This window comes from Babylonia areolata, chromosome 23 (genome assembly GCF_041734735.1).
Source record: "Babylonia areolata isolate BAREFJ2019XMU chromosome 23, ASM4173473v1, whole genome shotgun sequence".
NCBI lineage: Eukaryota > Metazoa > Mollusca > Gastropoda > Neogastropoda > Buccinidae > Babylonia > Babylonia areolata.
The window spans coordinates 33,820,606-33,889,935 of NC_134898.1; the positions used below are offsets into that span (position 1 = coordinate 33,820,606).

The 69,330-nt window shown below is 44.0% G+C and overlaps 3 protein-coding genes across 3 annotated transcripts; 1 reads left to right on the forward strand and 2 right to left on the reverse strand.

The window, feature by feature from the left end:
* Positions 1-15,551: 15,551 nt before the first annotated feature.
* On the reverse strand, positions 15,552-25,772 carry LOC143298062 (conodipine-P3-like). The gene is made up of 3 exons (XM_076610733.1): positions 25,661-25,772; positions 20,325-20,512; positions 15,552-17,355 (listed from the first exon to the last, which is right to left on the reverse strand). The coding sequence occupies exons 2-3, from the start codon at positions 20,505-20,507 to the stop codon at positions 17,110-17,112; spliced, it is 429 nt and encodes a 142-aa protein (XP_076466848.1). The 5' UTR covers positions 20,508-20,512; positions 25,661-25,772; the 3' UTR covers positions 15,552-17,109.
* A 5,235-nt stretch (positions 25,773-31,007) lies between these two features.
* LOC143297597 (parkin coregulated gene protein homolog) lies at positions 31,008-39,581 on the reverse strand. Its single transcript, XM_076610009.1, has 5 exons — positions 39,326-39,581; positions 37,196-37,330; positions 35,929-36,100; positions 34,353-34,502; positions 31,008-31,822 (listed from the first exon to the last, which is right to left on the reverse strand). Exons 1-5 carry the CDS (start codon positions 39,449-39,451, stop codon positions 31,662-31,664), a joined length of 744 nt encoding a protein of 247 aa, XP_076466124.1. The 5' UTR covers positions 39,452-39,581; the 3' UTR covers positions 31,008-31,661.
* A 90-nt stretch (positions 39,582-39,671) lies between these two features.
* LOC143297596 (small ribosomal subunit protein uS15m-like) lies at positions 39,672-54,738 on the forward strand. Its single transcript, XM_076610008.1, has 8 exons — positions 39,672-39,902; positions 42,720-42,797; positions 44,949-45,024; positions 45,330-45,378; positions 47,423-47,507; positions 49,249-49,307; positions 52,512-52,657; positions 53,570-54,738. The coding sequence occupies exons 1-8, from the start codon at positions 39,683-39,685 to the stop codon at positions 53,862-53,864; spliced, it is 1,008 nt and encodes a 335-aa protein (XP_076466123.1). The 5' UTR covers positions 39,672-39,682; the 3' UTR covers positions 53,865-54,738.
* The last annotated feature ends 14,592 nt before the right edge of the window (positions 54,739-69,330 follow it).

Sequence of the window (69,330 nt, forward strand, 5' to 3'; positions counted from 1 at the left end):
GGCAGACAGAGTGAAAGACAGAAGTATGTAATCAATAACCCCTTATCATTTGGATGTTTTCCCTCCTCTTGTAAATACGTATAAGTTAACCCCCTGCTCAAGAGACATTCCCTTGACCGTAACGACCTGCAACAAAAGAAAAAGAAAAAAGAAACAAACAAATAACAACAATAACAAAAAACCTTATCGCCCAGACTCTAACCAACCATTCGTCTCAAAGATACTTGAAAAGAGAGTGTTTCATCAGCTTTCCCTCTATATGAGCTTACAAAATCTCTTCATCTCTGTTCAGTCTGCATACCGCTCGTTTCACAGTATGAAAACAGCTTTTTTGAAAATTATGAATGATCTTCTCCTTGCACTAGATTCTGGAAACGTGCCTGTACTTACTCAAGACTCATCTGTTTGCAGCTGCCTTCAATTGATGTCCTGATGCCTGAAACAGAGTGGGTGTTTGCTTGTTCCTTTTTCAGTGTGTTGTTGAGGTGTTGTGTGGAGGGAAGGGAGGAAGGATGAGACTGATTTGTACATGTTGTAAATGGGTTTGCTTCTTTGGGCGTCATGATGTACGCGATTGATTTTTGGTGTTTGACTTGGTTTGGGGGTGTTTACTATGGACCCTGAGTTTTGCATGTACGTTTGATGCAATGTCTTTTTATGATTTATCATTTTTCCTTCCTTCGTTGGATCAACCTGCATGTTTTCATTAATAATATGTGTGTGTGTGTGTGTGTGTGTGTGTGTGTGTGTGTGTGTGTGTGTGTGTGTGTGTTAGAATTGGGACTTTTGTAACAGTAAAGCGCTTAGAGCTAAATCATTTGATTAGGCGCCATACAAATAAATGGGTTTTTTTTATCATTATTAAGTATTAAACTATTATTTTTGCACAAAATTATAAAATAAAAAAAAATAAAAAAAACTGTGGGCTAATCAATACAAAAAGACGTATGTCTGTGCCTTCCATGCACTGTCATCTTTTTTTCTTTTCTTTCTATAACATCTTATTGCAAATAAAGCAGAAGACAAGAAAGAAAAAGGAAATAAAAGAAAGAAGACAAAAAAGCGATCAACTGACCCAGTCTCTAGGGGATTCTGTTGCTCAGAGTATCTGTTATCACTACTACGATTATCTAAAATCTGCTCCTAACCATACTCCTGTTTACCCTACCTTTTACTCCAGTCAACTCTACCGCAGCACCCAGACTCCATCACGACTTTTTGTTGCTGCGAGCAGCGTGTTCGGCAACAAGGACAACAACAACAGCAACAACAACAAGAAGGATAGAAAAAGGTTAAACTGATTCTGATACTACAAATAGTAAAGAGTGGTAACTCTCTCCATTCACAAGGTACACAACTTCAAGTCAGTGCTGCTTACGCTACCGATTCAGCTAGCACACAGGTAAATAAAAGGTACATTGGAACAAACCCAGACACTTCCTCAAAAAAGGAAGCGCCGGGCCTGTCCTTATACCGATCATTTGACATGTGCACACAGCACATCTGATACCGATGAATGTGACGATGATGATAATAATGATAGTGATGATGATAATGATGATGGTGGAGGTGGTGGTGGTGGTGGTGGTAATGGTAATGATAATGTGTACAATAAAAACTATACAGATAAGACCTCGGACTGAGAGAGAGACAGACAGACAGACAAACAGACAGTGGGAGGGGGTGGGGGAGAAAAAGAGACAGTCGAATAGACACATAGAGACAAAGACAAAGAGGGAGAGACAGACAGACAGAGTGGGGGAGGGGCAGACACACACAGACAGACAGAGTGGAGGGGGGGGACAGAGACAGACAGACAGAGTGGAGGGGGGGGACAGAGACAGACAGACAGACAGAGGGGGAGGGACAGACAGACAGAGTGGAGGGGGGGGGGGCGAAACAGACAGACAGACAGAGTTGGGGGGGGGGGCAGAGACAGATAGAGTGGGGGAGGGGCAGAGATAGACAGAGGGGGGGGGGTGGACAGAGACAGACAGACAGAGGGGGGGGGCAGAAATAGACAGAGTGGAGGGGGGGGCAGAAACAGACAGACAGACAGAGTGGGGGTGGGGGACAGAGACAGACAGACAGAGTGGAGGGGGGGGACAGAGACAGACAGACAGAGTGGAGGGTGGGGGACAGAGACAGACAGACAGACAGAGGGGGAGGGACAGAGACAGACAGAGTGGAGGGGGGGGGGCGAAACAGACAGACAGACAGAGTTGGGGGGGGGGGAGAGACAGAGAGAGGGGGGGAGGGGCAGAGAGAGACAGAGGGGGGGGGTGGACAGAGACAGACAGACAGAGGGGGGGGGGGGGCAGAAATAGACAGAGTGGAGGGGGGGGGGCAGAAACAGACAGACAGACAGAGTGGGGGTGGGGTGGGGGACAGAGACAGACAGACAGAGTGGAAGGGGGGGAAACAGAGACAGACAGACATGACATAGTTGAGGTGGGGGAAAAGAGACAGAGTGGGGGGTGGGGGGAACAGAGACAGACAGAGTGGAGGGGGGAACAGAGACAGAGAGGGGGGGGGACAGAGACAGACAGACAGAGTGGAGGGGGGACAGAGACAGACAGAGAGACAGAGTGGAGGGGGGAGGAACAGAGACAGACAGACAGAGTGGTGGGGGGGACAGAGACAGACAGACAGACAGAGTGGAGGGGGGGAACAGAGACAGACAGACAGACAGAGGGGTGGGGGGGCGTGTGGCAGAGACAGACAGTCGAATAGACATACAGAAAAAAAAGACAAGAGGGAGAGACAGACAGACAGATTGGGAGAGGGGGAGAACGGAGACAGACAGACGAATAGACACACACAGAGAAAGACAAAGAGGGAGAGAGAGAGACAGACAGACAAATGGGGGAGGGGAGAGCGGGGGGGGGGTGGGGTGCAGAGACAGACAGACGAATAGACACACAGAGAAAAAGACAAAGAGGGAGAGAAAGACAGACAGACAGACAGATGGGGGTGTGGGGGGACAGAGACAGACGAATAGACACACAGAGAAAAAGACAAAGAGGGAGAGACAGACAAACAGACAGATAGACAGTCTAGAGTGTGGTCTGGACGCTAGGCATTCATATGGGACGATAAATCGAGGTCTTGTGTGCAGCATACACTTAGCGCGCGAATAAGAACCCACAGCAACAAAAGGGTTTCCCTGGCAAAATTCTGCAGAAAAATCCACTTTGATAATAGTGGGGAAAAAAGCGTTCTACCTGGTGAGTAGCCAGAATTTTACGCAGAAAAATATGTTGTGACAAAGAGTAATGCAATGCAATGCAATACAGTACAATACAATACAATACAATACAATAAGGAATCAGACTGATGCGGTCAATCAGGCTCATGTACACATTACCTTCACTGTCAGCACGTGTGTATACATACCACCAGTACCATGCAGCATCCACACCAGTACTAATTACACACTTCGCATATTTACATATATATACAAGCTGTGGAGTAGGGAGAGAATTGGTGATGTGGGGCTAGCTGGGCACAGCAGCTGTTGCCTGAAAATCTACCACTCTCACATGTGTACGTTTCAGAACGCCAAATCACCAGCTGCCTCTTGAGAAAGGAAAACAACCACATGTTGCACACACTGGAACAATAATTTTGAAGTACTAGAAAGCTTGATGACGAGTTTCGTTATATTTCAAAGTATATATGTTGTTTTTTGTTTGTTTGTTGTTTGTTTGTTGTTGTTTTTTCGTTTTGTTTTGGTTTGGTTTGGGTTTTTTGTGTTGTTTTTGTTGTTGTTATTGGTTTGGTTGGGGGTTTTTTGGTGGTTTTTTTGTTGTTTTTTTGGGGGGTGGGGGGTGGGGGTGAGGAGTGCGGGCGGGGTAGGGAAGGTACGGATAGGGGACGAATACAGAAATAAACAACCGACAACAGGGTTCTACTGACGTCCGACAAGAGGCTTCAACTGACGTCCTACAAGAGGCTTGTACTGACGTCCAACATGAGGCTTCTACTGACGTCCAAATGTTCGTTAACTCATTCAGGGCGGTCAGTTTTTGTCTATTAACCCCTACCCCCCCACCCCACCCGCACCACCCCCTCCACACACATCACAGACCCCATCAGATGTGAGTGTCTGAATGGCCTCGTCTGCACCTTCCGTCGTCAGAAATGCGGTTTTTATTATCTGAACACCTCTTCGATGTGGGAAACTTCGTTACAAACGTTTCAGTGACGTCAGCAGTGCGCGGTAAAATGCTGAATCACCGCCGCCTTTTGTCGTTCGCACGGAAAAAGTTATAAACAAAAATATACATTTATAAAAACTCTATGCACTATTAACCACCAGTAGCAAACTTCCTCTTACAGCACGAACTGTCAAATAGGTTTGATGAGAGTGATAAGAAATTTATGATTAATTAATCAGTTCTTTAACTTATCTCAGAATGGACATTTTTTCCCCATGCTTCTGTGAAAACGAATTTGTACTTTCACACTTTTTTCATTGCTGTTCAAAATCGGTAACTGTATTGCCCTTGTTTATAATTATACATGTGGCTTATTGTGTATTATATACTTTTCTTGCAAATTCTGGACTACAAAGAGAACTAAATTATTGTCTTTTCCTTTTTTCTTTTTTTCTTTTTAGAAAAGCGCGCGTGCATGTGTGTGTGTGTGTGTGTGTGTGTGTGTGTGTGTGTGTGTGTGTGTGTGTGTGTGTGTGTGTGTGTGTGTGTACGGGGGTTGGGGGTTGGAGGTTAGTGTCGACATGTGTGAAAGTGAGTGCGTGCGTGGGGGAGGAAGGGGTGCTGCTGAACATTGACTTAGCCATTGTTTTTGTCTTGTTTTGTTTTGTTTTGTGTTTAGTTTATTACAATGCAGATTTTTTTTCTAAGATTCATTTCACGGTGAGACTGGAGCTAACCCTAGTCAATCGATTCTGTCCTTGGCGGATGACTTTCCTTTTTTAATATCTTCTGTTATGACGAAGTTGTTTGCGTCACTGACTGAAAGCTTTGAGAACAAGGGTTCAATTCCCAGCTGAGGTGGCGTTTTTTCCCGGCCCGCTGCCGGCTCCTACCCAGAGGTGGTGTTGTTTTTCCCCGGCCCACTGCCGGCTCCTACCCAGAGGTGGTTTTTTTTTCCGGCCCGCTCCAGGCTCCTACCCAGAGGTGGTATTTTTTCCGGCCCGCTGCCGGCTCCTACCCAGAGGTGGTGTTGTTTTTCCCCGGCCCACTGCCGGCTCCTACCCAGAGGTGGTGTTGTTTTTTCCCGGCCTGCTGCCGGCTCCTATCCAGAGCTGAGTTTGTTATGGGCTTAAATGGGAAGACTGGGACCATACAGTCGAGTATCATCCATTTCAGTGATGCGTCTTTAGGTGTGTTCCTCAAATTTCCCGACCAACACTACAAGTGTCTGTCTCTCGGGTCTGGTTATCGCCGGGTTATCAGTATGAAAGGAGGCATATAGCACAGCCCTGTCACACAGTCACACTCCTTACATGGACCTCAATCGCAGCATCGTCATCGTCATCATCATCCTTAATCATTTGAAAAACAACAACAACCAAAGTGTAAAGTTATGATTGTGTCTTTTCATGGCTCTCATGATGACATCAGTTTCGACCCCCCTCCACTTCTGTGTTTATGGTAAGTCATGTCAAGGTCTTCGGTGTCGGCAAAGTCCCGGGGAACTATCGATAAAGGGACGTGGTGGCGGTCTCCCGGGGAACTATCGATGAAGGGACGTGGTGGCGGTCTCCCGGGGAACTATCGATGGAGGGACGTGGTGGCGGTCTCCCGGGGAACTATCGATGGAGGGACGTGGTGGCGGTCTCCCGGGGAACTATCGATGGAGGGACGTGGTGGCGGTCTCCACTCAGAGAAAGGGACTTCAGGGGGCTGCGCCCACTCTGTCTGGCCCCGCGACTAAACGATTATTGTCGTCGGTAGGGGGCATAGTAGATAGTGTTCTAAGTAAGTTAAACCAGAGCAGGCACTACCGAACACCCTTGAAATGACTCAGCAGCAGTGCAGGGCCTTCTCTGGTGTGTGGCACCCTAGCGACCTACTACCGATTGTTGCTTTTGGACTGCCGACACTGGGACTGCGACAGCCGAACCCGGTATGGCTGTGTATGGGGATTTCGGACTGCGACAGCCGAACCCGGTATGGCTGTGTATGGGGATTTCGGACTGCGACAGCCGAACCCGGTATGGCTGTGTATGGGGATTTTGGAATGCGACAGCCGAACCCGGTATGGCTGTGTATGGGGATTTCGGACTGCGACAGCCGAACCCGGTATAGCTGTGTATGGGGATTTCGGACTGCGACAGCCGAACCCGGTATGGCTGTGTATGGGGATTTCGGACTGCGACAGCCGAACCCGGTATGGCTGTGTATGAGGATTTCGGAATGAACGGTGTTGGACCAATGTCATTGGTGCGGATCGATGATGGGACAGCAACAACAACAAACAAACAAAAACAAAACAAAAAAGAAAAAGAGAAAGAAAAACAACCAACAACAACAAAAAAGTTTCAATGTTTCAAGGTAAAGCATGATGTAGGTATCCTGTGTATCCATGGGTGATGCTAAATTTTGTCATATTGTTGTCTTTCTCGTCTGCAAATCATCAGTTTCACGTGCATGTGTACATATGTGTAGACCTGCGTACATGCGTAAGCGAGCTTTGATCACACACACACACACACACACACACACACACACACACACACACACACACACACACACACACACACACACACACAATCACCGTTACAACAAGTACGCAATTCACGTGTAATATATGAAAACGTCTGCCAGACTTAACGGGTCTTTTGGGACGATTACCCCTGAACAGCACTGATCAATGATTACATTGTAAACTGCTGCACAGTGATAAGCTGTTGTAAAGTGGTGCACTGTTATAAGCTGTTGTAAACTGCTGCAGTGATAAGCTGTTGTAAGGTGGTGCACAGTGATCAGCTGTTGTAAAGTGGTGCACAGTGATAAGCTGTTGTAAAGTGGTGCACTGTTAAAAGCTGTTGTAAACTGCTGCATAGTGATAAGCTGTTGTAAAGTGATGCACAGTGATAAGCTGTTGTAAAGTGGTGCACAGTGATAAGCTGTTGTAAAGTGATGCACAGTCATAAGCTGTTGTAAAGTGATGCACAGTGATAAGCTGTAAAATTCAGGTCAGTTGGAAACTTATTTTTCTCTCCTAAAAGAACTTCAAAGTTGAGCTTTAAATTCTATCACTGTTTTCTAGGGCGTTCAGCCACATGCACGGAGTTGGCTCAGGGAAAGCGCCCCGCCGGCAGACACCCATTCACGATACAAAGATGTCTGCAATACATACCTGAAGACCCTAGACATCTACCCAGACACGTGCTAAGCTGTTCAGTACCTGCCAACTATCATCCTGGAGGCACACAGTGCAGAAAGGCCTTTCTATGTTCCAAGAGACACTCACCCAACAGTCAGAGACGAAACAACAACAACAACAAAGAGAGAGAGAGAGAGAGATAAGACTGACCACTGAACACTGAAATGTTTAATGTCATAAGCTGAAAAGATCTGGTGACATAGTAGGTACAAATCAGAACAAAATGGTGCAAAATAGATGAAATGGAACAGAAAGGGAAAAACAACACCATCACCCACCGCTCCCCAAAATAACCCCCCCCCCCCCACACACCCCCACCCCTCCCCCCTAAAAAAAGCAAAATAACCAACAAAACCCAAACAGAATTGAAACAACATAAACTGATAAGAGATTTGCGACACTTTGGCACTTTGTCATTCGTTTAAAAGTACATGTGACAGGGGGTAATTAACCTTTTTTTCAGTCGTTCGTCTCCAAGGTTTGGACAGTACACAGAAAACAAAGTACAGATAAATCATATAATTATATTTACGCATGTAACATCGATACACATCATAATTATCAATACAAACACATCCTAAATTACATATAAATCATATAATAAATATTTAAGCATGTAACATCAAAACCTGTCGTATCAATACGAACACATCAAATAATCACAATGTCGAGATTGAGCATCCAAATGTAGCCCTTCCTTTTTATCTATGCTTTTTTCCTCATTGAACCCATACTAATTTTTAATTGATTAATGAGTATTTGGACTGATGATGGACATTTTCCGTATATTCATTGCCTCAGATACATATTTTGCAAGTGAAAGTATCATAATATCTTTATTTTCTGTCATCAGTATGCCGAACAAATCTTTCCTCTGCGCTAGAGCTGTATTGAAAATGGTGCTGTTTTTTTCGTAATTCATCGTATCTTTTTCATCTTCTGGGCTTTCGCCACATATTGGGCAATGAGATGTTGCTACGGCTGAATCGAACCACCTTCTGTTGGCATTCAGTCCAAGTGCTCTCAATCTGAGCTTCGCAAAGCAGTTTATGACATTCATTTGTTATAATCTTAATGTACTTCTCTGTTTGAAATATTGATTTAAATGAATAAAACCATTTATAACTATCATTGCTCTCTATCTCTCTGTAGTATAGCGACGCGCTCTCCCTGGGGAGAGCAGCCCGAATTTCACACAGAGAAATCTGTTGTGATAGAAAGAAATACAAAATACAAAAATACAAGATGTGTGTATACACTTTACTAATTGTACTTGTCAAGGCTACTCCTCTGTAATTGTCCGGGTTGTTTATATCTCCCTTTTTATGTACAGGCATAATAATGGATTTTGCCCAGTCCAACGGAAATGTTCCACTTTCAAATAATTTGTTAAATAGGGTAACTAGGAATTTCATAACATTACTGTTTGCATTTTTTAGCATTTCGCCGATAATATAATCTGGGCGGGCACTTTTACCCGATTTCAGGTTTTTTGTACTCATTATGATTTCCTGTTCTGAAATTGGGTCATTGAATAGAGGTTCTTCCTCCACATCTACCGCTTCTTCCAGGTCAAAACTATTATCAGCTGTATGAAAAACGTTAGAAAAGTGGTTATGCCACTGTTCAGAGCTAATGTCATTATATACCACTGCTTTCCGGTTAACTGATCTTATTATTGACCAGAACAGCTTAGGGTCATGAACGCAGTTTCTTAATTTTTCTAATCTTTCTTCTTCGTACGCTCGTTTCTTTGTCCCTTTTAGCTTAACATAATCCTTTCTCTCCTTATTATAGTCTTCTTTCCACTGATTCTTAACGCTTTCTGTCTTAAGAGAGAGAGAGAGAGAGAGAGAGAGAGAGAGAGAGAGAGAGAGAGAGAGAGAGAGAGATGGTTTATTCATAAGGCCATGGCCCGTCAGAAGGGGGTGTACATGAACATAACAAAAACGTATTCAAATGTTTATGTTATATGTGTACGTCCTTTAAATGCTTTGTATAGATAAACAGCCAACTGCTTTATAATGCGTTCTGTTGTTGATGACGAGAGAGAGATAGAGAGAGAGAGGGAGAGAGAGCGCAGCAGCAACAGACTTCATCTGCGCAAGGTGTGGGAGAGACTGTCATTTCCGAACAGGCCAGTCAAGCCATAACCGACGTTACGCCAGATACTTCAGACACTTCACCCAAAGCACCCAGCGCACACCTCCATAGTCTCCTGAAGCTGAAGGATTTCTCTTGAAATAAATTGTTTCCTTTACAGTTTAACCACAGGGATATAAAAATCACCTTCTTTATGCAGACCAAATACCGTTGCCTCAAATTTATAAGAATGTTTCTGTGCGGTATTCATCTTGATGATATGATTCATTCGTTTCTTCACAAGCACTGAAACAGGATATATGACTGTTTCTCCATATATCATATCAGTCTTACTGTTTCTGTTCAATCGGAATTCATGTTTTAAACTTTCAATTGATGTTTTTCTGAAATATTTGCATTTTCATACCCCAAGTTTCACGACCATAAATCAAAATCGGTGTTACTATTCTATCGAAAGGTTGCAAATTCCAAACGCACACACACACACACACACGCACACACACACACACACGCACACACACACACACACACACACACACACACACACACACACACACACACACACACACACACACACACACACACACACAGGGAGAGAGAGAGAGGGAGAGAGACCAGCTGTTGCCTGAAAATATTGCTGTCACACGTGTGCCTCAAGAACGCTAAATAACCGACTACCTTTTCAGAGAGAAAAAGAACAGCCCATTCCAAATAATGAAACCAGTACGTTTGTAGTATAATCTTGGAAAGCTTGTGGAGAGAGATGGATGGATGGTTTATTGGCTATTGCCCCTCATGAAAGGGTGTCATGAAATGAACGTTGGAGAAAACAAATCCTCATGGAAAAAAAATGCTTTGTCCAGTGGTTTAGTCTCAGCTAAGCAATATAAGTTACAATGCTCATAAATGACACATGCACTCAGTCAAGCTATACATACTGCATCACAAATAGCACATGCTTTGTTAATCACTCTAAGACATGAGAGTGGATCGTAGATTAAACAGTTTGTATTTCAAACAGTTTGTTCGTGCGTAGATGCCTTCTTCTTCTCGTTCATAGGAGCGTAGATGCTATATGTAACGACAATCTAAACTGGCTTGGGGACTTGAAATTTTACGGATATGTGGGGTAACGGCCTGGATATTGAACCCCTTAAGAATAGAGTAGCTTACCATGAATTCAAATCAACAAATCATTCATCTTCCAACGGTAAATGATAACCAAGGCAGTTGACCATTCATGTCAGAAACATCATTTCCGAAAATCCATATTTCAACGTGCGAAGAAGAAATTTTCAAATTGCATCAAATGGTTCGATATCCAAATACTGGTTCTGAAATCTTATCACATGTGATAGGATATTGGACCAAATGCAGAAGAAAGAAAATTCGAGATTAGCTTTAGATTTCTGAGATTTCCTCTTCTTGATATATCCTCTCTGCATAATTTACTGATCTAGTAGGAATGTGTCTTCGTTAGTTTCATCCATAAGCAGATATTGTCAGAATACTGTACCCTTTAAACATTATTTGTTTAAACATTATTTGTTTAGATCGTAAGTCAAGATATTCAGTTTAAAAGTATTGGTGCTATTACCGATTCTTGTGAATTCTCATGTCAAGTGATCTGGAGTTAGAGTAAGTATATATCCCACCTTTATTTGGATTACTCTGTTGCTTAAAAAGCTTTTATTTAGTTAAACATGCAGCCCGAAAAACCAATGGTTTTATTTTACAAAGTAGACGGGACTGCCATACTTGATCATATGCTTTTCTATTTCAAAGAAAGTGGCAAGCACATTTTTTCTTTGAACAAATTGATGTAGTAATATCAACTGGCTGATTATATTGATATTAGTAGTATCATCAATCAATAGTAATGTTAACTGGATGATTGCCTGGGCAGCACGCTTTCTCGCGCAGTGAACATAGACGCTGAGGTCAACAACAGGATCGCCAAAGCCAGCATCGCCTTTGGGAGACTCCATGAGAAGGTCTGGGAACGGGGAGGACTCCGTGCAACCACCAAGCTGTGCAGTGATCCTTACCACCCTCCTTTACGCCAGCGAGACCTGGACTGTCTACAGCAGACACGCCAAACAGCTCAATCGCTTTCTCCTGAGCTGTCTCCACAGACTCCTCCACATCAGATGACAAGACAAAGTCCACAACACGGAAGTCGTGGAACGAGCTGGCCTCTGCAGCGTCTACACCCTCCTGCAGGAGAAAGCCCAAGCCAGGTGGGCTGGACATTATGGTCAGAATACCAGACAATCGACTGCCTAGGCAGCTGCTGTACGGGGAACTGTGTCAGGGCAAGCGCTCAGTTGGAGGGCAGAAGAAACGCTACAAAGACTGCCTCAAAGTGTCCTTCAAAGACCTGGGCGTCGACATTAACACGTGAGAAACGCTTGATCTGGACCGTCCAGCTCAGCGCAGCAAGATCACCACAGGAGCCAGTGCAACTGAGTCCAGGCGCATCACCCAGACGCAACGAAAGTGTGCTGTGCACAAGGCCCGAGCAGCATCCACTGCCACGACAGCACCCACTCACTTGAGTCCCACATGTGGGCGAGCCTTCGGGGCCCGGATTGGCCTCATCAGTCACCTCCGGACTACCATCTGATTCTTAAAGTCATGGTCATTTGCTGCTCTTCTTCCTTCTATGAAGCCCGTTTGATTTATTGGAATCATATTGTTTTTTCCACAGTAATGAAGGAACCTGTTAAGCATAGTTCTTTCCATTAAATTTCCAGAAGAGGAAGTCACAGCAATTTGCCTGTAATTGATTTTTATCAGTTTTTGGATTGTCTTCATGTTGAAAATGTTTGTGTAGAAATCTAAGGAACTCTTCTGATAAAAGCTTTAACATTTCATTTTATATGGCATCTGGTACCATTGAAGGTTTGTTGTTGTGGTGGTGGTGCTGGTGGTGGTTGTTTTGCTGCTGTTGCTGCTGTTGTTGTTGTTGCACGTTGTTGTTGTTGTTCCAAGAGAAAAGACGGCTTCTATCATTTGGAGAAAAGAGGATGAAGCGTTTGCAAAAAGACTGTTAATATTATGTGGATAAGTAGATTTTTCCATTTGCAGTTTCCTTTTTCTCCAAGAAGCCTTTCTTTGGCAAACCGTCAGCACTGCTGCATTTTGCAAACTATTTCTGCAAATACTTTACTTTTTTCAAAAGCTGATGGGAAACATGTTTTCTAGTCTAATGTCATGAAAAGGTTGATTTACACCTTTCATTTTTCATGTTTTCTCCAGACTTTTTGGAGATCTTTACGAACAGAAACACCTGTGTTACATAAATCGGATTAGCACTGTAGTTTAGTTTGTGCAAATATCCAGCTGTAATGACTATATTTTTGTGTGTCTTTTTCATTCTTCATTTCCATGATTTTTTTTTGTTTTTGTTTTTTGTTGTTGTTTTTGTTTGTTTTTGTTGTTTTTTCTTCGCCATCTTGGTCTTTGTAATACACTCTATATGCTAGTTTTTTTTTTAATAGCTTTTTTTGGCTTCTTTGCTATTTTTTCGCTTTTTTTTAACCAAAATTTCCAGAACGTATGTCTGATTTTACTTAGCTATACGGTTAGGAATAGACGCTTTGGCGGCTGACAAAACTGCTTCCGTGAATTTAGCGAATGAGCTGTCAACGTTTTCTTAGCGAACGTCACTGAGAACGATAGAAAGAATGTTTCCGAATTTGGTCCAGTCAGCTTCTTTTTTTTTATAATCATAGTTTGGGATCTTATCTTGTACAAAGTCAAATGACACTGCATTATTTTTTTTCTAGTAATGACCATCGGTAAATGGTCACTGGCCCGTGTGTCCTTTACGGCATTCCACTCACATTCTGAAGCAATTACAGGGGAAATGAGAGATGGGTTTATGGCTGTTGCCTTATATCGTGATATATCAGGGATGGGATTCTATTACACTACCATCATTCAGTAGATGTAAAGACATATCCGCTCCATTTTCAACAAAGCGGTTTTAGGTGGCCATTTTACAGTCTGTCCCAGAATGGGAAATGGGTATTAACACCAGCAGATATTAACAATTTTTAATTCTGTTCCAGTATGATTTACAATCATTCTGTGGTGTGTGTGTGTGTGTGTGTGTGTGTGTGTGTGTGTGTGTGTGTGTGTGTGTGTGCATGCATGTGCAATGGGTCCGGGATGACATGAGTGACGTTGTACCTCGGGCAGGTAAAACCACCCGTCCAATATCGAATATTCATTGTGATACAATTTCAAAATTCCACTCACTACAAAAAGAAGCCAATAGCATGTTGCCATCTCATCTGACAGAACTATGTTTTCCTTGTTTTTATTGCTAAGTTACTGTTTCCGATAATTCGTATCACATTTAGCATCACAGTGTAATTAAATGCATGGGTCACACGAAATGGTAAGCTTGTGGCTCAGCTTCATTTACCACGTGCATTCAATTCAAATAATATTTTTATGCTCTGTACTACCCCCTAAAACGGAGTATGGCTGCATACATGGCGGGGTAAAAACGGTCATACACGAAAGCTCCCCACCCCCACCCCACCCTCGTGTATATACAAGTCAACGTGAGAATTGCAGCCCCCCCCCTCCCCCCCAACCCCATCCTCGTATACATACAAGTGTACGTGAGAGTTGCAGCCTCCCCACACCCCCACCCTCGTATACATACAAGTGAACGTGAGAGTTGCAGCCCCGCCAACACCCACCCCCCACCCCACCCTCGTGTACTTCTTCTTCTTCTGCGTTCACTCGTATGCACACGAGTGGGCTTTTACGTGTATGACCGTTTTTACCCCGCCATGTAGGCAGCCATACTCCGTTTTCGGGGGTGTGCATGCTGGGTATGTTCTTGCTTCCATAACCCACCGAACGCTGACATGGATTACAGGATCTTTAACGTGCGTATTTGATCTTCTGCTTGCATATACACACGAAGGGGGTTCAGGCACTAGCAGGTCTGCACATATGTTGACCTGGGAGATCGTGAAAATCTCCACCCTTTACCCACCAGGCGCCGTCACCGTGATTCGAACCCGGGACCCTCAGATTGACAGTCCAACGCTTTGACCACTCGGCTATTGCGCCCGTCACCTCGTGTACATACGAGTGAACGTGAGAGTTGCAGCCCACGAACGAAGATGTATAAAATTATGCTCTGTGAGGCAACTTACACTCATGCATTCTTAACAATCATTGCCAATATTTAACGTATTCTATTGCCGGATACCCGTTTGTTTCTCCGCAAAAAAAAAAAAAATCATTAGGTTTCCAACTTTTACGCCTAAAAATCGTTTCAAAGCAACTGAATGTACTTTTTCATGGTGAAATGCTTCAAGTCCACACAACTTGACACCATTCTGAAATATCAGTTGAATTTATGAGTCAAACAGTTTCAAATTGGTGGGAGAGAGAGAGAGAGAGAGAGAGAGAGAGAGAGAGAGAATTGTTCATTATCCATACAGCGGTAAAGGCCGAGTTTGGAAATGCATCCTTGAGATTGTGAGCCCATCCCATATAATCTGCACATTCATTTCAACACAAACACACATAATTATGCGCGTGTACTCAGACACGCGCATGTACATTCAATCGCACGCGCACGAGAGGGAAAAGACGTAAAGACAAGACAGACAGGCAGACAGACAGACAGACAGAAAGAGAATTAACTCTCTCCATACGAACGGCGAAAGAGACGACGTTAACAGCGTTTCATCCCAATTACCATCATCAAAATATTGCAAGCGGAACGCTCTTATACTGAAGAGGTGAATGTTGACAAAGAATACCACAGTTCTGACGACGGAAGCTAAAGGTTGGGTCATTCAGACACCCACTGGACATCCGAGGGGTCTGTGTAGAGGAGAAGAGAGGACTGGCCGTACTGAGTGAGTTAAAATACCAATAAACTGAAGCAGCTGAATGAACACACACGCGCGCGCGCGCGCACGCACACACACACACACACACACACACACACACACACGTTCGTCTAATACCACTGATAGTGAAAAGACGCTAAACTAAAGAACGAGCGAACGCACACACACACACACGTGCAGGCAGATGAGATATTAAAAGAGTGGTCAGAAATCCTCTTTATTTATTGACAACTTGTCATCATTCTGAGCGGACACACGTGCACAGTGCAGAAGGCCTGTACTCTCCTCATCAGATCACATCGATCGATCACAGACGGAAAGAACTCTCGTCTTCCCAAACATCACAATGACCCAGATTTTGATCTTCATCAGTTTGAATTGAAACTCGTCACTATAATCATCATCATTATCATCACCATCATCAGTACGGTCGTCAATATCACACACTGTAGTTGTGCAACTGAACCCCACAGACAGACATACACCTATCAGATTAAAAGTAATGGTTGCTGCAGCAAAGCAACTGACATGAAAGAAGGAAATGTACGCTCATTGATGATAATAAGCGCTAGTAATTTCAATTGTTCGTGAATATGGGACATGGTCATCGTAGTCAACGCCATCATCATCATCATCATCATCATCAAACATTCTCCTCTTCCTACTCCTGTCCCCACCTCTCCCGTATCACCACCACCACCCTCCTGGATACCCCCTGGTCAGCCGATATCATTTTGAAATTCTAATCTACAGTTAAAGAATGAACATAAATTCTGATTGGTTGCAAAAAAAAAACAAAACAACAACAAAAAAACAAACAAACAAACAAAACAAAAAAACCGTCCCTGCCACTTCTTGAAAGGCATTAGGAAGAAGGAGACAAGGGCAGAGTGGAGTAGAACGAATGAAATGCGGAAGAAGACAAAGAATCCGGAATGGCGAACACTGTGACGTGATATGTCAATGGTAGTGACGTAACTTTGTCATAACGTCAGAAAATGTCATGTGACTACAGAACTGGAATGGCGACCTGTCACTACTGAGAATTGACATTCCTTTTCTGTCTCGCCCTCTCTTTTGGCTGCTGCACACAAAATGCGCAACAGTTCTTATCCTGGAATAACGATGATAAGTAACTATGCAAAAATTATGATTTCTCTTCTCCTTCAAATGGTATTTTACTTACGTTGCTAGAAAGGTCATTTTACACATGCCTGCAGGGACAGCCGAGTTTTGAAAAAAAAAAAGTGAAACATGTACAGTTGTTCGGAAAACATGGGATTGACAAAGCGAAATAAACCAAATGCTTATTTGAATACTTCTTTCATTTCTTTAACTGGTTAAAATTAGTGTCAGAAAGGAGGGTGTATGATCAGTCACACCAGTATGGATTGATTACAAGCATCGTTTTATTTCGCATTGTTTAGAACAGTCGGTTAAAGAAAAGATCAAAACATCAACAACAACACACAAAAAAGAAAAAAAAAAGCTGTACTGAGCAAGACTGGAAGAGCTGGATATCTGACCATGTACAATTATAATGATACAACTGCTACTACTACTGTTATTGCTGCTGCTACAGTTACTACTACTGCTGCAATGCTGGTTTTACCACTGCTACTTTTACTGCTGCTGCTACTACTACTACTACTACTACTACTATATAACTACCACCATCACCACAACGATCGTCACCACGACTTAGATCACAGCGTCGGTAACAGACATGGCTGTGTCGAACGGACAGCGGTCCATATTAGCTGGAAGGCAGGCAGGACGGGACCCAGTCCTCTCCGCAGTAGCTCTCAATGTTGTCCTTGTGGTGGAAGTGGGAATCGGCGAAGATGCGCACCGCCTCGTAGTAGAGGTCCTCAGCAAAGTTGGAGCAGATGTTGCGCTTGTCCCTGGTGCCTCGGCGGCGTCTGACTGTAGTGCACGTCTGCCTCATGTCGTTCAGGAAGGCCGTGTCGCAGTCGTCACGAGTCAGCCCATGAGCGGAGCCCTAGAAAAAGAGAGGTATTGTATTGTATTGTCGCAACAGATTCTTTGTGTGAAATTCGGGCTGCTCTCCACAGGGAGAGCGCGTCGCTACACTGAGAGCACCACTTTTTTTTCTTTCTTTCTTTCTTTTCCCTCTCTTCTTTTTTTTTTTTTTCGTTTTTTGTTTTCTGCCTGCAGGTTTATCTGTTTTCCAATCGAAGTGGATTTTTCTCCAGAAGGGACAACTCTGTTGTTTCCGTGGGTGCGCAAAGTGCATGCTGCACACAGGACCTCGGTTTATCGTCTCACCCGGATGACTAGCGTCCAGACCACCACTTAAGGTCAAGTGGTGGGGGAGAAAATACTGGCGACTGGGATTCGAACCAGTGCGCTCAGATTCTCTCGCTTCCAAGGCGGACGCGTTACCTCTCGGTTAACTCTTCACAGGCGGGTAGGGGTGTTAAAGGGTAATGATGATGTTGATGATGATGGTATGGATGCTTGTATGGCGCTTGTCGTCGGTCGGAGACCAAGCTCTACGCGCTTTACAAATATGGAGTCATTTGCAACAAAAGGCTGCCTATACCTGGGTAGAGCCACGACTGACGGCTGCCATTTGGGCGCTTATAATTCGTTTCCTGTGTCATTCAATCAGGATTCATGCATCCATGCACATCCATACAGACATGTAACATTTCATGTGTATGGCCGTTTTTTGGTTGTTTACCCCACCAAGTAGGCAGCCATACTCGGTTTTGGGAGGTGTGCGTACTGGGTATGTTCTTGTTTCCATTACCCACCAAACGCTGACATGAACTGCAGGATCTGTAACGTGCATATTTGATCTTCAGTTTGCGTATACACACGAAGTGGGTTCATGCACAAGCAGATCTGCACATATGTTGACCTGGGAGATCGGAAAAATCTCCACCCTTTGCCCACCAGGCGCCGTTACCGAGATTCGAACCTGGGACCCCCAGATTGAAAGTCCAGTGCCTTAACCACTCGACTGTCATGCCCGCCAGTGATTACGTGGAGACAAGCTGGTAAAAATGAGTTAAGTGGAGACAGGCTGGTGAGATTAAGTGAAGACAGGCCGGTAAAAGTAAGTAAAGTGGAGACAGGCTGGTAAGATTAAGAGGAGAGAGGCCGGTGAGATTAAGTGAAGACAGGCTGGTAAAAATGAGTTAAGTGGAGACAGGCCGGTGAGATTAAGTGGAGACAGGCTGGTAAAAATGAGTTAAATGGAGACAGGCCGGTGAGATTAAGTGAAGACAGGCCAGTTAAAATGAGTTAAGTGGAGACAGGCCGGTGAGATTAAGTGGAGACAGGCTGGTAAAAATGAGTTAAGTGGAGACAGGCAGGTAAAAATGAGTTAAGTGAAGACGGGCAGGTGAAAGTGAGTTAAATGGAGACAGGCTGGTGAGATTAAGTGGAGACAGGCCAGTAAAAACGAGTTGAGTGAGACAGGCTGGTAAAATTGAGTTATGTGGAGACATGCCGGTAAAGGTGAGTTAAGTGGAGACAGGCCGGTAAAGGTAAGATTAAGTGGAGACAGGCCGGTAAAGGTAAGATTAAGTGGAGACAGGCCGGTAAAAATGAGTTAAGTGGAGACAGGCCAGTAAAGGTGAGTTAAGTAGAGACAGGCCGATGAGATTAAGTGGGACAGACCAGTGGGATTAAGTGGAGACAGGCTGGTAAGATTAAGTGGAGACAGGCCGGTAAAAATAAAAGTGAGTTAAGTGGAGACAGGCCAGTTAACATGAGTTAAGTGGAGACAGGCTGGTGAGATTAAGTGGAGACAGGCCAGTAAAAATGAGTTAAGCCTGTCTCGACTTAACTCATTTTTACAGGCCAGTGAGATTAAGTGGAGACAGGCCGGTAAAAATGAGTTAAGTGGAGACAGGCTGGTAAAGGCTGTCCGTAAGCATGTTTTGTGTCGTTAACCTGGTACCACTGTAAGCAGGATGAAAAATGCATCAGGCGAACAGAAATAAGAACTGATCCCCTCCGCGGCATGAAGCCTCTGCTGCTGCTGCAGGCAGGGAGTTCCAGACGGGGATGGTTGATGGGGAAAAAACTGTAATCATAAGGGTCAGAGGGTTCGCGGTAAAGTTCGGGAGTGCTCATTATTTTTGTGTTGGTGTCTGGACTGAGCTTATATTTTACGAATTTTTCTTTATTTCGTTCTGTTTTGTCGATTTTACATTGATGTTGATAATTTAAAAGACACTGGGATAAGTACTGAATCGATTCCTAATTAATCAGACATTATATTTGTGCAGTTAAACGGTTTTGGTTTTGGTTTGTTTTTTTACCTGTTAGAGACCGTGGTTTGAATATCAACACATGTTCATTGCAGACACAGGTAACAGAATCATACACAGACAGATATATCTGTTCTACATCTCTGTTCTCCACTGTTCTACGTCTGTGTTCTCCTCTGTTCAGTATTTCTCCTGTCCTTCTCCCATCTGTTCTACCGAGTTCCACATCTCCCCACTGTTCTAACATCTCCCCACTGTTCTAAAATCTCCCCCACTGTTCTAACATCTTTCCACTGTTCTCACATCTCCCCACTATTCTAACATCTCCCCACTGTTCTAACATCTCTCCTCTGTTCTAACATCTATCCTCTGTTCTAACATCTCCCCACTGTTCTACATCTCTCCACTGTTCTACATCTCCCCCACTGTTTTAACATCTCCCCACTGTTCTAACATCTATCCTCTGTTCTAACATCTCCCCACTGTTCTAACATCTCTCCACTGTTCTACATCTCTCCACTGTTCTACATCTCCCCCACTGTTTTAACATCTCTCCACTGTTCTAACATCTCCCCACTGTTCTAACATCTCCCCACTGTTCTAACATCTACATCTTCCCACTGTTCTAACAAATCTCCCACTGTTCTAACATCTCTCCTCTGTTCTGCATCTCCCCACTGTTCTACATCTCTCCTGCCCTCCTCCTCTGCCCTGCTGTACTCACACATCCATAGCACACATCGTGGCGGTTGCAGTCGGGGGTGAATTCATCCTTGTAGGCAAACGGCAGCCCGAAGGGAACGCTGCAGCCATTGGCGTACTTGGCGCACTGGTCCGTTGCCTGCACTGCCACCACCACCATCACCACCACCACTGCCACCACTGCTGGCATCCTTGTGTCGCACATCCTTACTGTCGATGTGAGTCAAATGGAGGATCGTTTAATTAAGTAAGTAAACCTCAAAAAGAATGATAAAACGTCATCGTCGTCGCCGCCGTCATCGTTGTTGCTGTTTGTCTTCACCGTCATCCGTTCTCGTCGTCGATATGTTAGCATGATGATGATGATGACTATGATGATGATGAAGCAAAAAGCAAAGGTAGCAAAAGTATTAGCAGCAGCAGCAGCAGCAGCTCAATGTTAGAAGCTGCAGATACCCAGGCTTTGTCAAAGAACTGACTGTCTGGTGAACAGATGGGTGGCGCCCGAAATACTTTTCACAGAGTTGAGGAGGGAAAGGGAGGAGTAGAAGAAGAAGAAAAAGGAGGAGGAGAGAAGAAGGAGGCAGAGGAGGAGAAGAAGGAGGAGGAGAGAAGAAGAAAAGGAAAGAGGAGAGAAGAAGGAGGCAGAGGAGGAGAAGAAGAAAAAGGAGGAGAGAAGGAGGAGGAGAAGAAGAAGGAGGAGAAGAAGAAGAAAAGATCAACAGCAACAACAAGAAACTGGTGTTCACTCCATGGACTGAGAACATCATGTGAGATTTATCTGAACTGTCTGGGTCTTAGAATGTGCAGTCACTGCTGCAGACCCGGCACTGCAGGGCTGATAGAGCCAGTACAGCACCAGTCTCTCTGCCTCCCTTCCCTTTTTCTTCCACCATCCGTGTGATTCTTCCCTTCTCCTCGCTTCTTTCACTGGATCCCCTCTTGCACAACCTGCCTCCAACCAGCATGGTACTCCTGTTTTTTTTTCTTTCGCGCTTATCATTCCCCATCAATGGCAGCAGAGGTCCGGTCTCTTTTGTTAATTTCAGTGATGTTTTCGCGCTCATCTGCATCAACAACGGGACAGATCCAATCCCTTTGTAAACGTCAGTGATGTTTTTATGCTCGTCTGCATCAACAATAGCACAGGCCGGGTCCCTTACGTAAAAGTTGATGATGCTTTCATGCATATCTGCATCAACAACAGCACAGGTCCGGTCCCTTTTGTAAACGTCAGTGATGCTTTCATGCTCATCTGCATCAACAACAGCAGCAGAGGCCTAGCTAGGCCGGGCTGTATGAGGTGATCTTTGCAGCGCTAGGTTTGCTTAGAGTGAAGAATGTTCCGAAGTATTTAGAATTTCCCGTGGAGCTGGGAACATTATTAGCGATAAGCAAACTTCGCGCTGCTAAGTTTGTGCATGCAGCCTCAAAGGCCTAGCTAGGCCGGGTTGAAAGCACTAGGTTTTGCTTACTGTTAAGAATGTTCCTAATTATGTGAAATTTTTCGTGGAGCTGGGGCAATTCTTAACGATGAGCAAACTTAGCATTGCTTGGTTCACTAATGCAACCCACACCAGTTGGTCCCTATCGCAAATGTCCAGGTAGCAGAGGTGTGAACACACAGTAGCTGAACACCCACAATCCTATAATAGATTTATGTCCGTGCTGGAGACCCAGTCTCAAGTTAGCTGAAGTAGAGTTCGTGCGGGATGCGTCATCTCCCTTTCATCCCTCTCCAGACATCATACGAGATGTGTCGTCCCCCCTTCATCCCTCTCCAGACATCATGCGGGATGTGTCGTCCCCCACCCTTCATCCCTCTCTAGACATCATGCGGGATGTGTTGTCCCCCCTTCATCCCTCTCCAGACATCATGCGGGATGTGTCGTCCCCCCTTCATCCCTCTCCAGACATCATGCGGGATGTGTTGTCCCCCCTTCATCCCTCTCCAGACATCATGCGGGATGTGTTGTCCCCCCTTCATCCCTCTCCAGACATCGTGCGGGATGTGTTGTCCACCCTTCATCCCTCTCTAGACATCATGCAGGATGTGTTGTCCCCCCTTCATCCCTCTCCACACATCGTGCGGGATGTATCGTCCCCCCTTCATCCCTCTCCAGACATCGTGCGGGATGTGTCGTCCCCCCTTCATCCCTCACCAGACATCGTGCGGGATGTGTCGTCCCCCCTTCATCCCTCTCCAGACATCGTGCGGGATGTGTCGTCCCCCTTGATCCCTCTCCACACATCGTGCGGGATGTGTCGTGCCCCTTCATCCCTCTCCACACATCGTGCGGGATGTGTCGTCCCCCCTTCATCCCTCTCCAGACATCGTGCGGGATGTGTCGTCCCCCTTCATCCCTCTCCACGCATCATGTGGGATGTGTCATCCTCCCTTCATCCCTCTCCAGACATCATGCGGGATGTGTCGTCCCCCACCCTTCATCCCTCTCTAGACATCATGCGGGATGTGTTGTCCCCCCTTCATCCCTCTCCAGACATCGTGCGGGATGTGTCGTGCCCCTTCATCCCTCTCCACACATCGTGCGGGATGTGTATTTCCTCCCTTCATCCCTCTCCAGACTTCATGCGGGATGTGTCGTCCCCCCTTCATCCCTCTCCACACATCGTGCGGGATGTGTCGTTCCTCCCTTCATCCCTCTCCACACATCGTGCGGGATGTGTCGTTCCTCCCTTCATCCCTCTCCAGACATCGTGCGGGATGTGTCGTCCTCCCTTCATCCCTCTCCACACATCGTGCGGGATGTGTCGTTCCTCCCTTCATCCCTCACCAGACACATCATGCGGAATGTGTTGTCCCCCCTTCATCCCTCTACACGCGTCATGTAGGATGTGTCATCCTCCCTTCATCCCTCTCCACACATTGTGCGGGATGTGTCGTCCCCCCTTCATCCCTCTCCAGACATCGTGCGGGATGTGTCGTCCCCCCTTCATCCCTCTCCAGACTTGTGCGGGATGTGTCATCCTCCCTTCATCCCTCTCCAGACACATCATGCGGGATGTGTCGTCCCCCCTTCATCCCTCTCCACACATTGTGCGGGATGTGTCATCCTCCATTCATCCCTCTCCAGACACATCATGCGGGATGTGTCGTCCCCCCTTCATCCCTCTCCAGACATCGTGCGGGATGTGTGGTCCCCCCTTCATCCCTCTCTAGACATCATGCGGGATGTGTCGTCCCCCCTTCATCCCTCTCCACACATCGTGCGGGATGTGTCGTCCCCCCTTCATCCCTCTCCAGACTTTTGCAGGATGTGTCGTCCCCCCTTCATCCGTCTCCAGACATCATGTGGGATGTGTCGTCCCCCCTTCATCCCTCTCCAGACATCATGCGGGATGTGTCGTGCCCCTTCATCCCTCTCCACACATCGTGTGGGATGTGTCGTCCCCCCTTCATCCCTCTCCAGACATCATGTGGGATGTGTCGTCCCCCTTCATCCCTCTCCACGCATCATGTGAGATGTGTCATCCTCCCTTCATCCCTCTCCAGACACATCATGTGGGATGTGTCGTCCCCCCTTCATCCCTCTCCAGACACATCATGTGGGATGTGTCGTCCCCCCTTCATCCCTCTCCAGACATCATGTGGGATGTGTCGTCCCCCTTCATCCCTCTCCACGCATCATGTGAGATGTGTCATCCTCCCTTCATCCCTCTCCAGACACATCATGCGGGATGTGTCGTCCCCCCTTCATCCCTCTCCAGACATCGTGTGGGATGTGTCGTCCCCCCTTCATCCCTCACCAGACATCGTGTGGGATGTGTCGTCCCCCCTTCATCCCTCTCCAGACATCGTGCGGGATTTGTCGTGCCCCTTCATCCCTCTCCACGCATCATGTGGGATGTGTCGTCCTCCCTTCATCCCTCTCCACACATCGTGCGGGATGTGTCGTCCCCCCTTCATCCCTCTCCAGACTTGTGCGGGATGTGTCGTCCCCCCTTCATCCCTCTCCAGACATCGTGCGGGATGTGTTGTCCCCCCTTCATCCCTCTCTAGACATCATGCGGGATGTGTTGTCCCCCCTTCATCCCTCTCCAGACACATCGTGCGGGATGTGTCGTCCCCCCTTCATCCCTCTCCAGACATCATGCGGGATGTGTCGTCCCCCTTTCATCCCTCTCCAGACTTGTGCGGGATGTGTCGTCCCCCCCTTCATCCCTCTCCACACATCGTGCGGGATGTGTCGTCCCCCCTTCATCCCTCTCCAGACTTGTGCTGGATGTGTCGTCCCCCTTCATCCCTCTCCAGACTTGTGCGGGATGTGTCGTCCCCCCTTCATCCCTCTCCAGACTTGTGCGGGATGTGTCGTCCCCCCTTCATCCCTCTCCACACATCGTGCGGGATGTGTCGTCCCCCTTCATCCCTCTCCACACAACGTGCAGGATGTGTCGTTCCCCCTCTTCAGGATGTGTCGTCCCCCCTTTATCCCTCTCCACACATCGTGTATGATGTGTCGTCCCCCCTTCTCCATCCCTCTCCAGACACGGCCTGGGCATAGGTGACGTCAGAGGCTGAGGACTGACTGACGTCATGTTCGTGGACCAAGGCTGGGTTGCATGAGCGAACTTAGCAGCACTAGGTTTGCTTATCGTTAAGAATATTCCCAACTCCACAGTAGCCATATACGTAGGAACACTCTTAACCCTAAGAAAATTTAGCGCTGCAAAGCTAGCCTGGTGCTGCCTGGCCCACGGCTGGAGATTACATGAGCGATCTTTGCAGCGCTGAGTTTGCTGTGACGGGAGTGGTGGGCAAATGGTTACAAGTGCTGGATTCCAGCCTGAGTATCCTGAGTTCGATCCCCATCACCTGTGGGTAAAGGGAGGAGATTTTCCCCATCTTCCAAGTCGACATTATTATGTGCAGACCTGCTAGTGCCTGAACCTCCTTCGTGTGTAGACGCACACAGAAGATCAAATACGCACGTTAAAGATCTTGTCATCAATGTCAGTGTTCAGTGTGTTATGGAAACAATACGTAATATACCCAGCATGCATACCCCTGAAAACGGAGTATGGCTGCATACGTAGAGGAGTAAGTAAACGAAACGGTCATGCACGTAAAATGCTCTGTGTGTGTGTGTGTGTGTGTGTGTGTGTGTGTGTGTGTGTGTGTGTTAAGTCGAGAGAATGGGAACGAAAGACAATAACAACAACAAAATTAGAAGGACGGAGTGGAGAAGGGAGAGATGGAAAAGATCGAGGGAACAAGCGAGAAATAGAGAGAGGTGGGGGTGGGGGAGGACTGAGAGAAAAAAAAGAGAGAGAGAGAGGAAGAGACAGAACAGAGTCACAGACAGAGAGACCAACAGACAGACAGAATACCAGACTGACCTGACTACAGGACAGAGAAAGCAACCATGCAACTGATGGAGTCACAAGCGGTCGAACAAAGAAGGCTTTTCTGCGGTGATCAGACAAATCAGTTCGTCGGCTTTTATACCCCACAGACCATTACAGTTATCTTTCGTCATTTTCAGCTTTCTGTTGTTGTTGTTGTTGTTTTTTTTTGGGGGGGGGGTGCTTTTTTTTTCTGAAAAAATCGGTCAGCGTCGGAAAAAAAAAAAAAAATCTTCGTGACTTCGCTCGGCTGAAATAATGATAAGTTACTGCGTGGGTGATCAAGGACATGTGTACATTGAGTGGGTTGATGGATGGTGGTGCATGCGTGCGTGTGTGTGTGTGTATATGTCTGTGTGTGCGTGCTTGTGTATGCGCGTGTGTGTATGTCAGTTTGCGTGTACGTGCGTGCGTACATGTGTGTGTGTGTGTGTACAGTAGTGCCGATGTGTATGTGTGTGTGCGTGTGTAACGTGCGAGTGTTTTCTGTAACGTCTGATCTATGACAGTTTTTTTTTTCTCACGATTTTTTTTTTTTAACCTCATGACAGTAACAGGCGATCTGCTTATGACTTGGATGCGCTGACTGAAGAGGCGACCCAACCACATTCACTTTAATGTCATACAGAGTATGGCCGAATAAGAACCTCACAGAAAGCACCCAACTGAAGGTCTGCCAGGCAAACGTGTTCAGTACCAACCTTCTGTCCGGCAATGAGACATCCACTCCTGACAAGAGAACATTAACAACAGCAGCAGCTGTAATAGCAGTAGCAGTAGTACTAGTGGTAGTACTGCTACTTATACAGCGCCTATCCTCGGTCAGAGACCAAATTCTAAGCGCTTTACAAACACGGAGTCATGTTGTACAACAGAAATGAATCACAGGCTGTCTACCTGCTTAGAGCCGACAGCTGCCACTACGCGCTCGTCATTCGTTTTCTGTCATCTAGTCAGGATGCAATCAGGCACACATTCACAAGTACAGAAAACTGTATTTCGCTTCATAATTCCGCCATGGACAACCCTTTTTGTTGCAGTGGGTTCTTTAACGTGCGCTGAGTGCATGCTGCACACTGCACGCCGGAACCTCGGTTTATCGTCTCAGCCGAATGACTAGCGTCCTGACCCCCACACGAGGTCTGGTGGAGGGGGAGAAATGCTGGCGATTGTGGGATTCAGTCCTGTGCGGTCAGATTCTCTCTCTCTCTCTCTCTCTCTACTTTTTGTTTGTCCGAAATATACGGAATTGAGACACGAATTAATACCGCTCAAATACTTCAGAAGCCCGTCATTGTCCAGACTTTCTTCTCAGTTTCATAGATAGTGAGAATACTGAAACAATCTGGCCTGGATGTGTATCTATCAAGCACTTATTAATCTAAGGGGGAAATGCCTGAATTAGTTTTAAATCAACACATGTTGCATGCTACATTTTGCTGTGAATATTATTGCTATGGCCCAAAAGACACAATTAAAGCTTTTTTCTTTTTTTCTTTTTCTTTTTGCGGTCTCTCTTTCTGTGTGTGTGCGTGTGTGTCTGCCTGTCTGTCTGTGTCTCTGTGCGTGTTTGTGTTTGTGACTGCGTGTGTGTATGCGACTGGGCATCAGGTTCTGGGGGTAGGTGGGAGGGGGAGAGGGGGGTGCGGTGATGGGGGATGGGGGGGAGACTGGGCATCACGTCGTGGGGGTGGTGGTGGTGCGGGGAGGGGGGACGGGGAAGGAGACTGGGCATCGCGACTTGGGGGTAGGGTGGTGGTGGTGCGGGGATGGGGGAGTAGACTGGGCATCACGTCCTGGGGGGAGGGGGGACGGGGGAGGAGACTGGGCATCACGTCCTGGGGGTTTGGGGGGGGGGGGGGTGGGGAGGGGGGACGGGGAGGAGACTGGGCATCACGTCCTGGGGGTAGAGAGGGAGTGGTGGTGCTGGGAGGGGGGGGGGGGGCGAGGCCGGCTGTAAAATTGGCAGCTGCATGTTGTCAGGCTTTTTATAAAGGGGTCAGTCACGCAGCGAAGAAGATAAGCACATGACTAAATTACCCAGCTTCCAGCTTCCCTGTGCAGAACAGAAAGAAAGAAAGAAATGTAGAACAACCTGGCCACCATGTCAGTGTTGGCTTGTGCTTCGCGTCCGTCTGCTTGTGCGGATGAGGGGGGGGGGGGGGGGGGGGGGGGAAGCTGGGGGAGAGCGTGCGAAGAGGGTGCTTGGATGCGTTCGTGCGTGTGTGTAAGTGTGTGTGTGTGCTATCATGTTGTGTGTGTGTGTGTGTGTGTGTGTGTGCGTGTTTACCCGTATTTGTAAAGTACATTGGGTGCATTAGGCCTTGTATAAAGATTACAGTAGGCGCTAGATGAATTCGCGGCATTTTAGTTGTCTTATAGTAGTTCATTTTATTTCATTTGTTTTTGTTTGTTTGTTTTGTTTTTAATTAAACTTATTTTGTCACAACAAATATCTTTGTGTAAAATTCAGGACTGCTGAGTCTCCCCAGGGAGACAGCACAGCACAGAACACAGCCACCTTTTTTTCCCTCTTTTTTTTTTTTTTTTTTCAACTTCTTTTTTTGTCTGTTGTCGTGGGTACTTTTGCGTGTGTTATCATGTTATTTGATAAGAAGAGGCTCCCCCACAACTGCTGCAAGGTGCAGTGAGTGCACAGCTATCCACCCCCTCCTCCCCCTACGGCACCCACCCCCCGTGTCAGTGGGCCAGGAGTGAAAAGAGAAGACAAGATAAGAAGTTTGTAGGAGGAAAAGTTTATCTTTTAAATGGTTGGTTTTTGTTTGTGTGTGCGTGGTTTGGTTTTTTTAATTTTATTTATTTATTTATTTATTTTTAAGATACGTGAAGAGAAAGAAAGAAAAGCCCTGGAGATATTAATACAGAGAATTATCTATCTTGTCTGACCTAAAGGGCCTGTGTGCTGCTTACCTTCTCATGCATATGACATACTAAACTATTGTGTGTTTAAAAAGAATCATTATCAATATTGTTTGTTGTTGTTTTATATATACACACTGTGCCAGTCCCATATAAGGACCCTGATTTTTAAGCACCCCCTCACCCCCACTCCAGCCCCCACCCCCCCATCCCCCCATTACAACCCACTCCAGCCCCCCCGCCCCCATTGCAACCCACTCCAACCCCCCGCCCACCCATAACAACCCACTCCAGCCCCCAGCCCCCCCCTCCCCCCGCCCCCTGCCATTACAACCCACTCCTGCCCTCCACCACCCCACCCCTGCCCTCCCATTACAACCCACACCACTGGATCGTGAATGGTAGTCTGGGTGCCAGTGTTTCCGATGAAAGGATAAATCGAGATCCCGAGTGCAGCAGAAAAAAGATCTTACCAATGGCAACATAAGGGTTGTGGCAACATGCGTCATTTCCACATAATGATTAATGAAAAGGCATCTACATACATTTGCGCAGCTGCACTCACACACAGCTCTCTCTCTCCCTCTCTCTACCTCACGCACACACACACACACACATACAAAAACGCACACACATAAACACACACACACGCACACAAACACACCACGTGAACCCTCTCTTTATATCACACCATATACCTACCATTCTCTCCGGAGATAAATGAAGTACTCAACTGGATTCCAGACACTGTCTATATACTGTGACAAAATATATGTCGAGACAAAGAGCAATATAATTCCCTGTGTTGAAGCAAGATGGGTTCCAAGTTTCAGAGTGGACACAGATTTCCGAAGCCAGCTGCACAGAAGCCGAGATCTGCCAGCAAGAACTGATTTTGTTTTTATTGTGTGATATTCGCACACACGCACAATCACTGACAAACATACACACAATCACATACACAGTCACACAGACACACACGCACTCGCACACACACACACCGCCACACACACACAGGCACACACACACACACATATTAGGGGATAACGTAGTGTTTGAACTGAATCTCACTGGCATGTTGCTTTCCCTGGATCTTTTTTTTAATTTTTTTTATACAAATCGTTCTTAATCTTATATCGAAATTTGATTATGTGAGTACACGCACATGTGCACATGTGTGAGTGAGTGAGTGTGTGTGTGTGTATGTGTGCGTGTGTGTGCATGTTTGTGCACACGTGTTTCTGAGAGAGAAAATGAGTGTGCCCGGCAATGTGTGTGTGTGTGTGTGTGTGTTCTCTGTTGTGAGTGTACATGTATGCGTGAGTGAATGTGTGTGTGTATGTGTATGTCAGGATATACACAGTATACTAGCCGACAGGATGTTCCCGATGAATACTTTTGAAATGCATTATAAGAAATCCAGTCGTGTGCACAATAGACTGACAGCATAATTTTTACAGCAATAAATGGCAACTGAAATCAGCCACACTTTTATGTATCATGTACTAGACAACAGTATCTGGTTGTACAAAATCAGGAGATAAGGAAAATAGTTTTTGAAGATGCATATGTGGTTCTGTAATTGTTCTCTGAAAAAGTATTTTCAATGATGCCTGGTAAACATTTATGAAACACGAGTATTACATTTTCATAAATTGTGAAATTAGTGACCTAGATATATATCTAAATGCAGGCCTTCTCTTTTCTTTCTTTTATGTAATGAGCACAGTCACACACACACACACACACACACACACACACACACATTGTATACCTATTTGTAGAAGGCTAGAACTTTAAAAGAACAAACAAGGGTTGAATCATGAGAGGTGCTTCATGTATCAGTGTGGATACAGCCTGTCTAAATCTGTCACTTTCATCGCTGACTAGCTGAGCATGCAGACAACGTTTCAGTACTGAGTTTGCCACGAAATCTGGCCACCAGAGCAAATCGATAGGAGTAGTTTGCATCAGTTGGACATGGTACAATGTATGACACCGAAAGCCTGATATAAATCTGTCACTCTTTTTGTCTGTCACTCCCTTGCTCTCTCCATGCATGCAGTCAACCCCCCCCCCTCCACCTGCCCCCCCCCCCCATTCCCCCCCTCCAACACTTCCACCCTGTAGACTCATTGTGTGCGGACAACTCTGCATGCACTGTGCATGTCGTCTATACAGTAGAACAGAATAAAGTATTCCAAAAATCCAGCTGGCCTACGTTCTCTCTGGATGTAAAGAATGAACCTTACAACCACAACATAAACATGATTACATCTTGTAGATGTCTGTGACGGTCTACTGATATACAAATCTAAATGATCAAAGCTGTGAAATGCATTTATTTTAATATTGTTGACCAATGCTCACAAAACAAGCAAGCAACCTGTTTTCCAACAGCATTGTATGACATATTGTTAAGACACTTGAAAGAATGCCAACGGACAAAGCATACACTCACACAAATGTTACTGTTTTATTCAGCAGCATCCTCCCAATTATGTAGCATGCATGTATAAGAGGGGAAGCAACAGTGTGCCACAATGGCTGAAAAGACCTAGCTTTAATTATTACAAATCTGTGGAAAATCTCTGCCTTTAAAAAACAAAAAGTCTCTGTACACATCTGCAAAACTGCTCAGATTACAAATCAGTATGCTCCCTAACGCTTAGCAACAACAATGCCAAATATACTGTGACCCCCATAACAGTGCCCTGTGTGTCTATAAACTCCACCATTCCAATCCATAAATAAATGAGTAAATAAATGACAAGTAGATAAATAGATAGATAAACTACAACAGTGAAAAAAAAAAGGTCGTTTAAAAAGAAGAAGAAAAAAAAAAAGAAAGTATCAACAACAGACCCAGCAGTCAAAAGCTCCATTTCCTTTGAACTTCTCTTTGGAACTGATTGTCATTAAATCATTTTGGCTGTGAGGGTGTGGCGTCTATGTCTCCAGGCAAGTCAAAAAGTCTCCAACAAAACAAAAACAACAAGTCATTTTTCTCTCTTCATAGCCCCACCCCCTTCAGACACGTGTGGGACTATAGTGACTGGGGGGACTGTGAGTAAGAGGGAGGAACTATGGGGAAGGTGGGGGCGCAAACATCAACTCAATTCAGCATGCAGGACTCGTACGTCGGGATCATGTATTTGATGTTGATGAAAGCGTCATCGCCGCCATGGCGTTCAAACACTTCCAGTGTCTCCTGAATCAAGTCGCCCACGTTCTCTCGTTTCTGTTGGCTGTAGTCGATGCCGTCCCCACTGTTCACTGTGCAGAGCGGGAAAGAGAGAAATACAGGTTGACAGCTAGTTTACAATGTATGATATCACACTGCTGAGACAGGTTGAAAGCTAGTTTACAATGTATGATATCACACTGCTGAGACAGGTTGAAAGCTAGTTTACAATGTATGATATCACACTGCTGAGACAGGTTGAAAGCTAGTTTACAATGTATGATATCACACTGCTGAGACAGGTTGAAAGCTAGTTTACAATGTATGATATCACACTGCTGAGACAGGTTGAAAGCTAGTTTACAATGTATGATATCACTCTGCTGAGACAGGTTGAAAGCTAGTTTACAATGTATGATATCACACTGCTGAGACAGGTTGAAAGCTAGTTTACAATGTATGATATCACACTGCTGAGACAGGTTGAAAGCTAGTTTACAATGTATGATATCACACTGCTGAGACAGGTTGACAGGTAGTTTAGAGACAGGTTGACAGCTTCACTGTATGTACACCAGTGGGCTGCAACTCCCACGTTCACTGTTTGTACACCAGTGCTACAACTCCCACGTTCACTGTATGTACACCAGTGGGCTGCAACTCACACATTCACTGTTTGTACACCAGTGCTACAACTCCCACGTTCACTGTATGTACACCAGTGGGCTACAACTCACACATTCACTGTATGTACACCAGTGGGCTACAACTCCCACGTTCACTGTATGTACACCAGTGGGCTGCAACTCCCACGTTCACTGTTTGTACACCAGTGCTACAACTCCCACGTTCACTGTATGTACACCAGTGGGCTACAACTCCCACGTTCACTGTATGTACACCAGTGGGCTACAACTCCCACGTTCACTGTATGTACACCAGTGGGCTACAACTCCCAGGTTCACTGTTTGTACACCAGTGGGCTGCAACTCACACATTCACTGTATGTACACCAGTGGGCTGCACGTTTCACTGTATGTACACCAGTGGGCTACAACTCCCACCTTCACTGCATGTACACCAGTGGGCTACAACTCCCACGTTCACTCTATGTACACCAGTGGGCTACAACTCCCACCTTCACTCTATGTACACCAGTGGGCTACAACTCCCACCTTCACTCTATGTACACCAGTGGGCTGCAACTCCCACCTTCACTCTATGTACACCAGTGGGCTGCAACTCCCACCTTCACTCTATGTACACCAGTGGGCTGCAACTCCCACCTTCACTGTATGTACACCAGTGGGCTGCAACTCCCACATTCACTGTATGTACACCAGTGGGATACAACTCCCACGTGCACTGTATGTACACCAGTGGGCTGCAACTACCACGTTCACTCTATGTACACCAGTGGGCTACAACTCCCACCTTCACTGTATGTACACCAGTGGGCTACAACTCCCACCTTCACTCTATGTACACCAGTGGGCTACAACTCCCACCTTCACTCTATGTACACCAGTGGGCTGCAACTCCCACGTTCACTCATATGTACACAAGTGGGATTTTATGTGTATGACCATTTTTACCCCGCCATGTAGGCAGTCATACTCCATTTTTCTGGGGGGTGCATGCTGGTTATGTTCTTGTTCCATAACCCACTGAAACCTGACATAGATTACATGATCTTTAACATGCGTATTTGATCTGCTTGTGTATACACACGAAAGGGGTTCAGGCACTAGCAGGTCTGCACATATGTTGACCTGGGAGGTCTGAAAAATCTCCACCCTTTACTCACAAAGCGCCGTTACCGAGATTCGAACCCAGAGACCCTCAGATAGAAAGTACAATGCTTTAACCACCTGGCTATTGCACCCGTCGAACCTCAGTTCAAATCTAACTGGCCTCAAAGCACATCTCTGTGAATCTACTTTCATGGATGTTTGGGCATTTGGTGTGTGTGTGTGTGTGTGTGTGTGTGTGTGCTGTGTGTGTGCATGTGTGTGTGTGTGTGTGTGTGCAAGCATGCATGCGTGTGTGTGCATGGGCATGTATTAGTGTGTGTGTCATTGACAAATTCCATGTGTCTTGTTTAGATGTGTCATTCCGCTGCCCTTCATTGTTAATTTTTGTCACCCCTTTTTTCCAATTTAAAGTTGATTGTTAGTGCTCTGCACCCCTGTCCGAAGGGGAATGAGCATGTTATTTATACCCCTTTTTTTCATTATGACTATTGTTCTTACTATTATTAATTAATTATCACCATCATCATCACAATCATCAGCATTATTGTTATTCATATAAAATAAAGGAGCTTGCAACTTTTTTTTTTGTTTTTGAAGATGTTGGGGACAGTCAGTGTTAATGAAATACAATCATCATCATTTACAATATGAAAATGAAATAAAATAAACTGAAATAAAATCAGCATGTGGGTGGCTGGTGAGGATGGGCTTAAATCTGTAGAACTGATGAAATATAGTTATCATCTTTCACATTACAAAAAAAAAAAAAAAGAAAGAAAGAAATATTCTAAAAGAGGATGGGTCATCATCATTCACATCACAAAAACTGTATGAGAAAAAAAAAAAAAAAAAGGTGGGATGGGCTTACAATTTTTGTTCTTGAAGATGTTCATGACTGGCAGGATCTGTCGGTAGTAGGGCACAAGGGCCTCTCCCACCAGGTCTGCAGAGACCACCAGGTGCTGTAAGACCTTGAAGGTGGTGCACAGCACCTTGTTGTTCCTCATGCCCAGCGCATCTGATGCAAAGCACACGCACACAATCAGATCGAAACCAGTCAATCAAATAATTCTAATGTCCTCATCAAAAACAAGGAAAACTGTGGGTTGATAAGATATAATAGCATGTACAAATTTCCTTTATTTAAAGTATAGCACATTCTAAGTGTAAAAAAAACAACAACAAAAAACAAAAAAACAACCCAATAACATTATTTCAGAAAACTGCTCAAAAATATGTTCTTTCTCTTTCTCATAAAAATCTCTACAACTTCCACCACCACCTGCTCCCCCGCATGCTAGTCAAGTCTTGAGTGCATGCATATATATATGCGTATCTGTCAACAGAATTCTGCCAGAGGACAAGACTTACGTTGCCACGGGCTCTTTTTTGAGAGCAACAAATGAGTGCTGCACATGCGACCTCAGTTTATCATGTCATCCAAATGACTAACAACACTCAGTTTATCATGTCATCCAAATGACTGACAGCACTCAGTTTATCATGTCATCCAAGTGACTGACACTACTCAGTTTCATTTCCCAATCAAACATTGGAGAAGGGGCAAGACTGAGATTCAAACCCACACCCTCACGGACTCAGTGTTGGCAGATAACCATCTGAACCACTCTACCGCTTTCCTCCAACACCGCCACCACCATCATCAATCATTGTCAAGTGGCAGACGCTGTCTGGCAAACTTTTTTTTTTCTTCCTTTTTATCAAACTTTCTTATTCAAAATTTTCTGTATCAACATTACAGAACATACACACATCCAAATAATTATACACACAAGAAAAAGAAACTGAAGGAGGAACAGATACTGGGATATACCAAAATTGTTATCAAATAAATTAAAAAAACAAACAAAAAACACACATCTACATACACATACGCATTTTTTAAACACACATAATTACACTAAGATCATAGACACATAAACATACGTATACACATACATAAACATATGTATACACATACACACCGGAATTTGATAAGTTTGATGAATTGGGGGTTGTAATTCACATTGTCATTAGACTATACATCGTCTTGTACTGTGGTGTAAAATATAGAAGGCATCTAAATCTATTTAACTGTACATCATTTAGGTAACATATATTCATCACTTTAGTTTGTATCTGTAGACAGGGCTTTATATGGAAACCATCTAATGATAAAATTATTATGAGTGAAAAAATTTTCAGGCTACATATTCTTTGACTGTATATATATATATATATATACCTGTATTTCACTTTATTTCTATAACCTTGTACAACAGGCACAGTTTGTTTAACATGCATTGGTACACATACTGTTCAGTTTACAATAAGATGAAATATAAGGTGGAATCGACGAGTATATTCTAATCAAGTCCAAGTACGACTGATGGCTCAGTTATATGTAAACTTCGAATGTTTGGACATCTGACCGGCAAACTTACTCTTGATGGGAATGATGAGCTGGGGGATGACGGGAAGGATCTTGGATCCCCCATGCTCCAACATGTCGTGGACACCCTGCCGTGCGAAAAATTCGTACGGGTGATCCGTCTCACACAGGCCATCAAAGAACAGAGGGAGGTAGTGGTGGTAGTCCAGCTTCTCTATTTCAACCTGCGACGACAGAAAGATGTGTGTGATTTACAGTTCTTTGTTGTTCTTCTTATTGTTGTTGATGTCAGAAAGATGTGTGTGATTTACAGTTCTTTGTTGTTCTTCTTATTGTTGTTGTTGCTTTTTTTTTCTTCTTCTTCTTTTTTTTTTTAAATAGAAAATAATGGAAGATGGCAGAATTAAGAAGCTAGTGGATAAGCTGGTGTGTAAGGCGAATAAAGAATGGTACATGTTCTAGGAAATAAAGAACATAAATGTTATGTACAAGGGGAAAACACAACACACACACACACACACACACACACACACTTTTTCATGCAAGTTGTTTGATGTGTTGAAGAGAAAGTGTTATAAAAGCTGTGTAAAATATTTCTTTACATAAACTTCAACATTGTGTGTGTGTGTGTGTGTGAGAGAGAGAGAGAGAGAGAGAGAGAGAGAGAGAGAGAGAGAGAGAGTGTGTGTGTGTGTGTGTGTGTGTGTGTGTGTGTGTGTGTGTGTGTGACTGTGAAAGTTTCTTGTGGAAATGAGGACACAGAAAGACAGGGATTCCATATCAAAAGAACTGTAGAACTGGGAAGAGCAATAAACCTTGTGAATGTGGTCACAACAACCTCACCGTATTGTGGTTCACCCACAAAATATGTGTGTGTGCAAAGATGCAGGAGCCTTTATGCACATAAAAGAACCCACAACAACATGATAGTTGTTCTTTGCAAAACTCCATTGAAAAATCCACTTTGATAACAAAACAAATATGTGTGTGCAAAGATGCAAGGGGCTTTACGCACATAAAAGAACCAACAGCAACATAATAGTTGTTCTTTGTAAAACTCCTTCAAAAAATCTGCTTTGATAGCAAAACGAGTACACCTGCAGACAGAAAAGGAAAGAAACAAATGAGCTGTACTGTGCTGACACTCTCTTCCCACGGAGGGCAGTCTGAATTTCAAATGTAGAAATCATTAGTGACAACAACAACAAAAAGTACCAGTAATACAATTTGATCGCAGCCACAGATAAGATACTGAATGCTGCCTCTGACAAATGTTGATTTTCAGTTGAAAAAAAATAGTAGGATATCCATTAGTTTACCTTCCAGGCAATTTTATTGCCTTTGGTATCATGCTCCAGTGCAATGGGGAAGTCTCCTCGCTCGTAAAACTTTTTGAAACTGGTAGCCTTCGCATCTCTGGATTTGAAGGCGCCTGCAGGTGGAGGACCAGGAACCTGGACACATAGATCAAGTTTCCATGCCGATGTCAAGGAGGTTCTTTTAGTGATACCTATATTCCAACAACTGTACGGTTTCTATGCTGATATCCAGGAGGTTCAGTTGATACATGTATTCCAACAACTATAGGGTTTCTATGCTGATATCAAGGAGGTTCAATTAGCGATATCTGTATTTTGACTGATACAGTGTGTTGTCTTCCAACAAGTATGGTTTCCATGCTTTCATTTGGATAAAACAATAAACCGAGGTCCCATGTGCAACATGCACTAAGCAAACGTAAAAGAACCCTTGGAAAAATTCTGTTAGAAAACTCACTTTGATCATGAAACTTGTAGGCGGATAAAAAAAAGGTGGAACTGAACTGTGGCAATGCACTCTCCCTGGGGAAAGCAGCCCAATATATAATTTCATGCAAGAAATTTGTTTTGACAAAAAGTAATACAATACAATACAATACAATGCAATGCAATGCAATGCAATATAATGCAACACAACGCAATGCAAAACAATACAATATAATATACACATATGCGAAATGCCCTCCTTCTTCGTTTATGGGCTGCATCTCCCACGTACACTCATATACAGTGTACACGAGTGGGCTTTTATGTGTATGACCATCTTTACCCCACCATGTAGGCAGCTATACTCTGTTTTGTGGGGTGTTCATGCTGGGTATCTTCTTTTTTCCATAACCCACTGAATGCTGACTTGGATTACAGGATCTTTAATGCGTGTATTTGATCTTCTGCTTGCATGTACACATGAAGGGGGTTCAGGCACAAGCAGGCCTGCCCATCTGTTGACCTGGGATATCGAAAAAATCTCCACCCTTTACCCACCAGGTGTCTTTACTGAGATTCGAACCCAGAACCCTCAGACTGAAAGTCCAACGCTTTAACAACTCAGTAATGCACTCCTGAAACAGTCTAAGTATGGCTGACTATACAGATGACAGGATAACATTACCAGGTATACAGGTCAAGTCTACACGCAAGAAACAAACCTCAGTCATAGAAACGAGTGAGTATGGGACTGTTCATGGTAACAGTCAGTGACATCAAACACTAGTTACTCTCTCTCTCTCTCTCTGTGCCTGGGTGTGGGTGTGGGTGAGGATGAGGGTAAGAATGTGTACATATACACACATGTCAGAACACACACACACACACACACACACACACACACACACACACACTGGAAACATCACATCATGTGAAGAAAAAGAAGTCAAATAGAGTACAATATGAATCTGATTCAGAATTGATACACTGAGGGATAGGTAGTACATGTCCTATGAAGAGAGACTAACTAGTTTGAAACTCCCAACCCAGGTTAAGGGGTGATATGACTGAGACTGAAATTCTATATGGACATTATGATAAGAACACAACACAAAATCTTTTCACTTTAAAAGACAGTAATCATACCAGGGAACACCCACTAAAACTAATGAAGACATTCACCAAATCAAACATTTTCACACTTTTTTTTTTTTTTACTAACAGGGTTGTTAACTTCTGGAATAATCTGCCCAGTAACATTGTCACTGCAGGAACACTTAACAGTTTTAAGAATTTATTAGATAAACACTGGAAAGATTATGGATTCCAAGTTAATTTCTCCAAATGAAGCTAGCCATAACATTAGTAACTGCGCACTTATATAAAAAGAAAGAATGAAAGAAAAAACAAATTAAAAAAGTCATAATTGATCTGGCAAAAGGCTGATAAAGGCTAAAAGCCGTGACACTACGCACACCCCCACCCGTCGCGATAATGTCATGAACCTTGGCGACAGCGACGTATTCTACATATGACAGATACAGATATGATATGATATGATATGATCAATTTGATGATTATACAGCGTTGTTATCACTACATTTGAAAAACCATCAAAAGAATTAAGCCTTTTTTTTCTTAAACAGCACAGTTTCGCATGAATGGATGACTGCAGTGACGGTCTCTGCGCTGATGGAAACTCACCGTTTTCTGTCGCCTTTTGCAAACCTCATTTTCCATTGTGAAAGCGATACAGTTCGGGCCATCCGTTTTCGTCCGAGTTGCACTGCCTTTGAACTGCTCCTGCCCTTTGCTGTTAGTCTTCAACATTTTGTTGGAAGTGTGCTTTACAGCCCAAAATGGAAGATACGCAGACAGTTGTCTGAAATACTTCAAGACCTATCGCAGTCTCCTGCTCACAACACAACATGGAAGGCGAGCGTCCGTGTCTTGGCAACGGGGACTACAGGACGTGTTTGTTTGACCTCACTCCCAGACAATGACCCCTGAAATATTTCCCAGCTGTCTTCTTCCTGCGGAAGTTGTTGCGGTAACCTCAACATGGCCTTTGCGGGCAGAGGGGAAATTTTAGCCTTGTCTCGTCTGTTTAGAGGCTTGAGCATCAAGAAGCAGTGTTGTAATGGGGTAAAATCTAGACAATTTCATGTCGCCGCGCCTTGTTTACTACAGGAAAACAAGCCTGTGTTTCTTACAAGAGTGGACGCGATACCGACAACGAACTTGATGCAGCACAATCAACACACCTTGTTGGCTGGAAATGGTACAGCTCAATATCATGTTAAATTGAAAGTATCACCTAAACTTCGCTAAAGTGATGATTGATCGTGTTCGGTATTAGAGTAAAGAAATGTAATTGGAGCAGTAATCTGTTTGCAAAAGTTAACAATATGATACGGTGTCCGTGTAAATCATATGATTTCGCATACTTCGACCTTCTTTTCATGATTCTTGTCAACATAAAGTGCACATTTATAAAACAAGCGCGCATACACACACACGCACGCACGCACGCGCGTGGCTGTCAGTGTTGTAAATCATATCACATATTTCTTCAGACCTTACATGGTGTCAACACATTTGCAGAATTTATAAAGTTCTATAAATGCACAAAAATGCTCGAGCTGGCACACACACACACACACACACACACACAGAGTTGAAGATGAAGAATTAAATGCATCATCTCTAAATATGTGTACAAGACATATTATTTTTGATAAAAACCTGCTCTTTGACAAGCATATTGCATGCTTAATGAATAAGGCAAATCAGAGAATTGGTGTAATCAAGCGTACCTTCACATTTCTGGGCAGCAGTACATTTTTAAGACTATATAAAACATTGGTAAGACCTATATTAGAATATGCAAACATGGTTCGGTTCCCAAAATTAAAGCGTAATCTGCTGCTATGGAAGGTGTACAAAGACGAGCAACAAAATTAGCCCATGAAATAAAGGATTTTTCTTATGAAGAAAGGCTAAAATGTCTTAAGCTCCTTTCCATTAAGCAAGAAGGATACAAGGGGACTTCATACAAGCATATAAAATATATAATAATGTTGATGACATTGACAAAGCATGTTTCTTTATTAATTCACAAACTAGCATTGTCACCTGTAACAGTACCTGCAAAATTCAGAAGCAACATTATAGTAGCAACATTAGAAAATATGTTTTTAGTTACAGAGTAACTAACACTAGTAACAGTTGGAATAGACTAACCCCAGAAATCAAACATGCACCTCACATGAATGCCTTCTTTAACCAGTTCAGTGCCAGATAATTTTGTTAAAAAAATAAATAAATAAAAGTGCTCTCCCCTTGCCAGGGAATTTTGAGGATCCAGGGGTAATAAATACCAAAAAATTCTAGCACAAAAGCTATTTTTGTGAAGGAAAATGAGTGTAGATTCTGCTTCTGGGCTTATTTTCCCAATTAGGTTGTTTGTAGGTAACTGTTCAGCATGTAAAGTCAAGATAATTTTTTTGCAACAAAAAAGTCTATTTCCACCTCTACATAATGACATCCATAAAGAAAAGAAACAAAATACAGCTAGAAATAGCAAGCTATGAATAAATCAAGCGTCGCTTTCACAGTTTGCTGGGGCGTATTTAAGTGTTAAACTTGGTGACCCTATTGTTGCACCTCCAAAAATTAAAGCATCTCTGTTGGAAGTTAAAAAGACAAAAAAAGCCATGAAAATAAAGCATTTTTCATGCAGACCAGGCTAAATGCTTAGCCTTTCGTGAAGAATCGGGGACTTATCAGTTATAAATATCTTCTGTTGTGCTTGACAATGTGTCTTCCCATAATCAACAGCTTCACCTGTAAGACCTGAAAATTCGGCATTATATAGCAATCATTAACAATATTTTTAGTTCTACTAACACTAGTTACTTTGGAATAGACTTACAGAAATCAAAGCCATCCCTCAATAATCGCCTTCTTATTGGATGGATAATGAATAAATAAAATAGAGTGCTTACCACTTCCAGGGATTTGAGTCCAGTGGTTTCAAACTTCTAGCACAAAAGTATTTTGCAAGGACAAATGTAGATCGCTCGGTATTTTCGTCAGATTTACTGTGATTCTCCATTGTGAAAGCTGTCCATAATCACAAGCAGAGCTTTCAGAATTGTGTAAATCTGCTGACTGTGACTATTTGCTTTACTGGACACAGTTTTCAATGCGTTTGTTTGCACATGATGCAACCCCCTTTTCCATGCGCGTATCACATGGTCAGTTAGCAAATTATTATCGAGTAGAAAAAGGTCTTCTACCTGATGTAAGTTCATTTAAGTAGTATTGTTCTAATCCAGAAACATCAAACTAAGTGTTCAGAGTCTGTTTATGTCAGTTGAACCAAACTCCAATGAAGGAAAAATCGGAACATATGCAGGACGTCAGTGGACGTCTTATAGGCACTATGGTAATACTTTTTGTAGGACGTCAGCTGACATCTTAAAGGCACTCTACTGGTTAAAAAGCTTATTGATGACCACAGTATCATAAAGAAAACAATGTTTGACTTTGATGGTCAAAGGTGAGCTTGGGCTTGGGAGTACCTGACCAAAAAGATAACATCAAAAAATAAAAGCAAAACGTCAGGGCGTATAAAGCTGCAAGGCTATGAATGCTTGGCATCACCCCTAACCTGAACCTGAAGACGTGTACTTGAACTTATTGAAGCAAAATTTAAACTGTATCAGTCATTGTATTTATGTTGAGGAGAGGTGGGATGGTAGAACTAACCAACAACTTTTAGTGTTTTATTATAGCATGCTAATGTTTGTGTACAAGTTTCGATTAATTTTGTAAAGGGCGTCTTCTCTCTTCCTGCAATATCCCATATCTACAGTAAATGCTTTCAGACTAGTTCATTGCTTCTCTCTTGATAGCAGCACTGTATCATGTATGCAAGAGAGCTTAATAACAAAAACAGCAACATATTAATTGGAGTAGGGAGCAGTCTTGTATTGGGCTGGTAATCATTGCAGATAGTACTTGAAATTAATTATGCATGTATATGAATTATTGTGATTAAATGTGAGTGTCCTATTTTGATTTTCTTTTTCAGGACTGTCTCTTCAGCAATGCAGATTCTATGCCAAAGCAGCCACTCCTCAAAAGAAAAAGCTTTCATTTGATTATTCAGGTGAGATTACCAGTTGTTTGTGATATATATATATATATATATATATATATATATATATATATATAATTTAATTCATACCAAAGTTTAAAGGTGTCATAGTGTTTTACAGCCTTAGGCCGTTAGGTGCATTGAATTCATATGATTCTCTGTATCTAGATTTCTACTAAAATGAAATTCTCGTAGTATATTCTCATGTTATGTACTTGGTGCCACACTCTGTTATGTCAGTTATGTAGATTTGGTCAAATTTGCTCCCTCCTTTCCACTGCTGCCACCAGCAAATTTGCCATTTCTTACATGCAGTCTGGGTTAGATCACTATAACTCACTTCTAGCTGGTCTCCCAGATTAGAAAACTAAATATGTTTAATGTGTTCAGAATCATGCATTGCAACAGAACTTGTGCTATGCAAACCCAGGCACAACAGTGCAACATCACTGCATGCTCATAACACTTCACTGACTTCCTGTGAAGGCTAGAGTCCAATACAGAATTGATTGTCTCTTCTTTCACTTTCAGTGTCTCTGTGACAAAAATATGCCACCATATGGGCACATCTTTCAGATCTTCTCAGTTTATATCATCCTTCTACTAGGACGTTTTGCTCTTACTAACTAGTCTCATGACACCTCTCCTTTGACAGTTTCTTAGTTCTTCCTTGAGATCTTCGGAAAAAATCTTTCCCTGACTTGTGTATTTGACCCCACTGTTTGGAATTCCATATCCTTACCTCTGTTCCCACCGAAAAAGAGCTCAGTGTTTCTCAGCTTTTCAAAGTAAATTAAAGACGCACTTCTTTGAATTTTACTTCTGATATGTGCGATTGTGTGCTTGTATCTCAGATCTGTTTTCTGTGTATGTTAATGTTATTGATGTGTTGTGTGGAGGGGGTGGAGATTAGGGATGTGGTGGGGGGAGATAGTTTTTAAAGTATTTACAGTTCAGATTTGAGATATGCTTTATTTGGGCATTGTGATACAGTGGGTTTAGAGTAATAATAATGGATACTTATATAGCACACTATCCAGAAATCTGCTCTAGGTGCTTTACGAAAACGCTTTTGTTAACATAAAACATTACATTACATCAATGTTACATACACACACACCAAAATGTAACCACACACACACACACACACACACACACACACACACACACACACACACACACACACACACACACTGCATACATACATTTTAACATACATGTGTATTTAACAGCTACCCTAACACATATGCACACATAGGCAGGCACAAACTTACATAAACACACGCACACACAATACACATTCATATACATGCATGTACTTATGTACACATACATATTTATACACACATAGTCAAGCACAGCTAACGCAAAGGAAGTGGACCTGCCAAAGAGTACAGGGATGCCTTTAAGTATTGTGATGTATTGATTATCATGATATTGATGTCAGGTGTTTTGATACAGTGGGTTTAGACTAGAGGTTGTGATGTATTGATTATCATGATAATATTGATGTCAGGTGTCATGACACAGTGGGTTTAGAGTACAGGTTGTGATGTATTGATCATCATGATATTGATGTCAGGTGTTGTGATACAGTGGGTTTAGAGTACAGGGATTGCCTGTATTGTGATGTATTGATCATCATGATATTGATGTCAGGTGTTGTGGTGTGAGTCTGTTGTACATAGTTTTAAAAGTATTTTTGTGTGTGATAAGTATTGCGTGTGATGTTTTTGCCCATACATATATATGTATCATTTGTATGTAAATTATTGTTTGAGTGTTAGTTGGATATGTGTGCAGGGTTATGCTTGTAAGTTGTTTAGTGTTTAGATGCATGCTTTATATATCAATTTATTTTTTACATGAAACAGCACAGTTGAACATGCTTTACATGGATAGACACTTTATAGTATATGAATTACTTTATACCATCTAACTTCAAAGATAGAAATGGCTGACATTTTTTTTAAGCCACGTTAAAAAAAGAAAAGAAAAAAAAGTGGTTCTTTGAAATTGATGATTGCTTCACTATTTTCCATCACAAACCAGTACCATCTAAGATAAAAATGCCCTTTTTTTATTACCATGTGAAAAAAAAAGGAATAAATTTGTGGTTCTTTGAACTTGATGATTGCTTAGCTGTTTTCCATTGCAAACCAGGTGACTTGGTGACGCAGAAGCCATTGGATTCCCAGGACAGGCATGTTGACTTCAGGGAGTTCCCACAGTTGGAAAGGTGTGTAATGCCATGGGTGTGGAGAATTTTGGGCTGGTTGGTTGTGCACATTGACACACCTGTAAGTAGTATATGTTTTCACAAAACTCAAAATGGAACATCAACAAATGCTACAGACTATAAGTGATATTGAGAATAAGGCATATTTGTATGATGCATTGTTTGTGTGTACACTGTGGTATACTGCATGTCATTGTGCTACGGGTTTTTTTATGTGTGTTTTTTCATGAATTTGTAAATGGCTGGGATCCTTTGCGATTCATAAGTATCCTGAAAGAAAACTTTTTTTCTTTAATTTCTTTCAGTGCGGCTGAATCTACCAAGAGGCTGTGCAGCGTTGAATTTGCATCGGGGGTGAGTTTATTCTCTGAAGCATTCACAGTTTCCATTTCGCTTTGTGACAGAAAAAAGAAAGAAAAAGATTTAAGAACTAGATTACAGATTGCAATGTTTTCAAGGCTACCAGCATACTGGCTTGTATAGCAAACACATGACAGAGTTCTGACATCAACTCAAACTCAAAACACACACACACACACACACACACACACACGCACACACACACACTCACACACTCACACACACACACACACACACAGAGCAAACACTGACCCACAATCACATGCACCACAGGAATACACCCATGTAGGGGTGACACAGGGGAAGTGCAGAGGGTGGGAGGAGACATACAAGGGACTAGGCTTCGTCACATCGAAAGGCCATTTTGAACAGATTGGTTTTAACTTGAGTTTTCCTTTGAAAGAGGACAGAGTTGATGAGTTCCAGGGGAAGAAAGTTCCAAACAGAAGGTGCTTGATACAGAAAAGTCCTTTGACTAAATGTCTTTGAAGAGACTTTGGGGACGAGAAGAAGCTTTTCTCCAGAAGACCAAAGAGAACAGGATGGAGTATAAATGTGTAGGACAGAAGATAAGTAAGATGGGAGAGAGAGTAAGATGGGAGAGAGTCTTCAAAGTAGCAATAAGTTAATATGGTAATTTTGTTCTGATTTCTGTATTGGATGAGCAACCAGTGAACTTGAAGTTGATGCAAGAGAGGAGTAACATGATCTTTTTTGGACTTTTTGAAAATGACTCAGGCAGCATTGTTCAGGATCATCTGAAGGTGTGATGCCAGATCAGAGGGCAACCAGCGAGCAGTGAATTGCAGTAGTCAATGCGACTGAGAATCAAGGAGCAGACATGCTGAGAGGTTGCTTCAACAGTCAGATATGGTCGAATGGTACAGATTTTTCTCAAATGGGAGTTTGTAGTTTTACATGAATTACTGACATGGTCATGCATGGACAGAACTTCAATCAAAATATGCACCCAGGTTTCTGACAGAATTGGGAAGTTGACAACAGTATTGCAGACAGTCAAGGTATGGTCTGAAACATGACTAAGCACAGACCAAAAGCCAACAAGCATGGCTTCCAGAATCAACGAAAAAAGAAAGCTTACTGAAAAAGGAACAGTAATCGTCAATCTAAATCATCCAAGTTGATTCCATTGACCTGCTGATACCAAGTTTATCCACATTTCTGTAAAAAGTCATCAGCCCTATACTGCTAGTGCCACTGGGCTAGGGCCAGAAAATACCTTGTTCCAGTTATTTTGTTTAAATACAGAGAAATCGCCTTATCCTGATGGTTGATAACAAAAGCAGCAAAGCTGATGTCCAGAAGAGCTTACAGAAATATTCCTTAATAATAATAATAATAATAATGGATACTTATATAGCACACTATCCAGAAATCTGCTCTAGGTGCTTTACAAAAACGCTTTTGATAACATAAAACATTATATCTATGTTACATACACACACCAAAATGTGACCACACACACACACGCGCACACACACACACACACACACACACACACACACACACACTGCATACATACATTTTAACATACATGTGTATCTAACAGCTACCCTAACACATACGCACACATAGGCAGGCACAAACTTACATAGACACACGCACACACAATACACATTCATATACATGCATGTAGTTGTGGACCTGCCACAATTGAACTTATTGCTGAGGGAAAAGGTGAGTTTTGAGACGAGATTTAAAAGATGCGAGGGAATCAGAATGACGGAGGTTATCAGGGAGCTTGTTCCACGTCTTTGGCGATTGAAAAGAAAACGATCTGTGTCCATAGGTCTTACTTCTGACGTGAGGTATCCTGAGAAGTCGAGTATCAGAGGAAGAACGGAGCTGGCGAGACGGGGTATAAGAAATGGCGTTGCTGAAAAAAACAACAACCCTGCTTAGCTCATGCCCAAAAGAGATTATCTTCAGGTGTCTCATTAAAATGCAGAACTGTACTTACTTGTTTTAGCTGAATCCGTTGACATGTTGCTCATGAGATGTTTCTCTCCCATTGCAGACAGAGAAGAAAATTCATCGCAAAGAGGAGATGAAAGAACGAATTTTGCATCTGTTTGGGCACGGGGCAGACAGAGAGATGCATGGTAAGCACAGAGCTCTTCAGAAATCATGGTTTGTGCCTCAGCCTAAATGTGGATTGTACAACTACAGAAAGCATGGTTTGTGCCTCAGCCTAAATGTGGATTGTACAACTACAGAAAGCATGGTTTGTGCCTCAGCCTAAATGTGGATTGTACAACTACAGAAAGCATGGTTTGTGCCTCAGCCTAAATGTGGATTGTACAGCTGTTTGTGCTGCAACCTAAATGTGGATTGTACAGCTGCAGAAAGCATGATTTGTGCTGCAGCCTAAATGTGGATTGTACAGCTGTTTGCTGTTTGTGCTGCAGCCTAAATGTGGATTGTACAGCTGTTTGTGCTGCAACCTAAATGTGGATTGTACAGCTGTTTGTGCCTCAGCCTAAATGTGGATTGTACAGCTGGAGAAATCATTATTTGTGCTGCAGCCTAAATGTGGATTGTTCAGCTGTTTGTGCTACAACCTAAATGTGGATTGTACAGCTGTTTGTGCTGCAACCTAAATGTGGATTGTACAGCTGTTTGTGCTGCAGCCTAAATGTGGATTGTACAGCTGTTTGTGCTGCAGCCTAAATGTGGATTGTACAGCTGTTTGTGCTGCAACCTAAATGTGGATTGTACAGCTGTTTGTGCCTCAGCCTAAATGTGGATTGTACAGCTGTTTGTGCTGCAGCCTAAATGTGGGATGTACAGCTGTTTGTGCTGCAGCCTAAATGTGGATTGTACAGCTGTTAGTGCTGCAGCCTAAATGTGGATTGTACAGCTGTTAGTGCTGCAGCCTAAATGTGGATTGTACAGCTGCAGAAAGCATGATTTGTGCTGCAGCCAAAATGTGGATTGTACAGCTGTTAGTGCTGCAACCTAAATGTGGATTGTACAGCTGCAGAAAGCGTGATTTGTGCTGCAGCCTAAATGTGGATTGTACAGCTGCAGTGTCAGGTCAGGGGCATAGCCCTTGCTACTAGTACCATGTAACTCAGTACTACCTGCCGCATGTGAAGTCTCCCAACGACGGACCAGGCTGTGAAGGCGGAAGAGGATGACCAAAAGGCAGGGGGAGCTCTTATTCTTGGCTGGAAATCCTCCTAGAAGTCAGAACTCCGAAGAAAATACCTGCACCTGCCAAGGCCGTCCTACACGTGGCCGTATCTGCACCTGTGGACTGTGAGCATCGGTAGGCAAGAGAGTGGGGAAGGGACTGCACAACTCCTCTTCACTAAAAAAAAAAAAGTCACCTGTGCTGGTCAGGCAACCAGGTTAATGTCGGAACGATGAGCTAGCCCTTCAACACCCAGCTTTCCCAAGCCCTGCGGCGATGGAGAAGTGGTAACGGGGACAGGCAGAAGATGCTGCTGGCAGTTCCTAGTCATGACTGCACACAGGCAGCTGTGGGGTGATGGTCATCTGCCGTAGACTGGGTCAGATGCGGCGTCCTTATCCTCCCACAGCATCAGAGCAGCCCTTTTTAGGGACAGCACTGCTCTTGCCACATGGGGAAGGGGATAGAAAAGGATCCCTTTTTTTATTTTTTATTATTATTATTACAATATGATTATTGATATTGAAAGAATATATGATTATATATTAACTTTGTTTATTCTTACTTTTTTCTTAGTTCTATGTTCCTTTCATTTTTTCCCCCCTTTTTTTTTCGACTTTACTCCCTTGTGGTTGTTAAAAAGCCACGAAGGCCTATGTTCAGCACACGTTGATCAAGGTGTTTGTCTTGTCCTGTGTCTTTCCCAGTGGCAATGCTGACAGTGGACATCAGGAACATGATACCTCACGTGCTGTCGGTGAGGAAGGTAAGCACTATTCTTGATTTCCCGCTTTTTTTTGTTCTCTTTTTCTTCCCTGGCAGTGAGATTGTGTGAGGCAAAAGTAGTAATGATAATATGAACATGACACTTTGGGCAGTGTCCATAGTTGTGACAGTGATGACAGTAACAGTAACAAAGTGTGCAGTTTTGATTTGGTTATGAATGGAAGAATATAGATGTAGAGATGGATATATAGAAACATGTGTATAGATAGAGAGAGAGAGAGATGGATGGATAGATCTCTCTCTTTCTCTCTCTCTCTCTCTCTCTCTATATATATATATATATATATATAGATAGAGATTGTGTGTCAGGTCAGGGGCATAGCTGCTGGCAGTTCCTAGTCATGACTCTGCACGCAGGCGGCTGTGGGGTGATGGTCGTCCGCCGTAGACTGGGGCAGATGCGGCGCCCGTATCCTCCCACAGCTTCAGAGCAGCCCTTTTTAGGGACAACACTGCTCTCCCCGCATGGGGAAGGGGAGATAAAAGGATCCCCAAACAAAGCCTGCAAAGCCTGCCTCACCTAGTACCTAGTAGGAAACCGCACCTACTTGGACATCCAACAATAGCGGTCGAAAACAAAAGAAAAGAACCAGGAGTCATGCCCTGACTCTGGGTGCCTGGAATGTTCGCACCCTCTTAGACAGAGACGACAGAGCAGAAAGACGCACAGCGCTCATTGCTAGAATGCTTGATTGCTACCAGGTGGACATAGCAGCCCTGAGCAAAACCAGGTTTGCGGGTGAAACCCAGCTGGAGGAAGTTGGAGGGGGCTTTGCCATACGAACCAAACTTGCACGACAGCTTGACAGCCTTCCACGTGGGATAAATGACAGGCTGATGAACCTGCATCTGAAGCTGTCCAAGGATCACTTTGCCACAGTCATCAGCTGCTATGCCCCGACGATGACCAACCCTGATGACATCAAAGAAGCTTTCTATGAGGAGCTCAGCTGCACCATTTCAGCGATGGACATAAAGGACAGGCTGATCATCCTTGGGGATTTCAATGCCCGCGTCGGCGTGGACTTCTCCTCGTGGCCAAAAGTCCTAGGACAGCACGGCACTGACAAGTGCAACTCCAACGGACTGCTTTTGCTCTCGCTCTGCGCGCAGCATGGACTGACCATCACCAACACCCTCTTCCAACAAGTGGACAAGTACAAGAACACATGGATGCACCCCCGCTCCAAGCAATGGCACATGCTGGACTATGTGATTGTCCGGCAGAGGGACAGAGGTGATGTTTCCATTACACGCTGCATGAGAGGAGCAGTCTGTTGGTCAGACCATCTCCTGGTATGCAGCAAGATAAACATCAGACTAGCATGCAAGCTTCAACCAGCCAGGAAGAAACCCCCTAGGCAGCTGAACATCCACCGCCTCCCTATCACCAAGGACATGCTGCAGCAGCAAATCCAAGTAGCTCTCCAAGAAATTTCTGCATCGACTGATGTAGAAGAGGTATGGAGCACCTTTAGAGATGCTGTATACACAGCAGCAGCTGACACACTCGGCTTTGTACAGAGGAGCCACAAAGACTGGTTTGACGAGAACGACTCTGGAATCTCCAAGCTCCTGAACACACTGCATATATGGCATCAGGATCACATTTCCAATAAAGACTGCCAGAGGAAGGAGAACCAGTTCTTGCCTGGTGGGAGAGAAAGTCCGAAGAGCTTCAGTCCGCTGCTGACACTCACGACATGAAGCGAAGGGCTCAACTTCTGGAGATGTTTTCCCTTGCAACACCTGTGGGAAGTGCTACGCATCCAGAATCAGCCTCTTCTCCCATATGAGGACACACACCGACAGATAAGCCTGCCTGCCTACTCATCCGTTGGACCGATGGGAGACTCCATCATATACAGAGAGAGAGAGAGAGATATGCATGTATGTAAAATGATTTTTATTGAAATGATTGAATGTATGAAATTGGTTACTTTTATACTTTTATTTAGTGAATCATTGTAATATTGGCACTGAATTAAAGCCTTGTATAGACAAGCACAGCATGCATATATGCAAACACACCCACAGATGCGGTGTGTATTTTTGCAGCATGCATGATGAACACACACACACACACACACACACACACACACCTGCATCACATATATGTGAATTTACATGTTTTTTTTTTCAGTTTGAGTTACTCGAGGAGGCGTCACTGCGTTTGGAAAAAAATCTATATATGCTGCACCACATTTGCTAGGCAGGTGCCTGATAGCAGCATAACCAAATGCACTTGTCAGGCCTTGGCTTATGCATGCTTACATACTGTGTACCTATTGGAGTAGATTTCGTTTTACATAACTTTGCCAGAGGACAACACTTTTGTTGCCGTGGGTTCTTTTTCAGTGCGCCAAGTGCATGCTGCACACGAGACCTCGATTTATCGTCTTATTGGAAGGCATAGACGCTCAGTTTGATTTTCCAGTCAAACTTGGGAGGAAGGGTGAGAGTGGGATTCGAACCCACACCCTCGTGCATTTGTTGTGACAAAGTGTAAAGATACAATACAATGCAATACAGTACTGTGCAATGCAATACAATACTATACAATACAGTGCAATACAATAATGTGCAATGCAATACAATACTATACAATACAGTGCAATACAATAATGTGCAATGCAATACAATACTGTACAATACTGTACAGTACAGTGCAATACAATACTATACAATACTGTTCAGTGCAATACAATACTGTCCAGTACAGTGCAATACAATACTGTACAATGCAATGCAATACTGTACAATGCAATGCAGTACTGTACAATACAATGCAATACAATACTGTACAAAACAATGCAATACAATACAGTGCAATACAATACTGTACTACAAGTACAATACAGTGCAATACAATACTGTACTACAAGTACAATACAGTGCAATACAATACTGTACAATACAATGCAATACAATAGTCAATACAATACTGTACAATGCAATACAATACTGTACAATGCAATACAATACTGTACAATACAAATGCAATGCAATATTGCACAATACAATGCAGTACAATACTGTACAATACAATGGAATACAATACTGTACAATGCAATACAATACTGTACAATACAATGGAATACAATACTGTACAATACACTGCAAACCAATACAGTACAATACAATACTGTACAACTGCAATGCAGTGTGATACAATGTCGCACAGGACAAGTTGAACAAGGCCCGACTGGTGGAGAAGATCCAGCTGAGGAAGAAGATGCTGAAGAAACTGCGGCGCACTGACTACCAGCGCTTCCTGTGGTTGCTGCAAGAGCTGCGCATCCGCTATGTCCTGCCGCCAGACTATTACAGGTGGGTGCAAGAGTGCATGACGTAGAAACGGAGATTATATAAACACCCAGCACGGCCGTGGCTCTGCAAAGCATAGCACGTTCACCACTTTGCCGAACACTTTGACTAATTTACATAGATCTATGCTTTTGGTACGATAGTCATTCCTGACTGACTATGACTATCAGGACAGCAGAGGAGGCAACTGCTGTCCCGACTACCTGGGCTAGAATTTGACTATAGTGGAGAGTGTTTCCCAAGTTAATATCCATTCTCTTGGCCAAGAGGGTTTTAGGACAGTCAGTGCTGGGATGGTTCCCAAAGGCCAACTAGCTTTGAGAGTGCAACACTACTAGTGTTGCACTCTAAACTCGCTGGCGGTGAAAGGGTTAACGCACTGGAAAAGAACCCATGGTAACAAAAGTGTTGTCCTCTGGCAAAATTATGAAAAAGAAATCTACACTGATAGGTACATATACATGATTATGTGCATGCACTCAAGGCCTGACAAGTGCATTAGCTTATGCTGCTGTCAGGCATCTGCCTTACAGATGTGGTGTAGCATATATGGATTTGCCCAAATGAAGTGACGCCTCTTTGAGAAGCTGAAACTGAAACTGGGACCTTTCTAGTCTTTGGATCAAACATTAACCCAACGTCCCGTGTGCAGCATGCACTTGGTGCACTGAAAAAGAACCCATGGAAACCTAAGTTTTGTCTTCTGGCTAAATTCTGTTGAAGATTTCCACTCTGGTAGGTACATGAATATTGTACGTGTTTGCTGCACTCAGGGCCTGACTAAGAGGGTAGAGTTATGCTGCTGGTCAGGCATCTGCCAGGCAGATATGGTGTAGCATATATGGATTTGTGTAAAACACAGTGAGCCCTCATTGAGAGAAACTTGAAACTGAACACAGAAACCTGTGTTTGCAGGCGCATCACCAGAAAGTACCGGCGCAAGCAGCGCGTGTGGGAGGCAGCCAGCAGCCTGCGCCAGAAGAAGATCGAGGCCCTGAAGGCCCAGCTGGAGGCGGAGAAGGCTGACTTTCTCCGGCACAAGGAGGAGGTTCTCCGGCAGCTTGGGGAGGACGCCCAGCGCTACGGCCTTGACCTTGGGGACTTTGAGCAGAAGCTGGAGCGGAAGCGGATGGGGAAGACCTTCCCCAGGATCTACACCTGGGAGGAGAGGGAGCAGCTGGAGGACGGACACCCTCTGAAGCCCAAGTAGTGGAAGAAGGGGGAGGGGGAACTTTTTTTATTTAAAATTTTTTTTTTTTTTTAATTTTTTTTTTTTTAACTCTTTCACCACCACAGGCAACTTTAGTCAACATTGAGGGGTCATGTTAAGTGGACTGCTATGTTAGTCGACATTCGGGGGTCATGTTAAGTGGACTGCTATTTTAGTCAGCATTGAGGGGTCATGTTAAAAGGACTGCTATGTTAGTCGACATTCGGGGGTCATGTTAAGTGGACTGCTATTTTAGTCAGCATTGAGGGGTCATGTTAAAAGGACTGCTATTTTAGTCAGCATTGAGGGGTCATGTTAAGTGGACTGCTATGTTAGTCGACATTCGGGGGTCATGTTAAGTGGACTGCTATTTTAGTCAGCATTGAGGGGTCATGTTAAGTGGACTGCTATGTTAGTCGACATTCAGGGTCATGTTAAGTGGACTGCTATTTTAATCAACATTGAGGGGTCATGTTAAGTGGACTGCTATTTTAATCAACATTGAGGGGTCATGTTAAGTCGACTGCTATTTTAATCAACATTGAGGGGTCATGTTAAGTGGACTGCTATGTTAGTCGACATTTGGGGGTCATGTTAAGTGGACTGCTATGTTAGTCGACATTCGGGGGTCATGTTAAGTGGACTGCTATTTTAATCAACATTGAGGGGTCATGTTAAGTGGACTGCTATGTTAGTTGACATTTGGGGGTCATGTTAAGTGGACTGCTATTTTAGTCAGCATTGAGGGGTCATGTTAAGTGGACTGTTTCTCACATTATAAGAAAGCTTGACAGATGCAGCCAACTTTCCCGCACAACAGGAAATTGATTGAGCTTCCACACCCTTGATCAAGTTTGATGTGAACAAGTTTGTTTTGAAATGAGCCGAATCGTGTGACAGAGCAACGAGTCAAAAACATTTGGCACTGGGGAGTTTTTTTCATGCAGAAACTTTGTGGAAAAAGAGTTAAGGACCACTTGGGAGTAACATGGCAATTTTCAACCCTGTGCCAGCATATTGGTAGGGAGTCAGAATTTGTTTCGTTAAAATGGTTTCCATGTTCCTACGTCTGCATGAGCCACAAACAAAGAGAACTGACTTTTACACTGTTTCCGGCTTGTCCATAATTGTTGATTTTGAGGTGAAAATGGGTCCATTTCAGAACATTTGTCAGCCTGTCAAGGCTGTCAACTCCCATTGTTGAACGGGTTAAAGAGGGATAGCATAGGAAAGTTAAAGGGGGACAGCATGGGATGTTCCAGAAGTTAAGTACTTTTTCATATATTCTGTTTTTATTTTGTTTTTTGTTGGTAAGGTATTTGAATAATGCAGTGATTTTCAGGACTAGTATTTTCTTTTGTGTGTATGTGTGAGAATTGGGGCGGGGGGGTGGGATTTTGGTAGCACAGAGATTTTGTTTTCTTGTGAATGAATCCCAGAGGCACTGCAGGCAAAGCTGAACTCCATTCTACATTCTTTTTGTTTGCTTGTTTGTTCAAAATACTTTTCTGCAGAGTTGATTTTCTCTTCTTGTTTTTGTTTTTTCTCCTTTTTTTTCTCAATGCATTGCTCAGGGATGTAAGTCATGTCATTTCCCATCTCCAGCCCTTGATAAAGAAAAAGGGAAAATGTTATTGAGCAGGTTTGAGAGTTGTCCGTGAGAGCATGACCTGCGCACACCCAGAGCTGGCTAAAGACTGTTGATATTATGACAAAGGAACATGACTTGTAGCACAATACAACATTGGTTGGAAAGCTGCATGCCCTACACCACAGTAAATGGTATTGTACTTGTCTGTTGTTGATAGTTTACTCCTGATCGTGTTAGTTTGCTGATTAAGTGAATAGAATAAAGAGAAAGAAAAGAAGAAAAAAAATAGGGGGGAGGGAGGGAGTGGGAGAAAAGGAAGTGGTGATAGGAGGGGGATTGTAAAGGAAAATGTAAGTTTGTGGAGATTGTTGTAGTCATCTGTATGACTTTGGTATGTATGCAGTGTGTTGAAATAAATGGTTGTAAGATTCTTGCATGTGGCTGTTTTGGGTTGAAAGTTGAAGATAATGGTCCAGTAAATGAGTGATTATCTCAGTGTTCTATGTCAGTTCTGCATAAGGAATTATATTTTCTTTGTCAAACAAATGCACACTGATGGAAAGAAAAAAAAGAAGCCAAGCAAAGTCTTTGCACTTTTATTCTCATTAAAAGCTGCTTCGATTTTATTTTTTTGTTTTGAACACATGCACACACACACACACACATATAAATATATATAGAGAGATAGACAGATTTTGATATACACAGATAAATGGATTTCTAGAAGGCATCCTTCTGTCTCAGGATACTGTGAAATTATGCTCTGGGTGATATTTCTGGCACAGTGTCAGTTGTTGCTTGAGAAGTCTATGCGGGAATGGCAGTCTCTCCGGCACTTTTTGCAGACAAAATCTGGTGCTGGTCTGTACGTCAAACCTTTGGCCTTCCTTCTTTACCGTTTTGCCTCTAACTGTTGGGCAAACGTTTCTTCAAACTTGGGGAGGTCTTTCTGAACTGTCTGCCTCCATGATGATTGTTCGGAGGCTACAGCTTCTCACATGTCTGGGTTGATGCCTAGGGTTTTCAGGTCTCTTTTACGGACATATTTTGGCTCAAATGGAAACCCTTTTTTTTTTCATTGAAATGTCTTTTTGATATCTCCTTTTTTTTTTCCATTGAAGTGTATTTTTTAGAGTATACTCCTCTGCTCTCTCTTCATTCTACCCTATTCCCTGTCATGATTTTGACTTCTCAAATGATAATGTAGCCATAAAGACTTGCTACTTTTCTTGACTGCAACAACAGTTTGAAGGGAGGCAATTTCTTTTTTCCCTGTGCTGGAATGGTTTCTGAAAGTTCTGGCTGAACGTGAATTATCTCCCTTACCACGGATTACCTGAAACATCTTTTTGATAAATTTGCACTGTGTTGATGCTGTCTCTGCTACTCCAGAGAAAATTTCGAGTTTGGGTTCTTCATTGCTAATGATGGATCTAAGTTAACTGATGCTGTCTTTGCTACCCCAGATAGGATTTCTAGTTTGGGTTCTTCATTGTTAATGATGGATCTCTGTTAAGTGAACTGTTGAACAGTTTCTAGCTTCTGTCCCTGTAGTTATATCAGTAGTGATGGTGGTGGTGTGGATGTTTATCAACTTTGTCATTTCACTGCCGATTTCCTCGCGATATTTTGCTGATGTTTCATCCAGTCTCAGTAACAAGCTTGGCAAGTTCTTGCTCACTGCTTGCCAGGTCATGGATATCAGATGCATTCATATAGTGTGGGAGAGAGAAGGCACCCCTGACAAACTCCATTCGAAGTACGGAACCACAGTCTAATAGCATCTTGTGTGAGTATTGCACTGGTTGATTTCGAGTATAGTTTGCTTGATGGTGTTGATAAGCTTCCTGAATTTTTGTTGTTGTTTTTTTCTGATTGTACATGGGCTAAAACTGATCAACAGGAAGAGGATCTAAGGACACTGACAGAATGGTTAGGATGTTTGTCTGCCAATGCATTGTCTGTGAGGGTTTGAGTTTGAATGCCTGTCTTGTTCTTTCTCCTAAGTTTGACTGGAAAATAAAACTGAGCATTTAGTCATTCAGATGAGATGATAAACTGAGGTTCCATGTGCAGCATGCAGTTGGCGAATTGAAAAAAAAACAAAAACAACTACAACATAAGTATTGTCCTCTGGCAAAGTTCTGTGAAAGAAATCCATTCTGATAGTTTCACAAATATATATCCATGCACTCAAAGGTCTGACCAGTGCATTGAATTATACTGCTGTCAGCAGTGTCCTCGGCAACATGAGATCTGAGACTTTCATTTTAGCAAAGTTGTCATTCTTTACTATGTGTGTGTGTGTGTGTGTGTTTATAGCAATCTGTGGCATATTTAGTCATTTGAAAAAAAAAAAAATCCATATGCATAAAAGTCCATGTTTTTCTTACCCATTGTTGTTTTGAATATGCATGTGCATGCACACACCCACATCCACACACACACCCACACACACACATCCATACCCACACCCTTCAGGTCAAACACTACAGGTCTTTTTGAAAATATTTTATTAGATTTCATTCTGATTCAGTCCCTGAGAAAATACCACAGACCATCATTATCAAATTTATCATGCTGACTTGCTCCAGACTATATAGATATTAGACCATGTAACTGTGACATAACCATCAGCTTTTTTTTGCTTTTTTTTGTTTTAACACACAGGTAATTTGCCCACACAATGGTGAGGTAGTCAAGAACTGACAATGTTCATAAAGAATCTGGCAGCCTGTACATGAAATAAAGAAAACAATTGCAATCATGAGACAATATCACCACACACAAGCAGTTCTATACATGCACATGGAAGCATAGGTACACACACTAACACCAGTGTATTTATGAATACTTGTAGGCATATGCAGTCACACACACTCACACACACGTGCACACAATAACAGTTTACAGTCAATTTTTGTATTCAAGCTAAAAATTATTGACAAAGTATCCACAGTCTGAAGCACATGAAAACTGTTGAATTTGTTTCACTTTTGATAGGTCATAAATCTCTCTCTCCCTCCCTCATGAAATATTTTATGAGCAAAAGATGCCAGAAGGCAAGATCCATGACATTTGTCCATCCTACAAATTACTTGTCTTCACAAATAACCTCACTTCTAATGCTGAACAATACATTCCCATGGGTAATTTTACACACACCCACATAAACACTTACACACACACACACACACACACACACATGCATGCATGCACATATTAATGATGTAATCAAATATCCAGAACATACAATATCGTGTGGTTCATTTCTACCTGTTTATAGACTGTCTCAATGCAAAATAAAATGAGGTAACCCTCATTTATCGTCAACATCTTTCAGTGCAGCTCATATATCTCACCGCTTGCTTCATTTTAAGATACAGGAGAATCACTTCATTTTTAGGACACAACCCCATCATTTTTAGGACACAAACCCATCACTTTTAGGACACTCAAACCCTGAGTGTACACACAAACTAACAGCACACAAAAATAAACGTACATGCAGCCAGTATGGGTAACAGTTATACAGTTCTGTAAAAAAAGAAAAAAAAAATTAAAAAAAAACCTCCCTGCTTTCTATAAAATGTTCGACCATGTAGAACTGAGTCTCTCTGCATCAGTGATGAGTAATTTGGAAAAAAACATACCAAAAAAACAAAAACTTGACACTGCTTGTTTCATCTGAATTAATGTACATAATTTGTTCTGTTATACTTAAATGTCCAGAACTAAAAGAACTAGTGTTCTCAATAACATTATTGCTTTGCCTATTATTTGGGAAGGTATTTCTTCTTTATCTTATACGAATTCATACTGTCAAAACTGCAGCCCAAATATTTCAACGTCTGAGTGTTTTGGAATGGTTTATAGGCATAAGGCTTTTTCAATATTTTGATTCTTAAAAAAAAAAAAAAAGAGAGCATGTACCTTTTTTCTTTTCTTTTTTTTTCTTTTTTTTTTTGCTAAGTAAGATAAAAGCACACAGCATGATAGCAGTTCATTGATTTTGCGCCTTCCACTGAGTCAACAGTGCTCAAGGTACATGGCATGAGTGTTATATGATAGTCGTGTCTGACTATGACCACCAGTACAGCATAGGAAGCAACTGCTGTCCCACTATTTGGGTTGGAGTTTAATTTGAGTGGAGAGCGTCTTGCCTAAGCTGCATCTGCACACTTGGCCAAGAGGGTTTTAGGACGGTCGGTGTTGGGGAACTCCCTGAAAGCAAAACAGCTCTCAAGGCTGCAGCACCAAGAGCCAATGCAATCTTGCCTCCTAGTTGAAGATTTATAGTCCTTCACAGAAAACTTGGTGTAAATGAATCCCCACTGCAGTGGAGAAACCATTGATCATGAATTATAGCTTTCACTTTGCTGTTGGTCCAACTTTGGGCTTATATCAATCTATGACATATACTGAGTGCTGAGTCATCGTAAGTGCTGATATTCATAAAAATTACTCAAAATGATTATATGCGTGGCTCTGCCCATCCACCCATTTGCAATTTGAACAACCACACACGAACAACAATGGCTTGAAGTTTTTATCTAACTAAAGCAGTAGTCGTTGATGTACTTCCATGGTGTTTCCTACTTGACTTTGACGGAATCTCATACAAAACATTGATGCTGAAACAACACTGCGCAGCTTTTTATATCTCAGCTCAAACATGTTATGTTTGTCACCCTCCAGCTATGGCTAGAAGTCATGTGCTACTGTCGTTCTTAAAAAGCGTTGTCGTAATTGCTGCTGTTTGATAATTCTAAAATATCTACTTTTTATTGTCCTGTCTGACATTATCCTATGTCAAATTAAATCTAATGCAGATATTCTCAGTTTGAACAACAGCTAGTTTATTTCTGATTGGCTAAACTTAAGCCATTTGTAAACAAACACCTGACACGGTAATTATTCAGTCAGATAAAATCAAAACATGATACACATTAGCAGAGCTGCAACTACTGCACAGTCTGGTGAATCACTGATACTTTCATTCTGAGTGAGTTGATCATTGGTTCTCTTATGACTGCCACTGAATGGATGAAGAGAGATGAAATTCATTCACACATGCCCAAAGCTGAGGCAGTGTGGTATTTGATGTTTCCTGTTTTATATATCATTATTATCTCAGAAATGATTCACACCCACATAAGGACAATGGCCTTGTTCCAACAAACCAGGCCTTACTCCAACACTCCCAGCCTTTCTCCAACTCTCCAGGTCTAACACCAACACTGCACTGCTGGCCTTACTCCAACACTCCTGGCTTTACTCCAACACTCCTACATTTACTCCAACACTCCTGGCCTTACTCCAACACTGCTACATTTACTCCAAGACTCCCAGCCTTACTCCAACACTCCTACATTTACTCCAAGACTCCCAGCCTTACTCCAAGACTCCCAGCCTTACTCCAACTCTCCAGGCCTAATACCAACACTGCTCTGCTGGCCTTACTCCAACACTCCTGGTCTTACTCCCAACACTCCTGGCCTTACTCCTAACACTCCTTGCCTTAACCAACACTCCTGACTTTAACCAACACTGCTGGCCTACTTCAACACTCCCGGCCTTAACCAACACTCCTGGCCTTACATCCTGGCCTTAACCAACACCCCTGGCCTTATTCCAGCACTCCTGGCCTTAACCAACATTACTGCAACACTCCTGGCCTTAACCAACATTACTCCAACACTCCTGGCCTTAACCAACACTCCTGGCCTTAACCAACACCCCTGGACTTATTCCAACACTCCTGGCCTTAACCAACACCCCTGGACTTATTCCAACACTCCTGGCCTTAACCAACACCCCTGGACTTATTCCAACACTCCTGGCCTTAACCAACACTCCTGACCTTAACCAACACTCCTGGCTTTACTCCAACACTCCTGGCCTTAACCAACACCCCTGGACTTATTCCAACACTCCTGTCCTTAACCAACACCCCTGGACTTATTCCAACACTCCTGGCCTTAACCAACACCCCTGGACTTAACCAACACTCCTGACCTTAACCAACACTCCTGGCTTTACTCCAACACTCCTGGCGTTACTCCCAACACTCCTGGCCTTGCTCCAACACTCCTGGCCTTAACCAACACCCCTGGACTTATTCCAACACTCCTGGCCTTAACCAACACTCCTGGGTTTACTCCAACACTCCTGGTGTTACTCCCAACACTCCTGGCTTTACTCCAACACTCCTGGCCTTAACCAACACCCCTGGCCTTACCCAACACTCCTGGCCTTACCCAACACCCCTGGCCTTAACCAACACTCCTGGCCTTACTCCCAACACCCCTGGCCTTAACCAACACTCCTGGCCTTACTCCCAACACTCCTGGCCTTACTCCAACACCCCTGGCCTTATTCCAACACTCCTGGCTTTACTCCAACATTCCTGGCCTTTCACCAACACTCCTGGCCTTACACCAACACTCCTGGCCTTAACCAACACTCCTGGCCTTACTCCAACATTCCTGGCCTTTCACCAACACTCTGGCCTTAACCAATACTGCTGACCTTACTCCAACACCCCTGGCCTTACTCCAACACTCCTGGCCTTACTCCAACACTCCTGGCCTTACTCCAACACTCAGGGCCTTACTCCAACACTCCTGGCCTTACTCCAACTCCTGGCCTTACTCCAACACTCCTGGCCTTACTCCAACACTGCTGGCCCGTCATACTCGCGCCACACTGTCACTCCTCAAGTCGCCTGCGTCAGCAGGCGCACGAACGTTGCCCCGGGGAATGTACCCGTGCCTGCAGAGCTTGGGAGAGTAGACCCACAGCCAGTCTCTCTCGGGCTGCCTGTCCAGGTCACCATAGACCACCTCGTCACTGGATACCGAGATGTCGTCCACGCCTCGACTGGAGAACTTGTGCAGGGTCATTAGCTCCGTCAGATGACTGGCCGCTTGGTGTTCACGGAGGTGTGTGGACGACCTGGAACGACCCAACTCTCCTAGCCAGGGACGTGGCGGATGTGCCTGAGGTTTCACCTTGGCATCAGTTTTAGCTTCGTAAGGTTCGTGAGACTGACGCCTTCCGTGTGGGGCACTGACGGTGAGGATGGGGGAGTCATGAGGGGTGTGGGCTTCAGGGGCAGAGAGCTGGTGCATCAGCGTCGTGCGTCGTCCATCCTTGGAGTCGTTCAGTGACCGACTCAGCGGAGCGCTCTGACCTGCCTGCCCCGAGGGAAAACGATTGTTTGTGTGGCTGGAGCGGGGAACATGACTGGCTGGATGAGCGGACTGGGGGTGAGATGATGAGGGGGGCAATGGTGGGTGGCCAGAGGGGGAGGGGTGAGGAGAGCTGTGTGAAGGAGGAGGAGGAGGAGACTGCGGACCTTTGGGGGGTAAAAATGTCGAGGGGGAGGGAGTGGACAGACCAGGAGGAGAAGGAGGAGAAGGAGGAGGTCGATGTCCAGAAAACCGGGCACGTTCCATTGACACAGACCTTACACTGGATGCGTGATCAGACTGACCAGCAGACCGAGGTTCTCTCAACACCACAGCAGTATCAGAAGTAGGCACGTGACTTGGCAAAGGTGAAACAGACATCCCAGAATTGGAAACACCACCACTGGGGACAGGTCCTTGAATCCACGCAGGCTTTGACTGGGGAGCTTGCAAATTGCCAGCGGCTGGGAAAGCGAAGGTCTGGCTTTGTGAAGAAGAACCACCAGGACAGGAGGAAGGAGGAAGCGGACTCATCGATGTAGACGACGTGACGGGATAACCCATGGACGAATGTGGACGCTGAACGGTCTTCACCCATGAAAACGGACCTTGCTCTGAAGACACCGCCAGGGGCAGGGAAGCCTGACTCTGGCTCAACGATGATTTCATCATGGGATGACCCACGGAAGAGTGTGGGCGTTGTCTATGTCCAGGAAAGGTTTGCTCACAGTTCACCGCTGACGTCCTCCCTTCGGACGGATGATGGCTCTGTTCAGAACTCACCTCAGGAACCAACTGTTTCTGTTTAGGGAGGTTCTGCTCAGAACTCCGGACTCCACCGCCCCGCTCTTTGGCTAGGCTCTGGTGGGGGTCCATCCCACTCAGTGGCACAGACGGTGGGAGGTGGAGACTCGTTGCAGAGGACACAGGGAACCCCATGGAGGAGTGAGGACGTGGACGGATCGCGGAATAGGCCGCACCACGGGGGACGTTGTAGACTCCGGCGAAAGGCTCCACAGTCATTGCCGGATCTGAGGAAGGCGGTGGGGAAGGAGGAGGAGGAGGCTGAGGTGGAGGACGAGGAGGTGGTGGTGGTTTGTGGCAGGCAAGGTGAGAGATGGACACGTTGGTCATGGACTGAGATCGGTGGTGCTGGTGGTGGTGGTGGTGGTGGTGTTGGTGGCCTTGTGCAGGTATTTTCGTCGTGGGGGGATGAAATCCCACAGAGGTTTTGTCTGCTCCAACAGAAATGAGGAGGCAGGTAAAGGGGATGGCTTGAAGCTAAATAGTGCTTCTCTCTGTCTCTGTCACTCTCTCTGTCTCTCTCTCTCTCTCTCTCTCACACACACACGCACACATACACACGCACGCACGCACACACACACACACACACACACACACACGCACGCACGCACGCATGCACACACACACACACACACACACGCACGCACGCACGCACACAACAAATAAGACATCTTGTTACCATATCATCATGCTCAAGTACATCTGTTTTATTCCGTCACGTATCTGTTGCTGGCAAGCTTTATGATCAAAACAATCAGCTTTGTTTTCTTCATTTCTTTTGGAAGAAAAACTTATTTCTGTACTTTGGTGGAGAACCTACACACACACACACACACACACACACACACACACACACACACACACACACACACAAACACACTGTCAGATAGTTCAGTTGGATTGTTATCATAACTTCCCCACCACCCCCGAAATCGTTGTAAACTAGTATAATTGGATTGTTGTTATAGCCTTTTAATCCCCCCCCCCCCCCCAAGATCTTTGTAAAATAGTCTAATTGGACTGTTGTTATAACCTTCCCCCCCCCCCCAAATCTTTGTAAAATAGTTTAATTGGATTGTTGTTATAACCTTTGAATTTTGTTTGTGTGTGTGTGTTGGTTTGTTTGTTTGGTTGGTTGGTTTTTGGTGGGTTTTTTTGTTTGTTTGTTTGTTTGTTTATTTTTGTTTTTTTTAATGCCTATATGTTTTAGAGTTGGAAAGTTATTCTCTTTGTCAGATTGTTGTTAAGTTGATGTGAATAGTATTGTTTTCATCCCTCCCCCCCTCCCCCATTTTTTCATGTCTAATATCACTTAATGTGGATAGACATCAAATGAAATTGAACACACACATCAAACACCAATCTTGATCCGATTCGACCGAAAAGAGAAAACGAATGACTGGGTGTGTTTCAATAATGTGATATTCACAGCTAAAGTAACGGCCATAAAGTAGCCCACGTGACTGCTGCAAGATGCACACAAACTGATGACGCCGTTCGGGATCACACGACACAATGCAATCCTGTGCAATATTATATAGTTGTACAATAGGATATAACACAGTACAGTGCATTTCAAATACTATAGGCTAGACAAAAATATGATATATATATATATATATCACATCGCAGGCAAGATACTTGCCAGGATCCTACTAAACCGCCTCACAGCACACCTTGACCAAGGTCATTTGCCTGAGAGCCAATGTGGATTCCGGAAAGAGCGCGGAACCACCGACATGGTGTTTGCTGCAAGGCAGCTGCAAGAGAAATGTCAGGAGCAAAATGCTGATCTGTTCTCCACCTATGTCGACCTCACTAAGGCCTTTGACACCGTGAGTAGAGAGGGACTGTGGAAGATCATGGCCAAGTACGGATGCCCTCGGAAATTTATTTCCTTGGTCAGCCAATTCCATGAAGGCATGCAGGCTCGAGTCCAGGACAATGGCGAAACATCTGCTCCTTTTGCTGTCACAAATGGTGTCAAGCAAGGCTGCGTCCTGGCTCCAACGCTGTTCAGCCTCATGTTCTCTGCAATGCTTACTGATGCCTTCAGAGATGGCGATGTTGGAATCGGCCTAAAGTACCGAACAGATGGCAAGCTGTTTAACCTCAGAAGGCTTCAAGCAAAAACGAAGGTCATGACAGACATCATCAGAGACTTTTTGTTTGCTGATGACTGTGCCCTCAACGCTGGATCTGAAGCTGACATGCAACTCAGCGTCGACAAGTTTGCCACTGCCAGCAGGAACTTCGGCCTTACCATCAGCACGAGGAAAACTGAAGTTCTCCATCAGCCAGCCCCAGGGAAACCCTACGTTGAGCCCAACATCACAGTCAACGGTCAGAGACTCAGTGCGGTGGAGCGGTTCACATACCTTGGCAGCACACTGTCACGAAATGCGACCATCGACGATGAAGTGAATGTCAGGATTGCAAGAGCAAGTGCAACTTTTGGTAGACTCAGTGCAAATGTCTGGAACAGAAGAGGCATTAGTCTTGAGACCAAGCTAAAGGTCTACAGAGCAGTAGTTCTCCCCACACTACTGTACGGCTGCGAAACTTGGACAGTGTACCAACGACATGCCAAGAAGCTGAACCACTTCCACACAACATGCCTCAGGAAGCTACTGAACATCGTGGCAAGACAGGACCCCAGACACAGAGGTGCTCGCAAAAGCCACCCTTCCCAGCATCTTCACCATCCTGATGCAGTCCCAGCTTCGCTGGGCTGGACACGTGGCGCGCATGCCAGACCATCGGCTGCCCAAAAGGCTCTTCTATGGCGAGCTACAACAAGGGAAGAGATCACACGGAGGTCAGAAGAAGCGCTTCAGAGATACTCTGAAAGTCTCTCTGAAAGCGTTTGATATCAACCCTGACTCCTGGGAGGAATCTGCAGTGGACCGTAACAAATGGCGCGCTGCTGTGCACAAAGGCGCCAAGTTGTGCGAGGCCAACAGGACTGCTGCAGCTGTTCAGAAGAGGCAGGCCAGAAAGTCACGGGCAAACAAGCTCCCTGACAATGATATGCCTGTCTTTGTCTGCCCCAACTGTCAGCGAACATTTTGTGCGCAGATTGGACTATTCAGCCATCTGCGCACTCACAGATAGACTCATGAGCATCCTTCCCCCCACCCCACCACCACCCTCCCCCCATCCCCCATCTGGATGACAACGATGGTCATCATCGATCTCGATGGACACACCACCACCATATATATATGACTCGTATATATATATATATATATATATATATATATATATATATATATATATATATATATGTATGTATGTATGTATGTATGTATTATTCAAGACATCGTTCATTCATAAGTTTTAAATGCAGTAGGCCTGCCAGTCAGTGCAATACGACGCTAAGACAATACTCATACTATAGGCTAGACGATACTATAGGCTAGACAAAAATATTATATATATATATATATATATAGTGCATTTCAAATACTATAGACTAGACAAAATTATATATATATATATATATATAGGCTATATATATATAAATATATATGTATGTATGTATGTATGTATCATTCAAGACATCGTTCATTCATGTTTTAAATGCAGTAGGCCTGCCAGTCAGTGCAATACGACGCTGACACAATACAGACATACCCACCATTTATGCGAAAGTCTTCGGGGATCTTGCACAGAACTGCGCGAGGAACAAAGCCCTCCCCCTTTCCACTGCGACGTATCCAGAACCAGTTGTTGTCGTCAGAGTTGAGCAACGTCACCACTTCTCCCTGAGACACTTTGACGTCACTCTCCTGTTCTACGTCATAAGAGAACATGACGACCCATTTGCCTTGCTCTTTCCTCTCGAAGGGCAGTATGTTCTGGAGGTCAGAGCTATTGCTGCCTTCACCTTTATTCAAACCAGACGGGAATGGCATTAGAGAAAAAAAGATCAGTGCCTCTAACATAACACACACGCACGCACGCACGCACTCATGCACACACACACACACACACACACACACACACACACACACAGAGTTAAACGTCTGTACGTTCTGTGTCAGTTCTGAGTTCGGTTAGCGCCTAAAGGGTTAAACGTCTGTATGTTCCTTGTCATACTTTGCTCGGTCAGTGGTGAAAGGGTTAAAGGTCTGCATGTTTCATGTCAGCACTTTGCTCGGTCAGTGCCGAAAAGGTTAAACGTCTGCACATTCCTTGTCACTACTTTGCTTAGTCAGTGACGATCGAAAGGGTTAACTCTCTCCATACGAACGGCGAAAGAGACGACGTTAACAGCGTTTCACCCCAATTACCATAATCAAAATATTGCAAGTGGAAGGCTCTTATACTGAAGACGTGAAAGTTGACAAAGAATACCACAATTCTGACGACGGAAGCTAAAGGCTGGGTCATTCAGACACCCACTGGACATCCCAGGGGTCTGTGTAGAGGAGAAGAGAGGACTGGCCGTACTGAGTGAGTTAAAAACGTCTGTATGTTGCTTGTCAGTACTTTGTCCAGTCAGTGCCGAAAAGGTTAAACGTTCGCATATTTCTTGTCAGTATTATGTTTTGTCAGTGCTGAAAGGGTTAAACGTTCGCACATTTCTTGTCAGTGTTATGCTCTGTCAGTGCCGAAAGAGTTAAACGTTCGCACATTTCTTGTCAGTATTATGTTTTGTCAGTGCTGAAAGAGTTAAACGTTCGCACATTTCTTGTCAGTGTTATGCTCTGTCAGTGCTGAAAGAGTTAAACGTTCGCATATTTCTTGTCAGTATTATGTTTTGTCAGTGCTGAAAGGGTTAAACGTTCGCACATTTCTTGTCAGTGTTATGCTCTGTCAGTGCCGAAAGGGTTAAACGTCCGCATGATGGGAGGGTGCAATCAATAACCATCTACCTGAAGATCTAGTCATCAGCCCCATCCATATGTATTATGCAGCTTCTGTTCAAACGTGTGTGTGTGTGTGTGTGTGTGTGTGTGTGTGTGTGTGTGTGTGTGTGTGTGCATGCGTGAGTATGCACATGTTTTTATATTGATATGCAATTGTATGTGTCCTAATTTCCACTGTATCTGTGTTTGTGTATGATTTTCGATTTATGTTCGTATCTTGTTATGTACTACCCCCCTGTCCCTCCCAATATTCCTTGTGACCCCGGTATAAAGACATAATCTATTCTATTCTATGATTCATGTCAGTACTTTTGTTCGGTCAGTGCCAAAAGGGTTAAACGTCCGCATGATTCATGTCAGTACTGTGTGTCAGTGCCGAAAGGGTTAAACGTCAACATGTTTCCTTCCCCACCTCCACCTCCCCCGACCCCCCCAGCCCCCCACCCCCCACCCCTCACCGTCCTGGTCCGACGTGTTGGAACCTTGCTGACCCTCGCAATCTGAAGCCAGCGTCGAGGGGTGCGGGTCCTCCTCCGTCGTGGGAGCATCAGGAAACCCTCCCGCCTGACTGCTGCTGTTGGTAGGCGAGTTGGACTGGTCGCCCTCGTTACCTTCGTCGTCCGAGCCGCCGCCGACCGCAGGGGGCAGCGAACCTCGGACCTGGGAGAGGGGGGTAGGGGGCACCCGCTTTCTGACAGCAGGGCTTCGGCACGGCTTGGCGAAGGACCTGGTTGAAATGAAAAGTGAGGGATGGTTGGTTTGGTGTTGGTGTTGGGGGCTGTCGAAGCGTTGACTAAGAACGACTGAGAAACAGTGTGGTGTGGTCTGAGTGGAGGCTGTGAAAGCGTTAACCTTGCCTTTAAAAATTTTTTCGATATACTAACGATAATTATAATGATAATAATGATATAATAAAAGGTCATTTGGTACGCCCAGTCTGATGAAACAAAAGCCCTGGGTGTTTACAATGAAAAATACAATGATGTATGCACACTAAAAACACA

Bases quoted from the DNA above. Each gene is read 5' to 3' on its own strand.
- LOC143298062 (XM_076610733.1), bottom strand. From the start codon at position 20,507: ATGTGCGACACAAGGATGCCAGCAGTGGTGGCAGTGGTGGTGGTGATG. The intron at 17,356-20,324 runs GTGAGTACAGCA...CTCTTTTTCTAG, and splicing joins ACGATGTGTGCTATGGATGT to GGCTCCGCTCATGGGCTGAC.
- LOC143297597 (XM_076610009.1), bottom strand. From the start codon at position 39,451: ATGTTGAAGACTAACAGCAAAGGGCAGGAGCAGTTCAAAGGCAGTGCA. The intron at 37,331-39,325 runs GTGAGTTTCCAT...CTATGTGTCCAG, and splicing joins GCAAAAGGCGACAGAAAACG to GTTCCTGGTCCTCCACCTGC. The intron at 34,503-35,928 runs GTAAGTTTGCCG...GCTTTGCATCAG, and splicing joins GCTCATCATTCCCATCAAGA to ATGCGCTGGGCATGAGGAAC.
- LOC143297596 (XM_076610008.1), top strand. From the start codon at position 39,683: ATGGCCTTTGCGGGCAGAGGGGAAATTTTAGCCTTGTCTCGTCTGTTT. The intron at 47,508-49,248 runs GTAAGCACAGAG...TGTCTTTCCCAG, and splicing joins GGCAGACAGAGAGATGCATG to TGGCAATGCTGACAGTGGAC. The intron at 49,308-52,511 runs GTAAGCACTATT...AATGTCGCACAG, and splicing joins ACGTGCTGTCGGTGAGGAAG to GACAAGTTGAACAAGGCCCG.